Source organism: Capra hircus, chromosome 11, assembly GCF_001704415.2.
Source record: "Capra hircus breed San Clemente chromosome 11, ASM170441v1, whole genome shotgun sequence".
NCBI lineage: Eukaryota > Metazoa > Chordata > Mammalia > Artiodactyla > Bovidae > Capra > Capra hircus.
This window is the reverse complement of record NC_030818.1, coordinates 45,841,811-45,913,899: the sequence shown is the minus strand read 5'-3', so window position 1 is coordinate 45,913,899 and position 72,089 is coordinate 45,841,811. Positions and strand designations below refer to the sequence as shown.

Below are 72,089 nucleotides of genomic sequence, written 5' to 3'. Positions count from 1 at the left end.
ACCAAGCCTCAAGCTCTAGGGGCCATGTTTGCTCACATCCTTTGCCACAGGCTGCACTCTGTATAATTGTCAGTAATTAACACTTGAAATTCAAAGGCTCTCCAGGACTGACTGGTGTGAGTGGAAGGGCAGTCTGTAGTCTGCTGGCTGATTTCTTAGGCACACCTGCCTCCACATTTTAAATGCCAGTGCAGTGGTTTCCCCTCTAATCCTACACTGCTTCTCCCACACCACATGGCTGGGCTGGGGGTGCCAGACAGGTCCCAGAAGTGTGCTCATCCCATTGCTGCTGTTGTCATTTTAACATTTTCCCAGTGGGAGCAACTCTTACCATCAAGACAACCACTCCAGTCACTGAAACGTGTTTTTATAATACACCACACAGTACCAGTTACAACCACTAAGTGTGTTGGCAGGTCTGTGTTTCAAGGGCACAGCTGGGTGGACAGAGTTGGCAGGATTGTTACAGCAACCCTATATAACCTGAAGATGTGCCAAGAGTGGCAAGACATAGGGACTTCCCTGGTGGTCCACTGGCTAAAACTTGGTTCCCAATGCAGGGGGCATGGATCCCACCCCAGGTCGGGGAACTAAGATCCACATGCTGCACAGCTTGATAAAGAGTGATGCAGGACCCCTAACAAATCTGGGTGAGTGGGGCTGTGGCGCTGCCCTGTGATACAGCCTCTTGTATAACAAGACAGATGGAATCAAAAGCGGCTTCTCATTAGGAACTTAGGTGAAAGCATTTTGACTGCCCGACAGATCGAAGGCTGAACCTATCCCGCGGATTTGTCTCCAAGTGGGCTAGATCCGGAGGTCTGGCTTCTAGCAGCACCCAGGGATGGGTATCACCAGGAACCAAAATCTGCCATTCAATTGGGTATTTACTTCTTTGAGATACTCAGATTCTTTCATTATTTAACACTCCATTCATGGATATGTTACTTACTCAGTTTTATGTTTAGCCCTATCCTCTCACTGAAGATATTTTTCTGCAAGTTGCATAACATATAATTAAAACTTTTGAATGTATTTTTCCTTTAAGTAATTTTTTGCTTGTTCATTGAGATTATATATTTATATATATATTTACACATGAGTTTCTCACACACACATAGACTTTGTATATACCTTATCTGAGTGGATATATTCATTTGGGTTCACCAACACTCCATTCATAGAGACATAAAACATCATTCAACGTGGCAGCTCGTTTCCGCAGACACCTAGCAACCCATTCATAGGGAAGAAACCTTACAGTCTTGTTTCTAAATCCTTTTTTTTCCCCCTTCTTTTTGGCTGTACTTTTTATGGGACCTTAAGTTCCCTGATCAGGGATTGAAGCCAGGCTTCTTGCAGTGAAAGCATGGGGTCCTAACACATGAACCACTAGGGAATTCCTGACACCTTTTTTGTTTTCTACCAACATGCCATTTAGACATATTTTCTATCACTCACTTTTGTGTGTAAATCCTTCCTTTTAGTAGATACACTCATTTAGATGCACAAACTTCATTCATGGAGATATAAAAGATATATTCAATTATGTATACAGAAATTTCTCTTATGTTGAAATGTTTCCTTCTATATTGTTTTCCTATTATAAATACATAGCATATAGCTGAGTTGGGTGTGTATAGTTGTTCCCACTCTACAGTAGTTTATTCTCAAAGATACCAATCATTCTTGTATTCAGATACTTCCTGAGTAAATTGTTTTATACAAACTGTTCATTCATAGATATTAATATATTTCATATCATTCCATGTTGAATATAGCTCTTTTAGATTCATTTTTGTTATAGTCACATAAGTATAACATTCAATTTTGAGTTATATCTTTTTATGGGTTTTAGCAACAATTCACTCATAGATATGTTATATACAGATTCAATTTTATCACTTCTTGAGTAAAGACTGGCTTCCCTGATAACTCAGCTGGTTAAGAATCCGCCTGCAATGCTGGAGACCTGGGTTCAATCCCTGGGTTGGGAAGATTCCCTGGCGAAGGGAAAGGTTACCGACTCCAGTATTCTGGCCTGGAGAATTCCATGGACTATATAGTCCATGGGGTCACAGAGTTGGACATGACTTTCAATAAAGACATTGTTTTTTTGTTATACAAAGACCCAGTTTCTGGAGACACACATCAATCTTTTGAATAACTTTTTATGGAGCGATATATTAATTTGTGTTCTATCCACAGTCCATAGCATAGATGTCAAGTTCAGTGTTCTTACCATAAAAACACCAAAAAACAACCCAAAGGGGCACAAGGAAACTTGGAGGTGATGTTTATTACCATGACTGTGGTGATCATTCACAGGTATATGCATATGTTCAAACCCACCTAATTATATACATTAAATATGTGCACTTTTGGGGTAAACACACACTTCAATAAAGCTGTTAAAAACTTCTACCTTTTATTTTTTAATGTAAGAAAATATAAAATTACATATATGCTTACACTGTGTTTATATTGAACTGCTCTGCTCCACATGGACAGATAAATGTTTGACAGTCACTGCCTGCTGAAAGCAGGATGCAGAGAACCTGGGGTTAGACAGACTTTCCCCTGAATATCCTTTTATTTGTCAATGTATGCTTTTTAAAGAACAAATATACTGAAAGTCGCCTTCAGTAGTTTTACTAAAGCAGCTGAGAAAGTCTGCCTTCTGAGTTGCCAGGTCTTGGTTGAGAGCTCTGACAACTATGAAAAACTCCAGAGTAATAACTATTAATAGCCTCACCAGAACAACATCTTGTTTTAATCTGATAGCAGTCTTGACCCCAAAGACCTGCATCAGGTTAAACGATGTCCAGCTTCACTTTGATGTTCATAGCTGCCAGTTCAGCTACAAAATACCGAAAGACATATGGCACAGAGATGGTGTCAATGGTGTCACTGCGGTTACACAGGGCACAGTTGTACTTCCTGTTGCGCAGGGCGGACCATGATGGGGGCGGCTTCTCCAACAGCGGGGAGAGCAGACTGCCACACTTCACACACACGTGGGCCACTGACCGATCCGAGCAGTTGAAGAGGCGGTCGTGGAGGAGAAAAGATGTACCGTGAGCTAAAAGGGCATCCCGCTCCATCTCCCCAAAACGGATCCCACCCTGGACATTTCTCCCCCCTATAGGCTGGTTAGTGACTTTGTCTCGGGCTCCTGTGGTCCTCACTTGGAATTTGTCGGAGACCATGTGGCGTAAACGCTGGTAGTATACCACGCCTATGAAGATGTCTGCTTCTAGCTCCAACCCACTAATGCCACTGTACAACCTCTCGGTGCCATAGTAGTTGTAGCCAGCGGCCTTCAGCATCTCGCCGAAGTATTCCAGGGCCGAGTTCTCCTCTGAGAAGATGAAGGGGGTCGCGTCGTGGCAGAGCCCGTGCAGAGCTGCAGACTTGCCAGCCATGCTCTCGATCAGCATGCCTATGGTCATGCGGGATGGAAAACCATGGGGGTTGAACAGAATGTCAGGGACCATCCCGCTCTCGGTGAATGGCATGTCCTCAACTGGCCACAGCCTGCTCAAGATGCCCTTCTGCCCGTGACGACTGGCAAACTTATCCCCAATTGTTGGGTTCCTGGGGACTCGCATCGTGATGCACACACACTTGAACTTGCCATTTCCGGTATCATTACTGCACACTTTGATGTTATCCACAATACAGTTTTCTTTACTCCTAGGAAAAAGTAAACCGGACAGAATGTCAAAATATTTGTTAAAATGAATGGAGGGTGCCTTAGAGTGTGGCTGTATTTGGACATCGGGGCTTTAAAAAGGTAATAGAAGTTAATAACAAGACCATTAGGCTGGTCCCTCCCGAATGCAATCTAATAACTGGTGTCACCATAACAAGAGAAAATTTGGATATAAGGAGAGACAAGAGAGGCACACGTGCACAGGAAAAAATACCATGTTCGACAAGGAGAAGGCGGCCGGCCACCTGCAAGCCAAGAGGCCTCGAGAAAACCAAACCTGCCTTCACCTTGATCTGGGACTCTGACCCTCCACAACTGTGATGTCTAGATATAATTTTATTGATATATTAATATTTAGTGCTTCATAATGGATATTTGCAAAAATTATTCTTACCTCTATTCTTCACTACAAATAGAGCTGGTATCCCTAAAAAACTTATAGACCGGGCTATTGATTACATTCACTACAGAACTGAATGGAAGAACAGTAGCAAGAAAGGCAGCTAAGACCTAAAAAATCCAGTTTTAATAACAGGGATAATGAATTCAACATTTTAGCTAAGACACATTATTAACATGTCTGAGAGAGATGATCAAGTTTGAATAATAACAGTTGTAAAATAAATCACAGATTACTCATGAGATGTAACAGACTGACAAGAAAAGTAGGAAGACAAAGGCAGTACAACAGACCACAGAACTTCATCTGTCCATTCAATTAATAACTAAGCTACCCTTTGTATTACTCCAAAAATTCTCCTGTTAAAAAATAACATTCACTGACTTCCAAAGATTTCACTGAGAAATAGTCCACAAGAAATAGCCCCGGGTATGCAAACTTACTTATAGTACATCACAAAGCCTTCCCCGGTGTTGAGGTTTAGGTAGCTGTAATATGGATCTCCATACTTCAGTTGTGCTCCAATAAATGGCAATCCATCATCATCCAACTTCTGCATAACCCGTGGGTCTCCAGCTTTGACTCCAAAGACCAGACTATCATCTCCTTGTTTAATTTTTTCAGACAGATCTATGAATTCAGACTTGTAGACACTCCCATGGGCAAAGCCTCGTTCCCAAGAGGCCTTATTCACAATCTGTGAAGTCAGAGGATCATTCATTTCACAGACTGAGGCCAAATGAGGGTTTTCAAAGTAAAGCTGGTTAGCATTATAACTGGTTTAGGATAACTGGCATTTGACTTTAAAACTTCATATCTCCCAAATCACCTGTGCTAACTATTAAAATCCAGACACAAGATGGCTTAGAACCCAATCATGCATAAATATGAAAAGTAGATATTTCTAAGACTACTTTACATTCATTTGACATCTGCTTGTATTGTGCACTCAAATATGCAGGCTATATGCATATGAAATATCTAGTGATATCCCTCAAAGCTTGTCACTTTTTTGTGGGGTGGGAGGCCTTGCTGAGCAGCATATGGGATCTTAGGTCCCCAACCAGGGATGGAACCTGTGCCCCCAATGCTGGGAGGACGGAGTCTTAACCAATGAACCACCAGGGAAGTCCCCTTGTCACTTTTAACTTAGACCAGGAATTAATAGAACATTCATACACCAAATATTAGGTACTCGGGCACATAAGAAATACTCCTTCAGTGATCTGATGGTTAACAGAAAAGGTAAAAAATGAGAAAGGGTGGAAGTGCATCTCTTGGCAGCACTTACCATGGCATCTTCCATATCGTAGCCAGTGTAAGAGATAACAGCAACAATGGCATTTGTCCCGATTGGATAGTTATCCATGTCATAGTAATCATACATGTACGGTCTTACTAAAGGGCTCTGTGGAGTCTGAAGACGATACAGTTTATTATCTGATCGATCTTGAAAAGTGAGAAGTGGAAAGCCCATGGTCTGCTTACCTACAAAGGGAAAAAAAATTAACATTTTGTCATAAGGGAATGAATAAATGAGTAAGTCATGCTGGTTATGTTTACTACAGAGTAATAGCTGGTGTGAAAATGAAGTAGACAAATGTGTATGAACATGACTCAACCAAGAAAACAATGCTCAGTGAGAAAAAGTAGGGAATGACATTTACTAGGATATATTCGTGTAGATTTGCCACACAATCCAGACAGTTCTAGACCTAGTTTATGGAAACGTGCAATGTAAAAAAAGCATAAAAAGAGGATTTAAAGGATAAATACAAAATTACGGGATATTACTATTACTGGTGGGAGAAAAGTGATAGTAACTATTATCTAATTAGATTACTTTCTTACACAGACATCCACCTACACACACACATATACAGAACAAAATGTCAGTATTTGTTAACTGTGGGTAGTCAGGTATGGGATAGGTAAGTTTTTTTTTGTACTTCCTTACGGTATAGATAATCAATTCAAAACAAAATGATTTTAAAAACTAAAATAGATAAATATATACATAGGCGAACTTCTGAAAAACAGAAAAGGAGATTTGCAGCTTCCAGTAAGAGAGGGTCACGCCTACAATATCACTTTCAACACGTATAAGTAAAAGATCCAGAAGAAAAACAAAAGCCAATTATATACATACACATACTAGCTGAAAGCACTGGACTGTAACCACAGGAAGTTACAAACTAGAGAGGGATTAACACTTGGACAAAAGGAACTGAGCTGAGTGAATTTCCAGTTTTCTCAGTTTTGAATGTTTTGTTTTTCATGTTTTGTCTGATGGCCCAGTCAGAATAGCAGTCCAAATCTTTGGTGGACTCTAGAACTATGGGACAGACATAAGCAGTCCAGCTAAGGCTTAAGAGCAAATTTCAACCACTGGAAGCTTGTTTCCAGAAATCTGAAAACCAGCCCTCGCCAGAGGAACAGAATAGAATCCACTTTTTTTTTTTTTTTTCCTTTGACTACACAGCTTGCAGGGTCTTAGTTCAACTAGGGATTGAACCTGGGCACCAGAGGTGAAAGTACTGGGTCCTAACCATTGGACCACCACGGAATTCCAGTTTTTACCGCATATTTTCCAGCTACAATACAATCCAGTATTACTAGACCTACAGAGAAACAGGAAAACGTGACCTAGACTCAAGAAAGATGCAATCACTGGAGACTGATCCTGAGACGATCCAAATGTTGGAACTGGGAGGTAATGACTTTAAAATACCTGTTACAACTGTATTCAAAATGTAATGGAAAATACGTCCACAATGAATGGAGATCAGAATCTCAGATAAAACAGGTACTATAAAAATGAAACAAATGGAAGCTCTAGGCTAAAAAATTAAGTATCTGAAATAAAAATTCAGCAATGACAGAAAAGTCAGTGAATATGACAAATCAATAAAATGACCCAATCTCGAAGCAGAAAGAAAAAAAAGATGGAAAAAAGCGAACAGAAATTCAATGGCTTATGGGACAATATTAACAACTTATTGACTGGAGATGTATTAGTATGTCTTTTGTTACCCAAATGTTATTTACCAGAGACATTTCAATATTAACTTACGTAACAAATAATTGGCCACACGCCTTAGTTTCTGCAAAAGTCCTCTGGTCAATAATGTGTTAAAAGGCTTAACATATATGATGCATAACAGACATCTCAGGACATGAGACAGAACAGTCTCATTATTTCTAGAAATAATGACAGAATATCTTATAGATTTGACTCAATTTTTTAAAACAGGTTTAGGAATATCAGCGAACTCCAAGCAAGGTAAATACAAACAGTAATATATTTAGGTGTATCACAGTCAATCAGTTTACATACCAAAAATAATGGGAAAATCTTAAGGACAGAAGAAAAATAAATAACACTATAATCAAGCAAACAACAATACACAAAACCACTGACTTCTAATTAGAATTGACAAAGATCAAAAACAGAGCATAACAACATCTTTTAAGTGCTGGGGGAGGGGGGAACCCAAAAGTTCTGTCAAACCAGAATTATATATCCAGTTTCTGCAAGTGAAGATGAAAAAAGACATCCTCAGATAAATGAAAACTAAGAGAATTTGCAGCCAGCAACCTGCAGCTATAAACAAATGTTAAAGAGTTGTTCAGGCTGAAAATTCCAGGCTGAAATGACACTCCATGAAAACCTGAATCATTAGGCATGAAGGAAAGAAAACACTAGAGATGATAATGACAGGTGACCACATGGCTTGTACTCTTGACAAATCTAATCACAGGACCTTAGGCAAAACCAAACTGATGGACATTCTACAAAATATAGTTATCTTTTCCTTAAAAATAAGGTAAGACAGACATTTAAGGCTAAAGATCTAACTTAAAGAACTAAAGAGACAAGAGAACTGAATACACCATATGGTCTTAGACCAGGTGCTACCCAGGGAAAAATTTCCACAAACTTTATTATGCTATAAAATATTATTGTTCAATTTCCCGACTTTAGTAATTGTCCTTGGTTATGTAAGTAGACCGCCCTGTTGTTAGGAAATACATAGCAGGATGTTCAGGGGGTAAAGGAGCAGCTCATTTTCTAATAGGAAATAGTGCAAATGAGGCAAAATCTAGGTAAAGGGTCTATGGGAGTTCTTTGTACTATTCTTATAACTTTTAGCTTTTCTCTGAGTTTGAAGTAATCTCAAGAGTTAAAAATTGCAGTCCGTTTTCTTTTGTGACCACCACCACTCTGCTCCGTCTTACCCATCTGGCACTGGTACATGTTTCTCGGACTCTGGTTGTGATCTGAGAAAGGGATGAAGTTGGCAATCACACTCAGCATGCTGTGAGGGAAGAGCTCCTGGTGCGTGGTGACTCCGGCCAAAACCTCATCCTCGAAGATGGCAACATTCATGAAGATCTGGAAAGAGGAAGGACCAGGAAGTTCAAGGCACAAGTGACTGCTAACACGTATTAGCTCTTACTATTGATCAGAGTTTAAGAAAACCTTCCCACCCACCCAGTATCACGAACACTGAAGGGATGCACAGTAAGAAATAGCACATCTTAAACATTTCATTCTAAATCTACCCTGGTCCAGCTATGAAGGGGGATAGGAAGGAGGAAAACTTTTATATAAGCAGCACAAAGCCTAGAGTTTTGCAACTACAGAGATGCAAGCAAAGATTGTGAGTGATTTTAGCAGAATGTTCCAGTCTCACCACCCAAGGCAGAGCCGGGTGCAAAGAAACTTGGGGAGCTGAGTGGGATGGGAAAGGCAGCTAAGGTGACCACCAACCCGCTCAGGTTTGATGAGCATGAAAACTGCTTCATGCTGATCACAGAGGAGGAAGAAAATAAGTTGTGACTTTCTTTCAAATGCCTGACTGTCATGAGAACTATAACATTTTAACAGTTACTGAGTCTCTGAAAGCTGCATATTATATAATCACAGGGGTCTATGTACCTGTTCCATAGTTCCGATCAGTTCTTCTTTGCCTAGTTCCAAGTTCTGCACAGGGCGCACCAGTCGACAAGGAGTGGTGAAAAGGTACAATCCTGGGTACAGACTTGGTTTTCCTGTCATGGGGATCAGGACCACCTCCATCCAGGGAGGAATTCTTTTTTCTCTCAACACCTGTTTTCAATAAAAAGAGAGTTCAATGAAGAGTAAGTGATGTCTATCCCCCTGCCACCTAGGAGGTGGGTATGGAGAAGGAGATCTAACATGAAAAGCAACATCTTGAGAGGTTTGCAGGTAACACACCTAGTACCCTGCCAGCCTCAGCCCCCCACAGATGGTTATTCACCCCATATTGAGAGCTGGCAAAAGCCCTACTTTCTTGGGGACTCAATCTCACTATCAGGCAAACTAGTAATGACTGAGACTGAGCAAAAGGTAAACCAAGAATGCGTGGGTAAACATAGTATATGAAATTCTGTTGGCTGATGTCTAAAATGTAAGATTACTGGTATTATTTTAAAATGTATTCAATGCAAAAACTCTTCCACTTGGCATTTAAAAAAAAACAAAAAATCTATGAACACTTGGGTGAAAGGAGAAATACTAAAATTATAGAAATGTGAAAAAAAATAATGAAATCTGTACAGTACACTGATGGCAATAAGTATAACTTTATTTAAGCATATGTAATACTTAAATATATAAGTAGAACTTATATATTTACAATTAAATATATTATTAATAAAATGAAAGAATAAAAATAGATGAATTAATTCTTAGCCCCAAAGGTAAAACAACAAAGTACAAGAAATCAAAGATAAAATCTGAAATTAAAGAAGCAGAGAACAGAAAGGTTCAAACTAATAAAACATTTTTAGTTCTTTTGATGTAATTGAGAAGGGGACAGGTATTCTTTTTCCTTGTGGGGAAACCAAAGGTATGAATATACTGAGAAAAAAAAGGCAAAGGAGGGAAAAGCATGGAAACAAAATTTTAAAACCATGAGCCTGCTTTGCATATCTCTGAAACCAAGATGAAATGGATAAAATGCAGGTGACAAGAACAGACCTCAGCAGAGGTAAAAAGCTTCAAGACCAACTTCTGTTATCAAGGAGCTGCCCCAAAGAGAGCACCAGAGCCAGATGGCCTCAGAGGTGAATTCTAGAAGACCGAAGACCTAAGACCAGAGGACATACTGCTGTGCCAACTGCTTCCGAGCAATGAACACCAAGGAAAACTTTCTAATGCTTTTTATCAAGCAGAAATTTGTGAATGTTGACTTTTTAAAAAATCTTAAATAAAATTGGGAAGTATCTGTATTTATTAGGTATTAAAATAATAACCCAGTGGGATTTACTCCAGGAATGGAAGACTTGTTACTCATCTTTATTATTAAAGGACGATCTTTGTCAGGGAATGAATACAATACTTTTAATATGTCTAAGGAGAAAATCTCACAATTTTTTTCTCCATAGGCGAGGTATGCAAGCAAAAGAATTGTGTGTGGGGACTAAAGAACACAATCCTAAAGTGATCACAGTTAACATCAGCAGCCAGGAGACCAGCCTACATCAAGTGCCTCCTGAAATGATATCCTGAGTCTCATCATAAGAAAGCTACATATATCAAGAGACAGTGTTCACAATTTGGCCTATACTCTTTAAAAACAAAAAAGTGAGACACTAAAGGCTGAGGAACTGTCCCAGATTAAGGGAGATTGAAAAAACACGCCAACCACATGTAACATGGGATTCTGGACTGGGTCTCAGACAAAAAAAATTGGGGTATCAGCTGCAGACTTCACCAACCTGAGATTTTTTAAGCGCACTGTGGTTAATAAAGAGAAAATCCTTGTTCTTAGAAAATATACACTGAAATCTTCATGGAAAGGAGGACATGTCTGTATACTGCCTTCAAATGGTTTGGATGTAAAATGTACATAGTATTTATAGAGCATAAAGCATGTGGGGGAAAACATAGCAACTGGTGTATCTGGGTAATGGGCATATGTGAGCTCTCTATGCTGCTCAAACATGCTTTCAGTGTAAAACCATCAAAGTAAAACAATGAAAAAACTGAAAACCAAATTTAAAAAACCCAACTAAACAGGATAGAGCATAAACTACAAATTTACCTTACTGCCAAACTCATGGCCATTATCTAGGCAGCAAAGACTCTTTCCCAGAGAAAATTCTAAAGATTAGTTACTCAAAGAATGTTATTCTATTTGACTTTTTAAAAAAGTATTTCAAGAAACAGAAGGCAGGCGGTTATGACTGCTACCTTGATTAGCTTCAGTATTACTTAAAATAGAAGGCCATATTTTGAGATCCCCTATTTGCCACTAGTATTTACAAAGGGAAAAAAAAAGTTAGAAATGTGTTAGAATGTAGACTAGGGCCTCAATGAAACAAACCAAAAAAAAAAAAAAAAAAAATGCATGTAGCTCAAATACCTGTCACTGACCCTAACCAATGAGGCCAGTGTAAGGCAAGATGCTGCCACCGGGACCGTATGTGCAATTCCAGAATTAGCTTCTGACCTCCAACCCCTTGACACTCAACAATTAGAAAACACATGAAAACCTAAGATGGAGGGACAAAACAATTCACAGAGACTCAAGATCACCTTAAAATGTCGGAGAGAATCGGCAATGCCAGGGGCAATCTCCTTATCGGCCCAGCCAATCATGACACCGTCCAGCAGGACAGGGTAGCACTCACTGTACGGCCGATGTGGAGTTCCATCAACTGGAGTGACTCCTGGTGAAGTGAACAAATGGAATGATCTCATCAGGATGCTTTCCCAACATTTAAATTTCCCTCCAGATTCAACAACAGCTTTACCTTTCTAGTCACCTTGTCTCTAGACCAGAACGTTTTTATATTGCTTGAGGAAACATTTAAGTCTTTCAGCAAGGACCCCCAGGTCTAAGGTCTCTGGCTTTGAGAAGAGTAGCAGGGGTATAAAGGAAGCTTTTTTCTGTATACCTTTTATATTTTTGTTTCTGAGCCAGGTAAACATATTAACTTTTCCCCCGAAATCTAATTACATTTGCTCATTATTCACACATCACAAATTTGCCAACTTGCTAAAATGTATCTGTAACCCCAGCATCAATACTAGTGCCTCCTCTCACATCATTTGAGGACATCTACTGAAAATCTTGAGTCACCAGAAACATGTTTCTGGCTGAGGTCACACAAGGGGATGCAGTTGCAGCTCATACTGCAAATAAGGGTTCTTTCTGCACTGTTTAGTGCCGTATTTTTTGCATCTTTGTGCTTTTGCTGTTTAAAATGGCCTTCAAGCACAGTGCCAAAGTGCTGGCCCCTAAGCACAGGGCTCTGCCGAGCCTTATGAAAAAACTACATGTTAGATGAGCTTATAGTTACAGTGTAGTTAGCTGAAAGCTCAGCATTAATGAATCAACAATATATATTAAATAAGGCATCTTTAAACAGAAACATGCATAAAGCAAGGCTATGGACCCAGCAGCTGATGAAAATGCTGTCATGAGAGGTATGCAGGAATCTAACCTTTTCTTCCCCAGGACCAGTGACTCAGTGTCTGCTAATTCAGTGCCAGTGGTGACTTAGAGAAGTACCGCATACAAGAATCTACTCTAGCTAAGTAAAGAACACTCATCCATGAGCTGTCAACACCCTCTGTAAAGGTGCTTTGCAAAATGGCACAAGTTATCTACAGCATGACACCATCACCCTTATACGAACTCTCTGCTCAAACCCCAGAGAAGCACAACTTTATAGCTTTGCACCTGTAAAACCCACACAAGCAAACAAGACAGACTGCTGACTGCCGAGAACCACCTACCCAAGCTGCAGAGTAGAGCTGGAATAGATGCTGTGTACACAGACTGCGTGACGACCTCACAGATGGCGGTTAAGTGGTTCATCAGACCACAGGGCTCCCCATCAGGGGTGTGCACGGGACAAAGGAAGCCCCAGGACTCCGGCAGCAGCCTGCGCACAGTGGTGGTCCGCATTTTAGCAAAATCGGCACCTCTGTGCACACAGCGGAAATGGGAGAGATAGCGTATGAAGTTCAGCTTGTCAGCCACGACGCAAAGTCCAGAATCTTGCAGGAAGCCAAGACCTTAATAAAACAGACATCATTGAAAAATGGAATAAACTGAAAAAAAAGAAAAAGCTTTTTATTGGAGGCTTTGAAAAGATAATACAACCTCAGAACACATTTGAGATCATGCATGCTCAGTTGCTAAGTTGTGTCTCTTTGGGACCCTGTGGACAATAGCCTGCCAAGCTCCTCTGTCCATGGGATTTCCCAGGTAAGAATACTGGAGTGGTTTGACATTTCTTTCTCAGGGGATCTTCCCGACTCAGGCATCAGCAGGCAGGTTCTTTATCACTGAGCCACCTGGGAAGCCCACACTAGAGATCACAGAGTGGGTAATCACAAAGTTTATTCAGCTGTGGTGAGAGGAAGAGCTTACAAAGGAAAAAAACACAGTAAAAATCTCCAGATTTCACAAACTGTATTAGCCTTAACTGTTTCCCCATCTCTTCCACATGATCTCTATGGAGAAACATAAATGAGTTACAAAACAGCAAGTAATTAAATGGGATTCATCCGAGAGAGAGTTGTGTAACACACAAGCACTTGTTAGCCCTTAAGGAATTTGCATCAGTACCATCTCCTTTAAAAAAAAAAAAAAAAAGATTTCTGAGCCTTCAATAACCACTTTGTAAAGTTTTCCAGTTGTTCTGATATGACTGCTTTAGGGATGGGTATGTCTAAAAACCCTCCCAGACTACCACCTAGTTAACCTTTCCTCAGAAATCTAAGCAGTCTCCGGTTTTCTAGAAGGAGGCACGGGAAATGCATTTGTTCATTAAAATCAGATTTAAGCTATACAGACAACCTGTCTAAAGCCCTTCAGCCCAATATACACCTGTCAAAATTCACAACGTGAAATTGGTCTTTAATGAATGAGCAGCTCACTTTCAAAAAGAACCTCTCCCGGGACTTCCCTGGCAGTCCAGGGGTTAAGATTCTGAGCTTCCACTGCAGAGGGCACAGGTTTGACCCCTGGTCAGGGAACTAAGAACCCATGGGTCATGTGTTGTGGCCAAAAAACCAAACCAAAACAAAACAAAAAAACAACTCTCAAAGCAATATACAAACTGACATTAAGCAAATAATTTGAAAACTGTAACAAAATGAAGCCCATCTATTTAATTTCACCTGTTTTAGAACGTAGATTCCCAGTAGCAAGAAGGTATTCAAATGGTTTTGTAAGGTCTATTCCCAGACTAAAAATCTTCATCAAATTTTCACTGTTCAAGGACACATTGGTCTTCTGAGACTTCTTGTCTATAGCTATTTTAATAGACACTAACCAAGCTTCCAATTTTTCCTGAAATAAGAAAAACGGTTTAATTTTTAAACCACAAATTTCATATTTACTCAGTCCATGGAATTTTCCAGGCAAGAATACTGGAGTGGGTTGCCACTTCCTTCTCCAGAGGATCTTTCCAACTCAAAGATCAAACCTGTATCTCATGTACCTCCTGCATTGGCAGGCGCATTCTCTACCCCTGCATCACCTGGGAAGCCCTAACTATTGATAAAGACTTTGGAGATTTTTGCTTCAATCCTCTCCATCTTTCCTGTCATCATGTTATCTCTTAAATTCTTTTTAGGGATAATATTAAAAATATAAAATGCTATCCAATCAACTTTCTTATAAAATTATTGTTAACATTCTCTCCCTAGACACAGACACCGACACCCAGAGTTATTATTTACAGTAATCATGTCCTACAACGTCTCTGTGAACACTGCACAGAACCCCTGCTCCCAGAGGAAATGCAGGGTCAGATGTGAGTGTTCATTTACTGACAACATCTTTGTCAACTGGTCAACACATGACCTTGTTTTCTGTGTTTGTGAACAGACATCTTAGTTTACACTGCTGATTCTTTACCACTGAGCTCAGAGCAAACAGCATCATAACTCAACGCCTGTACAAAGTGTGTCTAACACAAGTGTTTCCTCTAAGGCAGGCACAATGCAGCCTTCTTGAGCTTAGGACCACGGCAAGGGACTTCAGCACTGAGCATGGGGGCCATTTTAAACAGCAAAATCACCAAGAAAAAGCAGAAAAATGTGAAAAACATGGCACTGAGGAGACACTCGTTTACTGCTCATCAGAACTGAGCTGGGCCTTGTGCCTCGAAAGACTAACTTTTCAGCTCTCTGTACATGTCTGCAAATGACCAAGAGTGTGCCGCAAGTACTGATATTGCTGGGTTAAAAATAAATGTTAGTGAGTAGTTGAATTTAATAGTACAGAATCTGTGAATAATGAGGACTGACTGTAAGTGAGTATATTGGCCATTTACACTTCTTCATTAATGTTACGACCAAGATTTGACAGTTTTTATTTAGCGTCTATAAAGATACTAAAGAAAGTCCTGAACCTGCCGTAAGCTAAGACTTCTGATTAAGTCCCTTACTGCTAAACAAACAAAAACTAGAAGGAAAAATAAAACACAACCCTACAAAAAAAAAGCTCAAACTAGAAATTATAAGCATGCAAGAAACAATACTGCTGAATACGGCCACACCATCCCACAAGAGGTAACGATGCTCCAGGGTGAAACAGCCTGCACTTACCTTCAGAAACATGAGGAAGAGCTGACCAGGAGTTAGAACCTCCTGGTTCATTAAACTGTCAGGATTCTCCTCCATGCACTCTCCTTTGGCTAAAGCAAAGAGCTTCCGGGTCATGAGACAAAGCACATAGAACTTCTCAGTGTTGGATTTCAGGTGGATACAGATACACTGGCTGCCGAAAGAGAAAGCTTAATCCAGCTACTGACACTATCCGATGTCCTACTAACCAAGGTCCCCAATCCACATTTACCCCAGACGTCTTCAGTCATTTTCCAAAAACTGCTTTTCACTTTTTATGGCAACATTAGCAAAAGAACAGAACAGACTCACAAAATCTAGGACTGTAGGGACAGGCCATAAGTGGATATTTAAATTTAAATCAGTTAAAAAAAAAACCACTCAGTTTCTCAGTTGAAATGGCCCTGAATGTGGCTTGTGGCTACAGATTGCTCAGTGGAGGACTACAGCAGGGCTCCTTTAACAACTGCACAGTGGATACAGAAGACAGAGTCCCAGCCTTGAAATAAAGGGACATGATGCCTGCAGCTTTCAGATAATGCACAACGAAAAATGACATATATGCAGAGTGCAGAGAAAGTAGGAAAGATGTTAATAAACTGGTGAGTTGGAAGTCTGAAGTTATTTCAACATAAAACCTTAAAAGTACAATATAAAACAGGAAGCTAGCAGGAAGAGAAAGGTGAGGATGGCTGCAGAAACAAAGTTAGCCCCTATCTCGCTACACCAGAATCCCACCCCCAGGGCTATTCTGATTTCCAGATGACTCACCAGCCCCATGTATATTCTTACTGGTAACCACTGCCCAACCCTAAGAAACAGTTTCACGTACTTAAACAGAAACTCTGCAGCTTGTTCGTTTGGGTACCAGTCAGGAAGGTTGAGTTTCACTCTGAAGCGCTCCCCCAGATAGTTAAGGACTTGTTTTTGTGTGGCACATCCCTCTTCCATTACGATCCTTAACATCTGAGAAACCGAGTTCCTAAAGAAAGAGTCATCCTCCTTTCCTTTGATGAGTTCCTGAAAAATCTGATAATCGGAAAAGCTGACGAGTGCCTAGAAAAGAAAGAAAAAAGATCCTTTAATTAATTTATTCTAATTGAAGGTTAATTAATTTACAATATTGTGGTGGTTTCTGCCATACATTAGCATGAATCAGTCACGGGTATACATGTGTCCCCCACCCCATACCCCCATCCCGCCGCCCTCCCCATCCCAACCCTCTGGGTTGTCCCAGTGCACCGGCTTTGAGTGCCCTGTTTCCTGCATCACACTTGGACTGGTCATCTATTTCACACATGGTAATATACATGTTTCAATGCTATTCTCTCAAATCATCCCACCCTCGTCATCTCCCAGAGAATCCAAAAGTCTGTTCTTTATATCTGTGTCTCTTTTGTTGTCTTGTATATAGGGTCATCATTACCATCTTTTAAAATTCCACATATATACAAAAAACAGTTGTTTTTTCAAAATTGTTAACCATCGTTTAGTAATGGTTCTCTCCTATTTCTTTTTAAAACCCAAGAAAAATCAGCCCTCTACTATTGCTGAGTCTAAGCGAGCTCTTCAAAATAAGGGTCACACTTGTATGGGAGACACCAAGATGTCCCAATGACCCTTCCCTCTTGGTACCCACAACCTTGGTCTCCTCTGCCTTGAACAGGACTGGCCTGTGTGACTAAGGGAGTATGGCAGAGAAGCTGAAGTGTGACTCTCAAGGCTGGGTCATGACGGGCACTGCAGATCCAGCCTCATTCTCCTGGTGAACTCTCTGGGGAAGACAGGTGCCTCAAGCAGCCTGTGGAAAGGCCTGTGAAGAGGAACTGAGACCCCCTGCCAAGAGCCTGCACTGACTTGCCAGCCAAGCTCAATTGACCTCAGAAGGGGATTCGCCAGCCCTGGGCAACCCTTCTACACAGTAGCAGCCCCCACTGACATCTCATGGCAACCTCCTGAGACCCTGGCCAGAACTGCCCAAATCAGGAGCTACTTCCAAATTTCTGACCACAGAAATAGAGAGAAATATTTAGTCATGTTTTAACCACTGCATTTTGAGTTAACTTGTTATGGAGCAGTGGATATTAGCATAGCATGAATGCTGATGAGGACGACCTATTCATTTTGTACTTCCAATGATTCGCTTCCTAACAAAAGAAGTATATTCAGTAAGTCACACCTTAAGTGCAAATCCCAAAGGAAGGAAAAACAGTTCTTTCCGGTAAATAAAGTTCAACATAACCGTGCCATTTTCCAAGTAGTGAAGGTTCATATTGACAGCAGAATGTTCCTCTCTCACACAGTGCATTGAAACTCCTATTGAAACAAACAAAGCAAATAATCAAAAACTCAGCAACACTACCATTAAGCATAGTATTCACGGCTATAATCAGAGACAGATTTTTAGCTCAGTTGTAATAAACTGTTTAACTATAGGATTCCAGACTGCAAAATGCTACCTTGAGAAGCCAGGCCCTGTCATGGAGAGTGATCAAACAGAAGTCAGGTTGCTATCAGTCAGAGACCAAGGCAAATGCCGTGCCTCCTGAACTGGAAGAATTCAGAGGCCCAGACCCACTTCTGGCCAAGTCAGCCAGCCTTCAGTATCGTAAGCAATAACATAAAAACTCATGTTCAGGGGCTTCCCTGATGGTGGTGAAGAATCCACCTGCCAATGCACGAGACATGGGTTTGATCCCTGAGATCTGGAAAGATCCCACATGCCACAGAGTAACTAAGCCTGTGAGCCACAGCTATTGAGCCCACATGGGGTAACTACTGAAGCCCACGGCACCCTAAGAGCCTGTGCAAAGTCACCGAAACGAGAACTCCATGAACTGCAACTAGAGAGTAGCCCCCGCTCGCTGCAATTAGAGAAAAGCCTGTGCAGCAACAAAGACCCAGCACAATAAAAAATAAATAAATAAAATTATTTCTTAAAAAAAAAAAAAAAAAAAAGTTCATTCTGTTCAAAAAAAAAAAATTGAACACAGTAGAAACTAGGTGTCCCACTATGAATTTATAGCACAGAATTGCTTAACAGAAAAACAAAGCAAAAATTATATATATGAGAGAAAAATATCGGACTCTATGTGGATACATCTACTTTTAATAAAACAGCTTAAATATTTCTGAAAGAACATTCCAAATATCCCTGCAACTTACCATACTGAGTGTAGCCAGGCCCTCTGCTTTTCCACTTTGGTCTTACCATTGCAATGGGGAAATTTCTGCGAGGCATAATCAACATTCGGATGACTTTTTCAATGCCATTGATGATAAAATAGCCTCCCATTTCCTGCCAAAGAGATGAATTAAAATTTTTTAAACAAAGACACATAACTACCCGCAAACATGATACTGAACAAGGGCAAGTATCACCCTCATTCCTAACCAGATGTGCACAAGAAGTGCCCTTAGGCAAGAGGACCTGTGGGTCCCTGGGAAACTGCTGACTTAATTAAATCTTCTCAAGCACATTAAAAAGGCTGTAAAGACTTGGGAGAAAAGCATGGAAGTAAATCATGGTACTTCCTTCGACTAGACAGGTTGGACATAACCTGCCACATTCTTATCCCTAAAATGATTGCACTCTTCAATGACATTAAAAACCAAAAACAATTTACTCCAAAGTCCAGAGTTGAAAACAGTAATGGTTTTGTTTCCACACGAGTATGGTTTCTCATGAATCTGGCATGGGCTTCCCTGGCGGCTCAGTGGTAAAGAATCCATCTGCCAATGCAGGAGACACAGACGACGTGGGTTTGATCCCTGGGTTGGGAATATCCCCTACAAGAGGAAATGGCAACCTGACCCAGTATTTTTGCCTGGGAAATCCCATGGACAGAGGAGCCTGGTGGGCTACAGTTCATGGGGTGGCAAGAGTCAGACACGACTGAGTCTGTGCGTGTGTGCACGCGCACGCGCGCACACACACACACACACACACACACACACAGAGCAGGTATATCATGCTGGGTGCTCTATGTCAGCACAAGTGGGAGAACTACATGCCATTTTCAAAAGAGAAAACTGAGCCTCAGGGAGATTAAACTTCCCAAAGGTGCACAAGGGTAAAGTGGAACAGCTGGCTGTCAAACCCAGATCTGCCACCAAAGGCCTCTTCCCACCACATAATACAGTCTCCCTGTTGTAGGCAGAGTCTGCACATCTTGATTACTTCAACCCAAGCCACCTAACCGAGCTGAAGGGAGGGTATATGAGGCATTTAATACATCCACAGAGTTTGACTGTAGGTAAAGCAGACATATTAGACACGTTTTGTGGGTTAAAATGTTGAGAGAGCTGTAAAAATTCAAATACATCTCTAAATATGTATCATTCAGAAAATTAGGGAAAAACCTACCAATTACCCCCCACAAATAGTAATATTCTCTAACTGGAGAGTTCTTTTTTTTTTTTAATCACAAATAATGCTTTTAAGTATTTAGCTTCTTATAGTACTCACGTAACAGAAGCTGACAAATCCACCTTGTTGTTGTTTAAACGCTAAGACATGTCCAACTCTGTGACCCCATGGACTGTAGCCGGCCAGGCTCCCCTGGCCATGGGATTTCCCAGGCAAGAATACTGGAGTGGGTTGCCATTTGCTCCTCCTCTTTTTCCTTTTTTTGCTGATGCCACACAGCATGTGGGACTTAACTCTCCCACCAGGGATTGAATCCATACCACTTGAAGTGGAAGCATGAAGTCTTAACCACTGGACCACCAGGGAAGCCCCTAGAGTGTTCTTTTTCATACACTGCCTCATCTGAGACTTGTTATGAAGCCTACACAGAGGATAGACAAGACATCAAGGCCCCTGTTACCTATCTAGAAATTAAAGCAGAGAAAGAAAACTGAACTCCCTGACAAGCTTTCTGTTCTCACACTCCCAGTTCTGGCCCTTTCTACTGTCACCAGGTCTTTCAGGGCACGGCTCCCCTGTAGGTACCTCTGCTTCCTCATGGTGCTCGATGAGGGCTTTTGGAGGAAGGCTGTATAAGTTGCAAAGCTTGGATTTCACCATGATGGGAACGTAGCCCAGAAACTGCTTAATGACTCCTTTTGAGATTCCATTCACTGACCAGCTGATATCAGCCTAAGTGAAAATGAGAGAGAGAAAAAAGTTAAAAAAAAAAGTGGGGGACTATCTAGATCTGTAGGAATAAATGAGTATTCTAAGGGAGGGAGACAGAGGGATGGACTGGGACTTTGGGGTTGGTAGATGGAAGCTATTACAGTTAGAATGGATAAACAAAAAGGTCCTACACAGGGAACTATATTCAATATCCTGTGATAAACCACAATAGAATACTGAAAAAAAAATGTATATAAAAAAAGAATAGATGAGTATTTTAAAAGATTAAGGCAGAGGACCATAAACTAAATGATTTTATGCTTTAGGTTTAAAAGATGGGATCTCTCGGACGACAGCACTGAGAAAGCCAAATTCTGGTATAAACCGTATTAGGCACTGGGCTTATTCAAAAAAACGTACAGTGTGAGTCGCACGCTGTCACTCATACTCACTGTCAGCTTTCCCCGGTAGGTGCTCCTCCGGCCTCGGCACTCTGCTGGATAAACGTTGAGCTCTTTGCAGATGCTCCCTTTGGGAACGGCTGGAGGACTGATGACGGCATCCACAATGGTGAGAGAGATCCGCTCATCTTTGAAAGCAAATTCAAAGGGAGGGACGGCCTGAAATACAGTTGAGACAGTCAACCGCTTGCACTTGCAAGGCACTTTCTCTCAGACTCTTTCAAATTTCAGGTGTTCTACAAGCACTGATGGCTATCATCCTAATGCAACACATCTAAAAAGAGCCAGCACTGCATCTGGGCTACTCCTGTCCTAAGTACCTAAAACAGTATTAAGAAGACTTTCTGGTCTACTCACTGTTGGATTCTATAATAGGTTCTAGGGATACAGCTGTTTACGGACAAAGCTGTCCTCTGAACCAAGTACCTGACTTCAGTAGTGTGTATATGTTAATCCCAAACTCCTAATTTATTTCTGCTCCACATTTTACCTTGTACTCTCTTTGTGCATATGTTGTTGTTCAGTTGCTAAGCAGTGTCCAACTCTTTGCGACCCCATGGATTGTAGTCCCATCAAGCTCTTCCTCAAGAATACTGGAGTGGGTTGCCATTCCCTTCTCCAGGGGATCTTCCTGACCCAGGGAACGAACCTGGGTCTCCTGCATTGCAGATTCTTTACCGTCTGAGCTACCAGAGAACCCATTTTAGCGGAAAGATTCCTTGATCATCTCAACGCTGGACTCTTTTTCATTGTTTTAATAAATCCCAGGGTCAATTAACTTATAAGCAGATTTACAATTTTTCTCATAGACATGATACAATGAGTCCAGGCACGATAGAAATTATTTCCCATCAGACAAAAATATCTCATCTTTTGCAAATGGGTGAAAGCAGTATTAATCTTCGAAGAAGCCTCGATGGTTTCCCCATTATTTGCAGAAGAGAGTTCAAGCATCAGAAACTGGCGCAGCTTTCAACATTCTCTCCACCCCTCCTGCAGAACAAGCCCTACCCAACAAAAGCAGAGGGTAGAGACCCCTGAGCTCTGCTCCTGCACTCCCCCTGGAGGGAACGTACTCTTCTCTTGGATTCATGAGGTCCTGCCCTGGGTTAGCTGCACCTCCCTCCTCTGTGCCCCCGCACATAGCCCCTTGGCAAGAGCATTGCTCCAGAGTACTGGCACTGACTGCCTTCACAGCTCCACCTGCTGCTGCTGCTAAGTCGCTTCAGCCGTGCCGACTCTGTGCGACCCCGTAGACTGCAGCCCACCAGGTTCCTCCGTCCCTGGGATTCTCGAGGCAAGAATACTGGCGTGGGTTGCCATTTCCTTCTCCATCACAGCTCCACCACCTCCACCCAAAACAAGATTGCAAGCAAGAACTCTCTCTTACATAGGTCTGCCTCTCCCTCACTGTCAGAGCTCAGTGCCCGGAGACACCGGGATGCTTACTAAATGAGACCCTACCCCATTATTTTAACCTGAAGCCTGCTACCATCACCCTCTAGACCAATCACTTTAGTATGGAGTAAATGTTACCTAATGACGTTACCAATCTCTTAAGGAGGACCAAAGGTTTCCCACTGAATCTCGCTTTAATGACTCACTGGCACCTTCCTCGACATAGCCCGGCGCTGGGCCTGTGCCCAACTCCCCCGTCTCCTGGATCCCTCCTCCCCTCTTCCAGGCCCCCAGCCTCACTCACCTCTCCCTCTTCCTTCTCCAGCGCCTCACACACCCCGCACCCCATCCGCCGCGACGCCAGGCCCCTTTGCTTCACCCGCCTGTAGCAGGGGCTAGAGGCGCCGGAGAACCCAAAATTGAGGAACGGCTGGGAGGAGGCCAAGCTCACCTGCACCGCGTGGCTGAGCCCCTCGCGCACAGCGTAGTTGAACGACTCGACATGCGCCCGCGTCAGCTCCTGCAACGCTGGCTTTTGCTGCTCCGGCGGGATCCCGTAAGAGGAGTTGGTCAAGTGCTTTAGGCTGGGCCCACTGGGCAGGTTTCGCCACCGGCCGCCGGGATCCATGAGTTTGCCTGCACACCTGGCGCCAGGGACTGCTCCACACGCGCCGGAAACACCGCCCGGCGCCCAGCACCCATGACCTGCTGGGAAATGTAGTTCCTCTTGGTCTGCCGGCCCTGGGTCCTCAGATTTTACAGGGTCGACTAGAAACTAATACTTGGAGCAAGTGGGCCCGTTCAAAATCCTGCAGAGTCGGAGAGCGGCGGATCGGCCCCGTCTCCTCTCTTCCGGCGTCCACCCCTGTAGATCTCCGTTCTCCACTCACAAAGGGGAAGTCCGCTCCACGGCCAATTCCGCGTGTGAAATCTCCATCTTTCATTTGCGGTTTAGGACCGGCGGAGAGTGATGTTCAAAGATTTCCTTCTCTTTCCTTGACCACTTTGCGATCCAATATTGATGCAGACTCTTGGGGTGACACCCAACCAGAGTTCTGGCTTCAAGGAAAAAGCAGTTGGGCACCAAACCGACTGCCCTCTACCCAGACCAGGGTAAGGGGTTAAGTTGGGAAGGTTCATCACTGGGACCGTCTAGCGGTGGTCCTACCCCCATTAGCCCCTCCCCGCGTCGTCTAGACTCTAGTCTTGAGCCGAGCCGGCAACGTGTGTGCAGGCGGGCGTCCTAGCCCTAATATCCTTTAGTCGCTAAGTCATGTTCAACTCCTTGCGACCCCATGGACTCTAGCCCTCTAGGCTCCTCTGTCCATGGGATTGCCCGGGCAAGAACACTGGAGTGGGTTGCCATTCCCTTCTCCAGGGGATCTTTCCCAACCCAGGGATCCGGGGATCTTAGTTCCCTGACCAGGGATCAATCCTGTGCCCCCTGCAGTGGGAATGCAGACTCTTAACCACTGGACCTCCAGGGATACTTTGAGTCTCTAAATCCTATACTCCATTCATCTCCCCAGAAAACGATTTATCGGAGACTGTCTGCAGCTGTCTTTCAGCTTAATCTTTCCTGTGTATGTGCGTTTAACAGCTCTATCCTGTACGCGGTATAACTGACACGCGATAAACTACACCTGTTTAAAGGGTACGCGCTGCTAAGTTTTGACCTAGGTATATGCCTCCTGGGCTTCCGTGATGAAGCTATCATCACAATTAAGATAATGAATTCATTCACCATTTAGAGAAATGTCCACCTGACACAATTCCACCTTTACCTAGGTCAGGTGGTAATTCTCATTCCTATATCAATTTTAAAAATTATCCTGTTTCTTTCTTATGTTTACACCATCAAATCTCCCAAGATGTGTGCAGTTGTGACCTAAATTCTGCCTTCTCTTCCTTTACAGCGACTGCTACTTTTAGGAAAAACTTTCTTCCTCTATTCCCTCTCCCTTGGTCAGGAAGGTAGGAGAATGAGGGGATTATGACAGGTGCAACCATTTCCATCAGCATACAAACTTGCTGGAAAAGCTGTTAGAAAACAGCTCACTGATCTCTTTCTTGTCCCCTTAAGAACACGGATCTTAAAAAGGTTGATCATCATTCCTGTCTCTCCACTGCTTTCAAGGTTCATCCATGTCTCAGCATATTCAGTTCTTCATTCTTTTCACAGCTGATTAAGAACCCATTGTATGGAGACCCATTTTGTTAATCTGTTCACCTTTTGATGGACATTTGGATTGTTTCCGCCTTTGACTGTTGGGAGTAATGCTGCTGGAAACATCCATGCACAAGTTTTTGTACAGACATATGTGTTCAATTCTCTTGGGTGCTACAGCTATTTATGGGACATATGGTAACTAACTTTTTGAGGTACTTTCAGTTTTTTCCAAAAGCAGCTGTACAATTTTACTTTCCCACTAGCAACGTATGAGGGTTTTACGTTCTCCTGTCTTCACCAGTATCTGTGTTTTAAAAATTATATCCACCTAAGTACATGGACAGGGAGGCCTGTCATGCTGAGATTCGTGGGGTCGCAGAGTCGGACACGACTGAGCGATTGAACTGAAGTACATGTGAGGTAGTATCTATTCGTGATTTCTGTATTTCTCTAATGACTAGTGATATTGAGCACATTTTCATGTGTTACCATTTGTATATTTTCTTTGGAGAAATGTCTGTTTAGATACTTGGTCCATTTTTCAGTCTCTTTTTAGGTCTATTCAGCATTTATCTTCTTGAGTCAGTTTCATCAGTTTAAATGTCTTTCTAGGAATATGCCCATGGCATCTAATTTGCTGGCCTACAGTTGTTCATAGGATTCCCCTATAATCCTTTTTATTTGTAGTAATATCCCTGTCTCATTCCTTATTTTAGTAATCTGAGTTCTTTATATTTTTTCTTCACCAGTCTAGCTAAAGGTTTCTCAATTTTGTTGATCTTCTTTGAAGCACCAACTTTTGGACTCATTGATTTTATCTATTGTTTTTCTATTCTCTAATTCACTTATTTCCACACACCTTTATTGTTTCTTTCTACTTTCTTTGAATTTAGATTACTCTTCTAATTTCTTAAGGTGGGAGGTTAGGTTATTGATTTGAGATCTTTCTTAAAAATAGTCTTTTAAAGATATAAAATTTCCTTTAGGCATTGCTTTAACTGCATCCTAGAAGTTTTGGTATGTTGTTTTCATTTTCATTTATCTCAAAGTTCTAATTTCCCTTGTGACTTCTTTCTTCAATCCATTGGCTATTTATGACTGTGTTTTTTAATATTCATAGATTTGTGATTTTCCCAGATTTGTCAGTGGTTTCTAGTTTTATTTCATTGTGGTCAGAGAACATATGTAGTATGATTTCATAATTCATTGAGGCTTTATGGTATACCATATGGTTTATTCCTGAGAATGTTCCATGTGTACTTGAAAAATGTATATTTGCTATACAAATATATTAAATATATAGTTGGGTAGAGTGTTCTATAGATACTTGTTAGATCTGGCTAGTTATATGGTTTTTTATTTCATTGTTGATCTTCTAGACATTATTGAAAATGGGAGATTGAAAACTCCAACTATTGTTATTGAGTGTCTATTTCTGTCCAGTTCTGCCATTTTTTGCCTCATGTATCTTGGGACTCTTTTGTTAGGTGCATGTGTTTATAATTGTTGTATCTCCTGATGGACTCATCTTTTTATTATTATAAAATGTCCTTTGCCTGTAGTGACAATTTTTTTCTTAAAGCCTATTTTATCTAATATTTGTTTGGCCATCTAAGCTCTCTCTGAGTTACTGTTTGATGGTATATTTTTTCTCATACCTTCACCTCTTGTGTCTTTGAATCTAAAGACCGTCTCTTGTAGATAGCATAGAGTTGGATTGTGGTTGTTTTGGTTTTTATCCATTTTGCCAGTCTCTACCTTTTGATTGGAGTCTAATCCATTTGCATTTAATGAAATTACTGATAAGATAGGAATTTATGTCTACATTTTGCAATTTGCTTTGTATGTGCCTCCTACCTCCCCCCATTCCTTCATTACTGCATTTTCTTTTGTTAAATATTTTCTAGTGTAATATTTTCCACCAGGGCTTCTCTGGTGGCTCAGATGGTAAAGAATCCGTCTGCAGTGCGGGAGACCTGGGTTCAATCCCTGGGTTGGGAAGATCCCCTGGAGGAGGGCATGGCAACCCATTCCAGTATTCTTCCCTGGAGAATCCCCATGGACAGAGGAGCCTGGCAGGCTACAGTCCATAGGGGTCACAAAGAGGCGGACACAACTGAGTGACTAAGCGGCACAGTGTAATATTTTAGTTCCCATGTCCCTTTTTATTATATATTAAAGTCATTTTCTTAGTGGTTAATGTGTCTTGGGGTGGATCTCTTTGAATCTATTCTATTTAGAGTTCACTGAACCTCTTGAATGCGTTTTAATGGTTTTCATCAAAGAGGGAAAGTTTTTGACTACTTCTAGTACGTTTTAGGATTCCTGTTATGTCTATGTTGCTGTACATATATATTTCTGGAGCCTGTTCATTTTCCCTCATTCTTTTTTCTTTCTATTCCTCAGACTAGATGATCTCAACTGAATTCAGATTCACTGATTCCTTCTTCTTTTGCCAGTTCAAACCTGCTTTTGAACGCCTCTATTAAATTTTTCATTTGCTTTATCATACTTTCCAATGCCAAAATTTCTACTTTGCTTTATTCAGAAAACAATTTCTATTTCTTTAATGATATTGTGTCTTTGGTGACACATCATTCTCTTTTATTTCTTTAAACATATTTTAAATAGCTGAATTAAAGTGTTTATGTAGTTAAGTTCAATGCCTGTGCTTCTTCCGGGATGATTCCTATGGACTGTTCCCTCTGCGGGGCATGCTTTCTTTTTCTTTGCATGTCCCATAACTTGTGATGAAAACGTTGATAATACTATGGGGCAATGTTGGAAAACCACTCTTCCCTCCTCAGGGTTTATTGTTGTTTTTTTAGTGACTTTCCTGAACTAGTTCTGTCAAGCCTGTATTTTTTGATGTATGGCCAGTGAAGGGTCTGCTCTATCAGCTTAGTAGTCAACTAATGATTCTACAGAGATTTCCTTAAACACTTGGAACAAGTACATCTCCCAGTCTTTGGGACAGGACTGTGTGTGTATGTTTGTGTGTGTGTGAAAGGTATGCCTTCATGCTCAGGCAAGCAGTTTACATCCCTGCCTTAGTCTTCACTTCCTGCTTGTGAATATCCTCCTAGTCAGAGGTGAAGGCTGAGGGAATTCGGTTCTCCTCTGGGCACATACACAGCCTACACTTGTATTTTTAGGAATATACTGAAGCTTTTCAAAACTTATGAACATCTCATTCCCCATCTTTCCCTTCTAAGTTTTTTGTTCTTCCAGCTGCTAAAACCATCTCAGCAAGTTGAGGTGTTAACAGTTGTTGCTGATTATTTTTAACAAATGCACCCAGGGATAGGCTGCTCACAGTGGGCACACTCTAAGACGGGTCAAATAAAATCAACTCTAAGATGAGGACTTACATGAAACTGCCAGTCAGGCCAAATAAGAGCACCTCATTAGGGATGGAGCTTTGGGTGAGCTCCAGCACCATTCTGTACCCTCTAATGGCTGCTAGGCTGCTGGGTTTCACCAAGACTCTGAGGCTCTTGGTTTCCAAGGCTATCACAGAGATGATATAAAGATGATATCACAGAGATGATATAAAGGAGATGAAAATGGGGCAAGTTAAAACATCACCAAACTTGCTGTTCTTATCAATATGCAAACATTTTTCTTTAATAAATGCTTCCTGGATTGTTGCAAGCTTTTGGCTAATTTGCCACTGTTCTCATTGCTTTTATACAAGATGGGATTTTCAGAGGCTCTTATTCCACTATTCCCCCTGATGTCTTCACCTGTGAATTTTGAAAATGAATTTTGATTGTAGCAATCTTCAAGTTGCGCCAGCAAGTATCCCATGGACAGGGACTCATTTTCCTTTGTCTTTAGGGATGCTTTGGGGAAAACCTCTTTAAAGTATTACTGGAACTTTTAGGCCATGGGAGAATATCAGCTTAAGGGGAAGGGGCAGTTACTAACAGCAAATGGGACCAGACTCTAAAAGAAGTTCTTTGAACCTGTCCACTCTCAGGATTATAAGTAGCTGCCTGCCTGGGTCCATGCATGTCTGCTGATCTCTGCATCCTACCCACACAGTCCCCACTGAATCCAGTGGGTATGTGTTATGTCACATCAGAAACCTGTTTGGAGTGGGGTGTTTAAGCCAAGGTTTCTGGTGTGGAAGCTGCTATGCAAGGCAGGCCAGCTATACACGGGAAAGGAGTTCAAAGCATCCAGCCTCAGTTGGATGGTTTGTCCACAAGTTACAAGTTTAATTACAGTTTACATAAGTAAAGCCCTTTCTAGCCATGTGACTAAGGGTCTGAGGTGAGACCAGCAGGTACTGCTGTGGTGGTGGTGTAGTCACTAAATTGTGTTCGACTCTTAATGACCCCATGGACTGTAGCCTGCCAGGCTCATCTGTCCATGGGATTCTTCAGGTAAGAATACTGGAGTGGGTTGCCATTCCCTTCTCCAGTGGATCTTCCTGACCCAGGAATCGAACCCAGGTCTCTTGCATTGCAGGCAGATTCTTTACCAACTGAGCTACAAGGGAAGCCGCTAGGATATGCCTGCTGGTATTTATACGGCCTTACTAAAGTCTTAAGGACTTCCTGAACTTCTGGCTAATTGGAGAAGGAGCCTTACTTTAAAGCACACAATCTGCAGCATGATTCAGATAATACACATGTCATGTAAAATGTGATGGACTCGATTTTGGTAGCTGAAATTGCTCAGTGCATCATCCTGGAGCAGCTCACAGTTTTAAAGGACAAGTCTATTGGCTTACATACCGACATTCTTAGGTCAACAAACAATGGCCATGTATGTGCTTATTTTTGCATGGCCCGTGAGCTAAGTTTTGTTTTCTTAATATTTTTTAAGAGTTAAGGAAAAAAAAGAAGAATATGCAAGAGAGACCTAGTTGGGCTTGCAAAGCCTAGAATATTTTCTACCTAGCCCTTTATAGAAAAAGTCTGCCTGCCTCTAGTTTAACAGAATCACGGATTCCAATAACCAGGCATATCGGAGGACAGTCAACACCCACAGTAAGATGAGAGAACCAAAGGGGACAAAAACACTTGAATACAATTCCTTTAATGCTCCAGGCATTCAAACATTCATAGAATTGCCTTGTTTCAAAAGTCATTTCCTCTTAGGTACAGATTCTGTGTCCAGGAGCAGAGACAGTTTTCTCCACGGCACCCACTAGTGCTGCGGGGACCCTCTCCAGCACGTTGTCTTCTCTGGTAGAGTCCCCACGACCCATGGCAAGGCTGGACGCACCCCTGCTTGACACAACCTCCACTTTAATGGAAACACCCTTCGTAGCGTTACCACAGCTCGTGGGTCCGTCTGTTTCCGGCACAACCAGACATCCCAAGTCTGGGACCATCACCCTGAGGCGCTCCTGAAACACCACATTAGCTGGTTAAGTCCACCAGCACCTGCTCCACTTTATCAGACAGACACTGAGGCACTTTCATGTCCTGGGGAAACAGAGTTTACAGTCATCATAGGAGTCCAGTGAGACAGAAGGGGCTTTCCTCTCAATAATTCATTTGTAACCCTAACACATGTTTAGCAGATTTATAAATTCATGTCTGGTTACATTTGACAACAAGGCTTCACAAAGTAGATGAAAGCAGATTTAAGTAGATGAAAGCACGGCTGAGTTTCCAAAGGCTATGACGGGGAGCAGAGAGAACTTGTTTGGATGGAATATGCTGTATATCACGTCAGCATCCGGTCATCCTTAAAGAAATGCCTGGCCTTCCAAAAGGAATTAAAAAAAAATCTCTAAACCTTATTGGATTCTTCCAAGGTAATAATGTTATCTGTCCTTCCTTCTCCAGCAGTGGTTCGAGGCATCTCAATGCATCTGACGCCTGAGGTTCAGGCCTAACGGGCCAGGGGTCATGAGGAGGGAGGTGTGGACACCAACATTCTTTAAAGCTTCCCCAGTGACTCCAGCAAATTATCTGCATTGAGAACCTTGGTCCTCAGGGCTCTCCAGCCTTCCTAATCTCCTGTGTTCTCACTGAATGCCCTTGAGGTAGTCCCTGGATCAGGCAACAAGTTCTTCCACAAGATAAGAAACTAAGGCACAGAGGTTCATGGGTTTTTCTGATGCTGTGCAGCCAATGAGTCGAGACTGAAATCAACATCTCCAAACACCACCACCACCTCCTTCCCTAGCAACTGGCGACATGAACACAGACTACACGGATGAAGACTGACGGGGGCGAGGCATGACCATCTGTGCCACAGATACCACTGAAGGATATGGAAGAGTTCTGTGCCAGCTGCTCTCCCTGATCAGACATAAATGCACAAAACAGATACTTATTTGAAACCACGTGAGGAATGAAGCATAATTTCCTCTTTAAAGCCTTTTTTCCCTCACATATATTGCTATCGATTCTGTTTTCTTAGAAAACCCATCAAAATCCACAGACTTCCTAACACCTGGATTCTTAGTTGTGCCACTGTAAAAGACACTGGAAAATTCTCAAATGTCCCTGTTATTTAGGTCCAAAAGATCATTACAAATCTGCATTTGCTTGTGACGGGACTACAAAATTCTCCCCGCTTTTTTTTCCCTCTTGTTTTTTGGCCGCACTGGGCAGCATGCAGGATCTTAGTTCCCCAACCAGGGATTGAACCGGTGCCCCCTCTAGTGCAAGTGTGGGGTCTTAACCACTGAAGAGCCAGGGAAGTCCCCCAAACCTCCCTACTTTTCCCATCACCGGCCCACACAGACTTCCCAAGCCCCAGAACCCTACACTTTCTCCATGGATGCACACCTGCCCACAGTCTACTCAGAATCTCCCCAAACACTAACCCATCAGCTGCTCTGGGCCTCTAGGATTCCAGTAACACTTGTTTTACTTTGCTCTGGATGCAAACTTCATCATCTATACATTCTGGGTAACCACTGGCATGTTTATTTTTTAATTCCAAACTGCCGGGCGAGCCCAGCTGGCTGGGCCTTCCTCCACTTCACTGAGACACAATACTTTCACATCCCACACCCACTGGTGCATCCATGAAATCATTTCCATCATTCCTTTTTTTACCATCAGCTCCCACATCTCATCATATTTGAGGCTGCTTTTTCTTTGCTTTGTAAAAAAGTCTCTCCTGGCTGCAGAACTCTTTTCTGATGACAAATGGAGATGAATAAGGGAGGGCACCTGTGCCAGAGAGAAGGCCCGCACCTATCCCCACCCCCCAGGCCCACGGTCCTAGGGTGGAGGGTGCATGCCTGCTCAGTGGGTCTGCGGGGATTCCCATGCATTGTGCACTCAGCTCACACTGGACACAAGTGGCATGTGGGGGCTCCTTCTTGCTAGTGAGGTGGCCTCCCGGAAAGTCTGTAGAATATTCATCCATGCCGTGGGTAGTAGAAACTACACCTAAGGGGACACTGCTAACATTTGCTGATTGACAGGGTGCCATGTGCCGCTCTGAAACCACACCTTTTCCATTTCAAGAGATTCTCCTTTTCGGGTGAGACATATACTGATCCACAGGCTCTCCCGGACGTTGAGAGGAACAAGGAGACGAAAAATCTTCCCTGGAACAAAACCTAACCTTCCAACTCCTAAAAAAGGTGTATAAAGAGCAAGAAAAACAAAATGGGGAGGAGCCCCCTGGGGTGGGGTAGGGTGAGGGGAATTCTACTCTCCTGGAGGGCTTTCTAACAAAAGTTAAATCCTCCGAAAAATGAACAAAAGGGAACCTGTCCAAAGGGCATGTAGAATTCTGGTTAAAACAAGGAGATTCTGAGAATCACCATAATCGTCATATTTCAAAGACCCATCCCACCACCCACACACACCCAGCTATTAAGTAAAGCAAGACATCGTGTTTTTTCCTCTCTCATGCTTATTGAATGCTTATGGGTTCACAGCAAACTTTGCTGCTTGGTTTCTAAAACATGCAGAGAGCAGACTGAGAGCAGCGTTTGGCGCCCAGTCCACGCCAGCCCTGACTGGTGACCGGCCAGACACCATCAGGATCAGGGTGAGCACGCCCCCTGGCGGCGAGGCGGCGCCTGCACAGCCAGGCCCCAGGGACAGATGGTGAGCACGTGTCCAGACGGTTGGGGGAGTGACGGGGACGAGCTGGGGGGACTCATCGGCCACCTCCTGAGTGCTCTCACATCCCGTCCCTACCCCAGACCGGAGGCCGCAGCTGGGCACAGAGCTAAGGCACTAACGCAGCAGTGGACAATCACCAACCAGGTCCGACGGCTGCCACCCCTGGGCGGGAGACGCGCTGCTGCTCAGAGCGCTGCCTTAGGATATAATTCAGATCTTTTCAAAGAATGAGAAGGTAAAGTAAGTTCATCCCTGTTTTTGCCCCTTAGAAGAATATCTGGCTCTCCCGTCTGAGAAATGTGCTGCAGTTTTCCAATCTCCGTAGCAGGGCCCAGAGCTTCACCTGGGGACCTCTGGGCAACCAATCACTCCTGGGGGAAGCTCCTTTGTTTTCTCCCAGCACGTCTCTCCGAGTTGCGCTTGACAGCAATTCAGACACATCTCCTTCCCCTGGGGCAGGGCCCCCCGCGTGCTTCTTCTGAGGCATCTCTGCACACCTCCCTGGGTCACAGCTTGATGAAGGTGGCCGGCTGGGGGGGCTGCTGCTCCGTGTCTGGGGGTGGGAAGACGCTGGCAATGGCTATGTCCACGATGCCCTGGCACAGCTCTGCATAAAGCTTCCTGAAACAGGTTCGGAGATCTATTATTGAGGATGCACATCAAAGTGCAGGAGAAAATCAAAAGTGGTTTTTTAAAAAAAATCCGTATTGTTTAGTTGCTAGGTCCTATCCAACTCTCTTCCAACTCCATGGACTATAGCCAACCAGGCTCCTCTGTCCATGGGATTTCCCAGGCAAGAATACTGGAGTGGGTTGCCATTTCATTCTCCAGGGGATCTTCCTGACCCAGAGATTGAACCCGAGTCTCTGGTTTCTCCGCATTGGCAGGTGGATTCTTTACCACCGCACCACCTAGGAAGCTCTTTCACCAGGATCTGCCCCAAAATTCCACCTGGTATTTATAAGACACGTGCCAACTGTCCATACAAATACTGTAGGAAGTACTACTGCATGAAGATAAAGCATCCACTTAATGGATATTTCTGGAAGGTCTTGCAGGTGAACAGACAAGGCAACGCCTGCTCTAACTAACTGCAGGGGAGACAGGCAATTCCAAAGAGAACAGGGCCATCTTGCCTGTCTGTGGGGGGTACACATGGAGACACAGGCTCTCCCCAAGGAAAGCACCCACGTGCTGTGGTTGAGGGGCCTTTAAGGAAGACTCCTCAGAGTAATAGCTCATCTGAGACCTGGAGAATGAGTGACAACGGACAGAGAATGGATGACAGGGCAGAAAAGAGGAGGAAGGAGAGGGGAGTCAGACACAGAGAACGAGGGTGGTAAGATCACCAGTGCCATTTTTCTAGAGGCCACATATACATGTTAACATACAATATTTCTGTTTCTGACTGACTTCACTCTGTATGACATTCTCTGATTCCATCCATGTCTCTACAAACGATAAAATTCTGTTCCTTTTAAGGGCTGAGTAGTGTTCCACTGTATACACATGCCACACTTCTTTACAAGTCCTCTCATTTGCAAAGCAGAAATGGAGACACAGACGTAGAAACAAATGTATGGACATCAAAGCGGGAAGCGGTGGGGGGGATGAACTGAGAGATTGGGATTGACGCACATATACTATGCGTTTATATAAAATAGATAACTAATGAGAACTTACTGCATAGCATAAGGAACTCTACTCGGTGCTCTGTGGTGAGCTAAATGGGAAGGCAATCTAAAGAAGAGGGCATATATGTATAAGTATAGTTGATTCGTGGACTTCCCTGGTGACTCAGATGGTAAAGAATCTGCCTGCAATGCAGGAGACCCAGGTTCAATCCCTGGGTTGGGAAGATTCCCCTGAAGAAGGGAATGGCTACCCCCTCCATTATTCTTGCCTGAAGAATCCCATGGACAAAGGAGCCTGATGGACTACAGTCCATGGGGTCACAGAGTTGGACAGGACCAAGTGACAAACACTTCCATAGCTGATTCACTTTGTTGTACAGCTGGTTCACTTTGTTGTAAAGCAACTATACTCCAATAACAATTAAAAATAATAAATAAAAAAGAATGAGGGTGAGATACAGAGACAAAGGAGGGGAGGGAGAAAGAGAGAGGAGGGTGAGAGAGAGGAAGGGCCATGCAAATATAGGGAGGGGCACCCACCAAGCAGAGAACTCAGGAAATCTGGGAAAGGAGACCACTGCAGTGTGAGGCAGGGGACAAGGTGGGGCCTGACGCCACATGCTGGCACCTGGACTTCAGCCAGAGGCCAAGGAACCACCAAAGCCAAGGAGGAAAACCTCCTATCCAGAGCTATAAGGAGGCCCTCAAACTCCGCACCCCCTTGTTCCCTACAGGACTTTTGTCTGCTTCACACACCAGCGTGTGAGGCGAGCTCTTTTAGGACTGGCTCCAACACAGGGAGGGCTTCCCAGGTGGCGCTAGTGATGAAGAACCTGCCTGCCAGTGTAGGAGATGTAAGAGATTCAGGTTTGATCCCTGGGTTGGGAAGATCCCCTGGAGGAGGGCATGGCAACCCACTCCAGTGTTCTTGCCTGGAGAACCCCATGGACAGAAGGGCCTGTTGGGCTACAGTCCATGGGGCTGCAAAGAGTTGGACACGACCGAAGCGACTTAGCACACACTCATGTCAACACAGGGAAAAACCAGAGACATATCGTTCAAAGAGAAAACCCACATCTGAGACGATGCTCTGGGCCAGATGTGCCTATTTGCTATGTGCCTAACTTGCTCAGGACTGCTTGGATACAGGTGGCAGGAGTCTAGGCCAGCCCAACCTGGAGGAACAGAGGTCTTCACTGTCCTGACTTCCAGAAGATGCTATCTCCCAATCTCCACCAGGTGGGGAATCTTCACAACCAAATTCTGGTCCCTCCTGATCCAGTGGCAAATCTCTGCTATTCTCCTCATAGAAACTTTCTCCCACCCTCATCCCCTTCTACTGCCCTTGAGGCTGGAATTGCTATGTCCTAACCTTTTGTAAGGCCCTCTGGGAAGAGAGCTCGTGCAAAACCATGCTTCTCTTGTCTGTCTTGGTAAGCCCTAACTACCGGCTGACCTTTGTTTCTCCTGCGAGATGTCTGCTCTTTCCTATCTCCCCTCCCCCCAGCCCCTCAGCCCCTGCTTCTTCTGTCTACATGGATCAAGCCCCAGGGTCGAGGCTACACCACTCAACCTTCCCCTTCTGAAGGGACAATGATCAGGAGGCCCGCACGGGAGGGGTGGTAGCTTGGATCTTAGTAGTCTTGGGTCTTGGCAAGTCACCAAGAGCCAGAACCATTGAAACAGTCAGTGTTTGGTGTTCCATGAAGCGTGTCATTAGTCACCTTGGGAAAGCTTTTCTGAAAGGGATGCTGGGGGTGGGGGGAGAGGACATAGCTTCAACCTCGTCAAGTCAACTAACAACTTCAATATTTCTGGCACAGGAGGTACCCAATATACAAGCAAGTATGGGTCTTTGAACATCCTGCTATGTTCATACAGCAAGATAAGTAAGTCCTGTTTTAACATCTGCACAACAATGAAACCGTGCCTCCTGAATAAAGACTTTCCTTTGACTACACCATCGTATCATCATCTCCATCAACTCTCTTCCCATTTGTCCTTTAGGAAGCAAGAATAAAGGCATTTGAAAGTTTAGTTCTTTCATGGACTTCCCTGATGGTCCAGTGGTTAAGACTTTCCCTTCCAATGCAGAGGGCACAGGTTTGATCCATGGTCAGGGAACTAAGATCCCCCATGCCTTGAGGCATGGCCAAAAAAAAAAAAAAAAAAATCAGGAAAAATCATATATCATTGTTGTATAAAAAAAAAAGTTTACTTCCTTCAGCATAAGAACAGAACCCATCCACCTCATGGTGTGGCCTGGGTCCCTTGGGGCTTTCCAAGCCACCTCACAATAAGCCCCCCATTTCAAGAGCTCTCCCTACTCAAAATTATGCACCTAAAAGATAGACGAGCTTCCCCTGTGGCTCAGTGGTATAGAATCCACCTGCAATGCAGAAGACCTGGGTTCAACTGCTGGGTCAGGAAGGTCCCCGGGAGAAGTGATTGGCTACCCACTCTAGTACTCTTCCCTGGAGAATCCCATGGACAGAGGAGCCTGGAAAGCTACAGTACATGGGGTTGCAGAGTCGGATATGACTGAGTAACTAACACTTTCACTTCACTTCTTCTAGAAGATAGAATCTGTTTCTTTTCTATGACAGCAACTGTAACTCAAAATAATTCATACAATAATTGACTGGGCAGTGTCCAGCTCCCTCCTCCAGTGGACTCTTTAAGGATGCTCATTTTTACATGTTTCTCAAAACCCCGCTCTTCTGCTAGACCCCACTGCTCTCATCAGGACTCTGAGCAAAGGGGATCCAGCAGATGGGAAGTAGCTTTGAGGGGCTAGTGAGATGCAGCCCAGAGAAGACAGCAAACCCTGATGCCCAGTGGCTTTTCACTAGAGGCCTCTGTCAGGCTCCAGCATGACCAGATCCTGCAGAGCATCTCAGCAAGCAAGTGAGCCTTCGCCAGCGTGTGGATGCCACTAATGGAAAAAGAGGTCAAGATATTACTCATCACTCCAAGTGAACTGAGAAATTGCTATTTCTCTGCCCTCTCTAGCCTTCAATCCTTACATGAATAAAAGAGGGAGATCCACCTTTTCCTATCCAGAGACTAGAGGTCAACCCTTGAGCCAAAGCTGGAGGCAGAATTGACCAGGCCTGATGGACAGAACCTTGGGGGTCATGGAAAGGGGGAGGCTGGGTCTTAGTTGGGTTTCTGGCTTAGGACCCCCAAAGAGGGGAGCTGGACATTCACTGAGATGGGCAGCTCTGGGGTGGGACACCCACTGGACATCCACACAGCTCCTCGCAGGATGCTGGGAAGACAGGTGCAGATACTGGCCTGGGACTCAGGGATATAATGTAATTGGCTGGCTTTAAAATCCAGGAGTGCAAGATGGGCTTGGCTGGAGACCTGGAAAGGGCAGTTTCTGTGAGAGTGGATGGAAGGCAGCCTGGAGCGGACCACAGTGTGGATGGGGACTGAGGAAGAGGAGACAGTGTGTGCAGATGTGGCTTCTCCAGATGTGTGGCTGTGGGCATTTCCCTGGTGGTCCAGGATTAAGGTTAAGATTTAAGGATTAAGGTTAAGACTGTGCTTCTAGTGCAAGGGGTGCAGGTTCGATCCTGAGTCGGGAAACTAATAGATCCCACACACCATGCAGAGTGGCCAAAAAAAAAAAAAAAAAAAAAAGTGTGGCTGTGAAGGGAGCAGGGAGGGAGTGGTCAGTGGAGCAGGACAGGACATCAGAAGAGGGCCTTTTTTTTTTCCTTTTGGCCTAACTGCACAGCGGGCGTGTGGGATCTTAGTTCCCTGACTAGGGACTGAGCTTGTGCCCTCTGTATAAGATGCATGGAGTCTTAACCACTGGACCACCAGGGCAGTCCAGGAGGGTTCTTTGTAATCACTGGGGAAATCTGCTGGGTACCACATGCTGGTGGGAAGTATTCAGCAAAGAGGGATGTAGCTGAGCTCTGCATCCTCATCCTGCCCTCCTGCCTGGAGGGAGGGGACTGTGTCAGAGCACAAGGAGGGACGTACAGCTGACAGGAAGGACAGGAGAAGGCAGGCACCCCTAAGGATGTGATGAAGGGAGAATGTGAAAGGTTCCATACCCCTCCACCCCAGCCTCCCTCACTCTCCTCCTCCTTCAGCTCTCAGTCCCAGGCATCACCTCCCAAGGGGACCTTGTGCTCAATTTTATTATCTTCTAACATCTTTCACTCTATGACAGCGTGTATCCCAGTCTCATCTATATTTGTCTTGTCCTTGGTCCTTCCCAGTCTCCCTCTACAAAGGGTGGACCTAGGTCTCTCGGTACAAAGGCTGAGACTCAGAGCCCAATCCGGGGCCAGGCAGGTGACAGGGACCTAACAACTACCATTAGCTGCAGGCACAGATGAAGCTGCAACCTTTGAGGATGAAGTGCGAATGACTCCCATACGTGGAAGGTTTCCCATACGTAGACTCCAACTCACCTGTACCCTCACCTTTTCTTACCCCACAATACTCACGCCATGCTGCAGCCAGACTCCTCCCAGGAGGAGTGGAAGCTCCCTGAGGGCAGGGTCTGTTCATCTGCACATCTCCCCTAGAGCCTGGCCCAGAGCAAGGTGCGGCTGGAGGCTGGCTCCCTTTCCCCTTGGCACAGGTGACTCTCTCCTCTTCCAACCCAGCTTCAGCTCCACCATGTCCATGGCACCTTCTCAGACCACCTCCTGTCCAGGGAGCCCCTGAAATGCTTGCTCATCACTATCTCCCCCGCTCACGGGACCAGCTGACCCATCACCTTGCCACACAAGAGGGTCTTGGCTGCTACTACTGGCTTCATTTGGAACTTTCACGGCATCCACCACCCACCTCAGCACAGGCTAAATGCTCAGCTCATATGGGAAGGAGATGGAAAAGGGAATGACTCGACAAGGCCCCCTGCTGGCCAGGGTCCAACCAAAGCACTACCGTACATCCTCCTTGACATCATTGAAAGGGTCTACGCTAGAAGACCCAGTAATGTGCTTCCCAGGTGGTGCTAGTGGTAAAGAACCCACCTGCCAATGCAGGAGACCCAAGAGACATGCGTTCGATTCCTGGTTTGGGAAGATCCCCTGGAGAATCCCAAGGGCAGAGGAGCCTAGTGGGCTCCATGGGGTTGCGAAGAGTTGGACATGCTGAAGGACTTAGCAAGCATTCTTAGACACCCCGGAAATGGGAGCTCACCCCGTGTCAAGACAGACTACCCCACCTGTAGAACCAAATTCCCAGTTGTTAAAATCCAGTGGTGGTAGTTCCATTTTTAGTTTTTTAAGGAACCTTCATATTGTTCTCCATTCTGGCTAATTTACATTCCAAACAATAGTGCTACAGGATTCCCTTTCCTCCACACCCTCTCCAGCACTTAATGTTTATATATTTTTTGATGATGGCCATTCTAACCCATGTGAGGTGATATCTCATTCAAAAAGACACAGGCATACCAATGTTCACTGAACCACTATTTACAATGGCCAGGACATGGAAGCAACCTAGATGTCTATCAACAGATGAATGAATAAGAAGATGTGGTACGTATACAGTGGACTATATTACTCAGCCATAAAAAGGAATGACATTGGGTCATTCGTAGAGACATGGATGGACCTAGAGTCTGTCATACAGAGTGAAGTCAGAAAGAGAAAAACAAATACCACGTATTAATGCATATATGTGGAATCTAGAAAAGTGGAACAGACAAATCTATTTGTAGGGTAGAAACAGACATGCAGATGTAGAGAGTGAACACGTGGACACACGAGGGGAGGGGAGGGTGGGACAAACTGGAAGATTAGGACTGATACATATATACACTATCAAGTGTAAAACCGCTAGCTAGCGGGAAGCTGCTGTATAGCACACAGTGAGCTCAGCTGGGTGCTCTGTGACGACCTAGAGGGGTGGGATGAGGTGGTGGGAGGGAGAGTCAAGAGGGAGGGGATATATTACCCATGTAGCTGATTCACTTCGTTGTACAGCAGAAATCAACACAACATTGTAAAGTAAATATAGGCCAATAAAAACACGCACACACAAAAACCCCCCCAGTGGTGTTCAGACTTACTGAGCACAAGCAGGGGCGCCGTTGACTTCGATGAGCCAGACCTTCAGCTCCTCGTCCACCATGAAGTCAAAGCCGAAGAGCTGGAAGCTCTGGTAAGGGAGGTGCTTGGTGCTGATGGCGGGCTCTATGCTCATGAGGCAGCTCCTACAGGGCACAGGGAAGAGCTTGCTGAGGATGGGGTGGTCTGGGCAGCAAGACCAGGGGAGGGGTGCTTGGATGATTTTACATCCAGTGTGCCGATGAAAACTGGCCTTGGCTTAATTCTCTCTTTTAAATGTATTACCAATAGATTACTCAAGGAGATGCAACTTATTTGTTAGAAAATTCTGCCATCACTCTTATTCTGATAAGTATTGGCTGCTTTCCCAGCAAGCGCTGAGTCATCACAGTTCCTTTAAATGTGGGTTCCTCCAACGGGTAGGTTGCTACCACATCTGCTGATAATAAACAAAACACTTCTATATATTGTTGCCATATTAAAAAAAATGGCCCACCATTTTGTGACACAGAATTTGCAAGGAGAAGGCTGATCTCATTCATTTCTTTCACAAGCTCTACTCTGTTGCTTTTAACTAAAAGCCTTATATGCTGAAACAAGATATTGAAATATGGGACTGTATTAAGGTCAACTACGGTTTGCAAAAATTAGAGGATTTTAGTGACAAAGAAAAGTTGAAAGTGAATCTTAGAAACCATGATGAAACAGTACATGAAGCCTGAGGTCATGCTGCCGAAGCCAGAATCTCAGACAAACCTCTTTAAGCCAAGTGTTGATGTCATTGTCTGTGAAATTGGGGTAAAAATAACACATATTCCCAATGCTGAGATGGTTCAGTGATATAACTACCTAAAGAACTTGTCATACCTCCTGGAAGCTGGGAGCCATCTAATGAATGCTGTTACTAGTGAACAAGTATATTTTATTAATTTATCATTAATTTTGGATAGTCATAAATCTATTACTTATGAATGAAAAAGAACTCTTATCCAGTACAACATCCCAGAAAGTCTATGCCATTTCTATTTTATAAAACTCTTCCCTGGTTTTTCCCTCAATTGGATATTGGGGCAAAATATTTCAGTAAACACAGTATGTCAGGATGACTCTAAGAATATCAGAGACAGCTCTCCTTCTATGCAAGCTGTATATTTAGAAGGAAAAAGATATGTCTTATAAGCAGGTTTTGGCTTATGACTTTAAAGAAGAACTGGGGCTTCCCTGGTGGTCCAGTAGTTAAGAATCTGCTTGCCAATGCATGGGACATGGGTTCAACCCCTGGGCTGGGAAGACCCCACATGCTGCAGGGCAACCATGCCGGGGTACCACAACTACCGAGCATGCTCTGCAACGAGAGGCCACCACAATGAGAAGCCTGGCGCTTCAGTGAAGAGTAGCCCCTGCAACCGCAGCTAGAGAAAAGTCCACCCAGCAAAGAAGATTCAGCACAGCCAAAAATAAATAAAAATCTTAAATAATAAACAACAAGAGAATTGAGGCTTCTGTGAACTTGGAATCACAGTCTTGCTTCCCCAACCTCGCTCCAACAGTCCCCCACCCCAAATCATCAGTTTCCTTCTTTTTTTCTACGAAGGGGAAAAGCTTTCTATAGATGTGTTCAAACCTTTAAAAATCATTTTGACAGCTATTTAAGAACCAGTTGGAATAAAATTTCTTCTCCCATTCACCTCTAACCTCCAAGTCGCTTTTATTTGATAAAACTCTTCCCTGATTTTTCTCTCAACTGGATGTTGGGGAAAAATATTTATCTTAGTAAACACAGTATGTCAGGATGACTCTAAGGATATCAGAGAAAGCTGTCCTACTCAGCTGTATATGTAGAAGGAAAAAGATGTGTCTTATAAGTAGGTTTTGGCTTATGACTTTAAAGAAGAACTGGGGCTTCTGTATTCTGCAGTTTCTGTATTTCATCTCTGAGACAATACCCTTGACTTCTGTAATTAAAATGTTCTTTACAATATTATAATTAAGAAAAATTTTAAAATTTAATGGGTTCTCATGATAAAAAGTTTATTACATTTAAATTTTTTTCTTAAATACAAAAACAATACTTAAGGATAAAGAATAAAAAGCAAAAGAAACATTACACTCCAGCACTTATAGGAAAAATCAGAAGTCAGAACCAGATCAAAACAAAATATTTTTTATTTGTTGGGAGTTCAAGTTAATAAATCACTTTAGAAGAATTTTTTTTAAATATAGTGTATCTAATTTTTTTTTTGGCTGGAGTAGGAAGTCTGGGGGAAGTTAGCTGGGGGAGAAAAAAAAGAACATAAGATTCAGGAGGAGCTTTTATAGCTCTTGAGTAGGAACACTGTCTGAGTGGCACAGAACAATGGGAAGGAGGGGGATAGCAAATATCAAATACATCTTCTGCCTAAAATAGGAATTCTTTCTTCAGTATATTTGATTTGTCTGGTGTCAGAATTCTAAGCACGTTTAATCCCTGAAGAAATGGAACTCTGAGCCTTGTAATTATTCTGCTGGACTCTATGTAAGAATGTTGTTATTTTTATTGCTTAGTTGCTCAGTCGTGTCTGACTGTGACCCCATGGACTGTAGCCTGCCAGGTTCCTCTGTCCATAGGGATTCTCCAGGCAAGAATACTGGAGTGGGTTGCCATTTCTTTCTCCAGGGGATATTCCCAACCCAGGGATTAAACCCCATGCATCTCCTGCGTTGGCAGGCAGATTCTTTACCACTGAGCCATCAGGGAAGCCCAGTATAAGAACACATTAAGGAAAAAGGTTCAGTCATCATGACAGGGTGGCAGCGATAGGGCAGATAAACAGACGCAGAACAGAACAGAGATCCCAGGAACAGACTCTCGCATAATAAATGACCACCTGATTTACAACAGGAAGGGACACCAAAACGTGGTGGGGAAGGGACAGTCACATGTACAAGTGAGCCTGGGTCAACAGGATATATTTCTAGAAAAACATGACACTTGACATAAAACAATTCAGAGAGGTTACAGGTCTTAAATATGAGAGAAAACCCAGAGGTCCATCAACTCCAGAAAGGATAAACCATGGACCACTCACACAATGGAATATGACACAGAAACAATACTGAAAAAATTGGAACACAAAGCAAGAACTGCAGTATAATTCCACTTATATTAAGTTTAAGAACAAGCAAAAAGGATCTATGGTGATAAAAGTTAGAGTGGCTATCTCTGGCAGAGAGCATATATTTTGAGGGAGTTCAAGGGTATCTTTTAGGATGCCGTAAACATTTTATATCCTGATTTGCATTATGATTAGATGACTGTATGCATAATTTAAAATTCACTAGATTTTTACCACATATGCACATTTCTCCAAATAATGTATTACTTAGCTTTGCTTGTTTTTCAGTTTATATGAATAGGGCCAGTTCGTAATTTTTTGCATGACATTATGAGATCCAACCAGTCCATTCTAAAGGAGATCAGTCCTGGGTGTTCACTGGAAGGACTGATGCTAAGGCTGAAACTCCAATACTTTGGCCACCTCATGCAAAGAGTTGACTCATTGGAAGACTCTGATGCCGGGAGGGATTGGGGGCAGGAGGAGACGGGGACAACAGAAGATGAGATGGCTGGATGGCATCACTGACTCGATGGATGTGAGTCTGAGTGAACTCTGGGAGTTGGTGATGGACAGGGAGGCCTGGCGTGCTGCGATTCATGGGGTCGCAAAGAGTTGGACATGACTGAGCGACTGAACTGAACTGAGTGATAAAATCCTTCAGGAATAAGGAGAAACCAAGACATTCTAAGATGATGGAAAATCAAGAGGACTTATCACCAGCAGAACTGCTCTAAAAGAAATCCTGAAGTCTGAAGGGACATGAAACTTGGAATTTTAGTGCTGAAGCAAGAGCAAAGGAAACAGCAAACATCTGGGTAAATGTAAAAGAGTGTTCCCTTCCTTTGTATGTAAAGTGGGTTTCTTGTAAACAGGATACAGTTTGGTCTTTTTTTTAATCCAACAAGATAATCTATTACATATTAGGTTTATGTATATCATAGTCCCTGGAGTAACCATTAAAACAAACAAAAATACAAAAAGATATAGCCAAATACTCAACAGAACTCTAAAAAAGTTCAAACAATTCAGAAGAAGGCAAGAAACAAGGAAATGAAAAAAAAAAAAATAGAGGGGACAAATGGACAATGAATGATAACATGGTGGAGGTAAATTTCATCAAGCCAGTAGTTACTTAGAATGGTACAAACACAATGACTGAAAACCAGATGATACACTGGATTAAAAGCAAAACAAAACAAAATCCAACGATATGTCTATCAGAAGCCCATTTTAATTATACAGTAGAGAGGAGGAGTAAAGGGATGAAAACATACAAATCATTAATCAAAAGAAAGCTGGAGTGACTATACTAATATCAGGCAAAACAGACTTCAAAATAAGAAATATTACCAGAGATAAAGACAGGAACTACATAATGATAAAGAGGTCAATTCTTCCCAAAGAAATAACAACTCTAAATGTATATGCACCTGAAAACAGATCTTCAAAATATACAAGCAAAAAACAAATAAAACGAAAAGGAGACATAGGTCCACAATTATACTTGGAGACTTCCAGAGTTTTACCTCTCAATAATGGACAGAACAAGTAGAACAGAAAATCAGCAAGAATACAAAAGATTTGAATGACACTACCAACTGCCTTCACCTAATGGGCATTTATAGAACACCCTGCTCAACTACAGCAGAATAAACATTATTTTTAGTACATGTGGAACATTCACTAAGATGGACCATATTAAGAAAAAAATTTAAATAAGTAAAGATAGACCGTATTCTGGACCATGAAACAAACTTTAACAAATTCAAAACCATACAAAGTATGTTCTCTGACCATAATGAAATGAAAATTCCTTGAGAATCCCAAATATTTGGAAATTCAGCAAAAATTGCTAAATAACACACAAGTCAAAGATGAGTCACAGGGAAACTAGAAAGTATTTTAATAAAATGAAAACAAAAACACGACAGCAAAATCTGTGGGATGCAGCTAACGAGTTCTTATAGGAAAGCTGATGGCATTAATGGCTTATATTTTAAAAAAAATATCTCAAATCAGTGATCTGACCTTTTACTTTAGGGAAACTAGAAAAAGAAGAGGAAAGCAAACCCCTCAAAAGCAGAATAAAAATAATCTAGAACATGAGGAAATTGAAAACAAAAATGGCAGACAAAATCTATAAAGCCAAATGCTGACTTTTAGAAGAGATTAATAAAACTGATACGCCTCTAACCAACCTGCCCAAGTGAAAGAGAGAAGATATAAATGACCCATATAAGGTAATCGAAGGATTAAGCATAAGGATTTTAAAAAGCTTCATCACTACAGATCATATAGATATTAAAAGGATAATAAAGGGATATAACAAATAATTTTTGTCCTTAAATTAGATAATTAAAATGGAACAATTCCTTGAGAGGCACAAACTCCCAAAGCTCCTTCAAGACACACTTAACCAAAAGAGATAGGATTAGGTTACCTTATTATATGTTTGATTTGTAGTAAGATACTACTTTCCAGGGTGATGTTCAAAGCACTTGTTAGGTACTGATTGAATGCCTCAAAGAACATTTCATTCCCTTCTTCATACTTCCCGTAGTTCTTTGAGTACTCCTTCTGAATGCAGTGATTGGTCAAGTGGCAGGTTTTATCTTGGAAATTATCCATATGATATGGTTCTGAAGCAGTCCGAAGGACACCCTCTCTATAGAGGTAGATATTAAACTGATGATCCACCAAGACCCAGCTTCTGCAAAGTCAAAAAAAACACACACTATTTTATTCAAGTTATCGAAAGCTTCTCCATGTTCTTTTTATCATGCCCACACCTTGACTATTCTGGGAGGAAACAGAGGAAGGAGGTAGTTTCTAAAATTATACGAGGTTACAAACTTCCCTGGTGATCCAGTGGTTAAGAAGCTGCCTTGCAATGCAGGGGATGCAGGTTTGATGCCTGGTCGGGGAACTAAGATCTCACATGACGTGGGGCAACTGAGCCTGCACACCACAACTAGAGAGAAGCCCCCGTGCTGCAAGGAAGACCCAATGCATCCAAAAATAAATAAACAAATATTAAAATAAATAAAGTTACATGAGGCAAGCCATGACAATTAGCCAAAAGAGCAAATTATCACTGTAATGAGGCAAAGAAAACATTTCACCATAACTGACAAGGAGACTTTGGTCCATTCAAAAGACACAGTATTTTGAAGAGATCTGAGTGGGCTGGTTTTTACGCTTAATATGAAACCTCCAGTTGCCAAGTTTACTCTTTTAGTAATCTTAGGAAGACTGTTCCTACTGAACCTCGTCTGACAAGACAGGTGTTTGAGAAGCAATAAGTCAAAGTGAAGGCATGAAGGTGAGAGGGTCCTGGTTGGGTGATGATAGAAAGGCCTGGGGCAAGCTGGGGCCAGGGCTATGCAGCTTTTGAAAGCACCCACAATCTCTCTCTCCTTGCCATGTCCTTTCTTGGAAACATAAAAGTCCAAAACCCTAAGGTGTGTTCAAGAAACCCTTAAAAAGTGGGACTCGGATAACAGAGGGAGGACACAGCCTTTAGCAGGGTCATGTGATCTGCTGTGTCTGACTATGTGTTCTGTGTATATCTCTTTGCTTCTTTCATAAGCAAGCCCCACACACTGATGCCCTTCCTTTTGGATCCACTGGTCATCTCCAGATCCCAGGGATGGTGGAGCCTGGTGGGCTGCCGTCTATGGGGTCGCACAGAGTCGGACACAACTGAAGTGATTTAGCAGCTGCAGCAGTCATCTCCAGTAAAAAGAATATTAAAGGGACTTCCCCGGTGGACCAGTGGTTTAGAATCTCGCCAGTGCAGGAACACGGGTTCAATCCCTGGTCTGGGAAGATCTCACATGCCATGGGGCAACTAAGCCCATGTGCCACGACCACTGAAGCCCGAAAGCCCTAGAACTAGAGTTTTGTGCTCCACAGCAAGAGAAGCCACTGCAACGAGAAGCCTGTGCACCACAACTAGAGAGTAGTCCCTGCTCGCTGCAGCTAGAGAAAGCCTGTGTGCAGCAACAGAGATCCGGTGCAGCCATAGACAGCTTTTAAAAGAGAGAATACTAAAAGAAAAAGGGAGAGAGGAAATTCATCATCTTAGCCACATTTTATAGAAAGACAAGAGAAAGAGTGATAGAAAACCAGAAAATGAAGTACAGAAACTCAGTCCCGTTCAGCCACTCAGCTTGAAAGTGCTAGTCACTCAGTTGTATCCAGCTCTGTGCAACACCATGGACTGTAGCCTGCCAAACTCCTCTGTCCATGGGATTCTCCAGGCAGGAATACTGGAGTGGGTTGCCATTCCCTTCTCCAGGGGATCTATCCTACCCAGGGATCAATGCACTGTGGGCAGATTCTTTGCTCTCTGAGCCACCAGGGCAGCCCAACTTGGGTGACATTGAATGCACTCCAGTACTTTCTCACACTCCAGATCACACTGGTCATCACGCACGATTGCATTTTTCCCAGATTTGAAAAACAAAAACTCCAGACGTGGATGTGTTACCGGATGTCAAATTTGCGATGACCGGGCTCCAGGAGCAGAGGGCGCTCCAGGTATTTCTGGATCACGTGCACCTGGCCTTGGTTGTCTATGAAATCCAACAGTTCTGTAGCATCTGAGGAGATGAGGATGCCTTCACCTAACAGGGCAAAAGCAAAGCCAGATCAGTCCGGTTCATCCCAAGAGGAAAAAGAAAAGCTCTCTGCAAAGCCAGAAGGGAAATGCTGACAGCCGACAGGAGGCTGTTACTGGCTGGCTCGCTTTTCTTCTCCATCCCTTCCCTCCTTCCATCTTATTCTCCTATCTCCCTACAAAAGCACCTGCATTATCCAATCCTACTCTCGATTTACGTAGGATTGTAAACACCATCATGGCAGGCTCCAACCATGAAATTTCATTTTGATGGATATTAAAAATCTGAGTGCGCTGAATACAGGCCACTACTCTTGGTCACTGGTATCACAATAAAGGTTGTGTGTTGCTTATAACCAATAAACCCACTGGAAACACTATATTTTACAGAAACATCAGTAAGGTTACGGCATGAAGACAAATGTAATAGAACATTCTTGCAGCACTATAATAGAAAACACTGGATACATTAAAAGTGTCCATCAACTGAGAGATAATCATACTGAGTAAAGTCAGTCAGACAGAAAAAGACAAATATCATAGGATACCACTAATATGTGAAATCTAAAAAAAAAAAAAAAAGGTACAAATGAACTTATTCATAGAACAGAAATAGAGTCACAGATGTAGAAAACAATCTTATGGTTACCAGGGGTGAAGGGGAGGGGGATAAACTGAGACTGGGATTTACCTGAACATACGTATTGGAAGAAGCACAAGCTGGGATCAAGATTGCCGGGAGAATTATCAATAACCTCAGATATGCAGATGACACCACCCTTATGGCAGAAAGTGAAGAGGAACTAAAGAGCCTCTTAATGAAAGTGAAAGAGGAGAGTGAAAAAGTCGGCTTAAAGCTCAACATTCAGAAAATTAAGATCATGGAATCTGGTCCCGTCACTTCATGGGAAATAGATGGGGAAACAGTGGAAATAGTGTCAGACTTGATTTTTGAGGGCTCCAAAATCACTGCAGATGGTAGTTGCAGCCATGAAATTAAAAGATGCTTACTCCTTGGAAGGAAAGTTATGACCAACCTAGATAGCATATTGAAAAGCAGAGACATTACTTTGCCAACAAAGGTCCATCTAGTCAAGGCTATGGTTTTTCCTGTGTTCATGTATGGATGTGAGAGTTGGACTGTGAAGAAGGCTAAGCATCGAAGAATTGATTCTTTTGAACTGTGGTGTTGGAGAAGACTCTTGAGAGTCCCTTGGACTGCAAGGAGATCCAACCAGTCCATCCTAAAGGAGATCAGTCCTGGGTGTTCATTGGAAGGACTGATGCTAAAGCTGAAACTCCAATACTCTGGCCACCTCATGCGAAGAGTTGACTCATTGGAAAAGACCCTGATGCTGGGAGGGATTGGGGGCAGGAGGAGAAGGGGATGACAGAGGATGAGATGGCTGGATGGCATCACCGACTCGATGGACATGAGTTTGAGTGAACTCCAGGAGTTGATGATGAACAGAGGCCTGGCATGCTGCGACTCATGGGGTCGCAAAGAGTTGGACATGACTGAGCGACTGAACTGAACTCCTACATATAAAACAGATAACTAATAAGGACTTACTGTATAGCACAGGGAACTCTACTCAATACTTGATAATGACCTATATGGGAAAATAACCTAAAAAGAGTGGATATATGTATATGTATAACTGATTCACTTTGCTGTACACCTGAAACTAACACAACATTGTAAATCAACTATACCCCAAGAAAAAGTGTCCCTCAACATTAAATAATGGATGCAATATTTTAAAAGAGCTTTGATATTTTCATACTATAAAATTCACCCTTTTAAAGTGTAAAATTCAATGGTCTTTAGTATATTCGAGAGGTTTGCAACTGTTACTACAATCTAATTTTAGAATGTTTTCATCACTTCCCCCCGAACTTCATACCCACTGAACACTTATATCCATTCCTTCCTCACCCAAGCCTCTGATGACCACTAACCAACCTACTTTCTATCTCCATAGGTTTGCCGAATCTAGAGATTTCATATAAATGGAAATAAATAGTAAAGGGCCTTTTTTGGTCTAGATTCTTTCATTAACATAGTTTTTTTCAAGCTTCATCCATATTGCAGCATGTGTCAATATGCCTTTCCACCTTTCTATGACTAAATATTCCACTGTGTGGATGGCTATACCACATTTTTTTCAATCGATCAATGAATGGACATTTGGGTTGTATCCACTGCTGGTTGGCTTTTTAAAAAACTTTTTATTTTATATTGGAGTATAGTTGATTTTCAATGTTGTGTTAGTTTCAGGGGTATAGCAGCGTTAATTCAGTTATACATATACATATATATTTGGGTCTTATAAAGGTGCTATGGAGATTTGTATCATAGTTTTTGTTTTCAAAAACTTTTGAAAAATGTTTCCCTCTCTCTTGGAAATTAGCATCATTAGCCTTCTTTCTGACTAGACTGTGGGTCCATGAACGCAAGAGAACCATGTCTGTCTCATTTATCTCTACCTCCAAATGTTCATTATTTCTCTTATTCATCCATCCATCTATACATTCATTCATTCACTCAATATATATATTGATCCTCTGTTGATTGTCAGGTGCTATCCTGGTCCCAGAGACAGTGCTGAGTACAAATGTGACATGGTCTGACTCTGCTCTAATAGGATCTCTGTCTACTGTCCTGTGTGGAGACTGGGAGAATGCTCCAGATGACGGTGAAGGTGACTCAGATCCAAGATGGGCGGTGGAGACGGTAAACAGTGGCTTGCTCTGAATATAGTGTCAAGTTACGCCAACTATACCCCGAAAGCACTAGGTACTATGTGTTTGTTTAACAAGAATACAATTCATTCATTCAGCTATTCATTTCATTTTGTAATTCCCAAATAAAACAAATCCACACCACTAATCTCCTCAGCTCCTAAAGTGAAATGTCTTCTCTGTTTGGCATTAATTCTGTCTGTATCTCCCTCTGCTGCTGAGCATCACTTTCTGTCTTGTGTTGCTGAGGGTCCAGGGACCACCAGGGTGGGATCACCGCCATGACCTGACATGTCCTTCTGCCCAAGGCCTGCCTCACTCCTCGTTCTCGTGCCGGTCAAGTCCATGACACAAGGATGCAAGATGTCCTCATGGTGGCCACCCTGACTCCAGTCTCCATCCACAGGAGGAATCTGGAATACTGTAGACGACTATTTCCTCTTCCGATTCCCCTGTTTACTAATGGCACAAAGCTAGGGGACAGTTCTGCAGAAGAGGTCACAGGAGGGGAGGGAGAGGTAGGTGAGGCACCTGAGGATTCTAGGTGATGCCCTTCTGTCTCACAGTTGGTGAAAAAGAAGGTGAGGTCCACTGGACCTGGGATAAAAATAAGTACCAATGTGTCAGGGAGAAGGATGGGGAGAAGGGATAGTTAGGGAATTGGGGATGGACATGTACACACTGCTCTATTTAAAATGGATAACTAACAAGGACCTACTATACAGCACAGGGACCTCGATTCAATGTTAAGTGGTAGCCTGGAGGGGAGGGGAGTTTGGGGGAGATTGGATACATGTGTATATATGGCTGAGTCCCTTAGTTGTTTATCTAAACCAGAAAATCACAACACTGTTAATCAGCTATTCCCCAATACAGAATAAAAAGTTTTTTTTAAAAAAGAGATAATTACCAAAATGATGGTAATAGGTGTTTTAATTTATAATAGGGGAATAATAGCATCTGTACATTCTAACTTCCTATAATGAACCTGTATTGTTTATAAGATCAGAAGTGAGGTTGGAAATAATAACAAAGTTGATTTTGATTAAAAAAAAAAAAATTGAGTACCAATGGCCAGACAGTCTTTCAAGGCAATCAAAGAAGCATAAGTTCAAAATGGAATGGTTTTTAAGACAGCATATGATAGTAGTTATAGAGAAGGACCATGTCTATGTGATCATTACATTGGCAACTGCCTTACTTTAAGCCTGAGCTATGGCACACCTTATGCCTTCAGTGCATTCATTCACACACATTTATTAAGAGCCTGCAGGGAAGGTACAGAGATGAAGAAAACAAAGTCTGTGTTTACATGGAGCTTGCAGGATTATGGAGGAGATAGAGATAAACTAATAAGTAATAGCGTGCTGGAAAAGGTTAGTGCAGGGATGGAAAATTAAAGCAGGGGAAAGGATAGAAAGCAATGGACATAGAGGCTATTTTAGATCAGACAAGCCTCTCTGACAAGGCACCATCTGAGCTGAGAAAACAGCTCGTGGAAGTGCGTTCCAGGTACAGAGATGAATTCAGAGTATTTGAGGGACTCTAGGCAGGCTTCCTGGCTACAGTACAGGGAGCAAGGCCAAGGATGGGGGTGAGATCAGAGAAACGGGCAAATATCAAGTGGTGTCGACTTCTAGCAGGACTTGAGTTTATTCTAGTTGCCTCAAGGAGCCAGCTGGTAAGTCTTGAGTGGGGAGTAATACGATCATGTTTCCATTTTTAAAACATCACTGGGCCCAAGAGCAGGAGAGCTGCTGTGGAAAGGCATTGTAATTACCAAGGTTAGAGAGAACAGGAGCTTTGGTGTCAAGTGAGAGCAGTGGAAATGGTAAGAAAAGTTCTATTTGAGACTCTATTTTAAAGGTAGAGTTAGCAAGACTTGCTGATGTGTTAGAGGTTGACTGTAAAGCAAAGAGCAGGCAAGAAGGACTCCTAGGTTTGGGGTTCAGAGGCTGGGTGAAAAGTGGGATCATGTACTCCATGAGCAGGCAGAAAGAGGAGCAGGCTGGGGTGGGTATAGTTTGAAAGGAAACAAAAGGTTCTGCATCAGACATGTTAAGTTGAAAATGCTTACCATTGGGTTTGGAGCTTAAAGAGAAAGCCCTCAGCTAGAGACACTTTTGCTTATTTTATTTTACTTTATTTAGTATACAGTAAGTCCCCTATACATGAACCTTCAAGTTGCAAACCTTCAAAGATGAGAACGTGCGTTTGTATGTCAAAATCACGTAAGGTAGTTCACGCGTCTGGAGTACACTGTCACAGGCTGTATCCTCTGCAAGTGGTTGTGCAGCTTGCCCTTCGTCCCCTATTGCTGATGACCCTTCAGCTGTACCATCTCCCACCTCCTCTCCCTCCTCCATCAGTAATTCTTCTTGCCCGTTCACTCGATGCCAGCCCCTGGTGCCAGCTGGTGCACCGTGCTGCTGTACTTTTCGAGGTACTGTACTGTGAGATGAAAAATGCTTATTTTTTTAAATGTCTTATTTGTGTGAAAAGTATTATAAATCTATTACAGTACAGTCCTATATGGCTGATTGTGTTAGTTGGGTACCTACGGGAAGATCCCCTGGAGAAGGGAATGGCTACTCACTCCAGTATTCTTGCCAGGAGAATCCCATGGACAGAGGAGCCTGGCGGGCTACAGTCCACGGGGCTGCCAAGAGCCGGACACGACTGAGTGACTAAGCACACACACAAACAAACTGGGCTTATGAATGTGCTCTCAGAATGGAACTAATTCGAACATGGAGGACTTACTGTAAGTGATTTGGAGATATACATTTCTAGGTCATCAGAACCTAGATATTTTAAGTTGTGTAACTAGATGTGGTCTCTAGTCACTCATCTAAAGACATCATTTGAATCTAACAAAGAATATCAAGCACCTGCAGGGAAGGGAGAAGGGGCAGTGATGCCAACTCACCTTTGGCTCCGGCTGATGACTTTGCAATCCAAACGTTGCCCTCTCCCTCCTCTTTCTTTCTGTTATATGAAGCCAGGAAGAATTCTCTCTCATCTGTCCTTGAACTATGGAGCGGTGGATGGATTCCATTCTGAGCTGGAGCAACTGGGGTCTTGAGGTTGGTTGGATAAATCACGTAGGACTCAGGGAACCATGTGCAGGACTCAGCCAGTTCTGGGCTGGTTTTGATGAGCCTGGCAGATGATAGAAGGTCAGTCTCTCTTCTGAGGACAGTCTCTCCCTCTATTCAGAAAAGCCAGTGCTTCGCCCCACAGCTCTCCAAGGAGGCATGGCCAGGGCCCAGAGCTGGCCTCCTTATCCCACGACCACAGCGCAGCACACAGCTGTTACACAGGACCTTACAGGCAGACTCCACGGGACTCCAAAGGGGCTTAACGTCCAGAACTCTAACTCCTCTTAAAATGCATCACTAAGGAAACTTGATTTGCAGTGATCCTGAAACAACATATTTCCAACAAATATGCTATAGCCAAGCTAGACCTGCACTAACAAAACCAAGTGGAGAATTGAGGAAACTATCTGGAATACTAGCAAAAATACTACCTTGGCCCAACTCTGGAGAGAAAAGCCTAATACTTCGGAATTTGAAGGATCTTAGTTCCCAGACCAGGGATCGAACCTGAGTCACTGGACTGCCAGGGAATTCCTAGGAAGAGTCTTTCTACTGGAACACAGGACTCTGATGGTCATAACTAAACACATCTCCTGCCTCCCAAATAACAAAACAAGGGGGATATAACATCAAGCACTTAATAAACACAAGGGCTTCCCTCGGCATCGCCTTCCCAATGAGATTCGTAGGGAGAGGCACCAGCATCACCTTTCATGGATGAGGTACTGGGTCACAGAGAAGTGAACTTCCCAACATCATAAAGGTAGTGAGGAACAGGCAGGATGCAAGCCCTGAATCGTTCCCAAGTCCTGACTCTAAACCCATTTGGTCCCCAGGAATCAGAGGAGGGAAGAACCTAGCCAAAGACACTCACAAGCGTCCCCTGAGCTGCACTTCCTTGTCTCTCTAAAACAGAAATGCCAGAGCCTGGTCTGTAATCAGCAAAACTCAGCCGGTGAGCCAACAGCAGAAATAATGAAAAGAAACTATTCATTGAGATTTTTAAATAAAGCTCTTCTCTGATAGCTCAGTAAGGAATCCGCCTGCAATGCAGGAGCCCCCGGTTCAATTCCTGGGTCAGGAAGATCCTCTGGAGAAGGGACAGGCTACCCACTCCAGTATTCTTGGGCTTCCCTTGTGGCTTAGCTGGTAAAGAATCCATCTGCAATGTGGGAGACTTGGGTTCGATCCCTAGGTTGTGAAAATTCCCTGGATGCCGGGAGCCAGTGTGAGGAATCCCGCCCGTGACAAGGTCATGAGGAAGGAAGCTGACATATGCAAGGCGTGCTCAGACTTCAGGGGCCCCTCTGGAAATTCCTAAGCATGTACCCCAACAAAAATCTGCCGGTTTTTGTCCTCTGCTTTTCCACTCTTCTGACATTTTCTGGAAAAAGTCAATTCAGGGCTTTAGTTGTCTGCATTTGAAAGAGTGTTTCAATCCAAAAACCCCTCTGATGGCTTTCTAGCCTGCCTGCAGCATGTGATTGTTTGAGGCCTCCTGACCGCAGGAGGCACAGGAAGCTTAAAACATCCTAGGAATGTAGCAGCTTCCGAGGAGTCAAAATCTTTAGAATAGGACTGATTAAAAGTTTCATTTGTTGAGTCAATACTTGCTGCCAAATTTTCATATCCTTTATTTTTAGATATAGTTGGTATATAAAAAAACAAGTAGTAGACCTGGTATTAGCAACATTAGATCTGAGTTAAGTACCTTCTTTGTTAAAACCCACTGCACCTTTGTTCTATAGAGATGTAACTTTAATGCTTTAAGGAGATGCAGATTAAAGAAAAACACTTCAGGGGAAACGAAATTAACATTCATTAAAGAAGAGCCAAAAAGTGTTAACAAGCCTCTTGGCCAAGGAAATCACCTGAGACCTTTTGTATACAAAATGATATACAGAAAGAGTCTGGGTTGCGAATGCTACATAATTTTGTGTTACCCTTTGATCTCCATGTTTTATAAAAAGTATAAAAGGCCTTCTGAACAATAAAGGATGGGACCAGTTTCTCTAACTAGTCTCTCGGCTTGGTTTCTTGGGAATCTGCCCCCCCCGCCCCCCGCCCCCCGTGTCTCTCTCTCTCTCTCCTTCTCTCCCTTTCCCTCCCTCTGCTCTTTACTTTAATTTCATGCTGAATTTCCATCTGGGGCACGGAGGCTCGCCAGGTCTACTTACTTGTCCTGGCTGTTAAGACCCGCGCGAAAGGGAGCTTAAGGCAAGGCCCGCTTAGATATACAAGCGGGCGCTGGTGGCCCAACGTAGATGGTGCAAATTCCTTGTCTGGAATTTTATTGGTCTTCCGCGTAAACCAAGCCATTCAGCCCTCTTCCTCCACTTAATCTTCCTACTACACTATAGTTTCTTAATCTAATCTTATATTAATAAATAAACAAGTCTTTCCACGCCAACGCCGTCCACCCTTCGAATTCCCTGGATCCACCGGGGCTGGACCCCGGCACCTGGACAAAGGGAAAGGCTACCCACTCCAGTATTCTGGCCTGGAAAATTCCATGGACTTATAGGGGTCACAAAGAGTCAGACACAACTGAGTGACTTTCACTTTCACTTTCTTTTTAAGTCAGAGGCAATGGAATTTAACTTAAAGAACTCAAAATAACCAAAAAAAAACCACAAAAAACAAAACACCACCAAACCATGCATTTCTACTCACAGACCATTCGGCTCTATCTGCACCATCTGATATGGTGGCCATGAGCCACATGGAACTTTCAAGTGCTTCGCAGCACTTGAAAAGTGGCCAATGCAACTCAACTGAATTTCCAACTATGTCTAGTTTTAATTTAAAAGTTGAAGCATCGTAAGATAAGTTTCCATGAAGCACAACAGTACTGTTTGGCAAGATGATGTTTCCCTTTCACCAGTGGATGACCTAAGAGGCTGCTGCTAAAGGGTGGCCTGTGTGTCGGGTGCACATGCTGCTTCTGGTATTAAACATAAAAGCATCACTGTTCTGCTTGTGGACAATAGATGGATTCATGTGATTGTTTTCCAGGCACTGATGAAGCGCTATAACATGCTTATTATGCTCATAGCACAAGTCATAGTGATAGCCTTGTTTTTATTTACTCAGTAAGTTGTGTCCAACTCTTTATGACCCCACAGCCTGTGGCCCTCTAGGTTCCTCTGTCCATGAAACTTCTCAGGCAAGAATACTGAAGTGGGTTGCCATTTCCTTCTTCAGGGGATTTTCCTGAACCAGGGATTGAACCTGTATTTCCTGTAGGTGATTCTTTACCACTAAGCCACCTGGGAAGCGCTAGTAATAGCTAGGTATTCATAATTGGTAAGCAAGCATAATTATTTTTCTAATTAAAAAAAAATGTGTATGGACAAGTTCTTCAATTTAAAACAAAGGTATACTACTGATATAAAACTGAGTGGAGATGCAGAAGCTAGAGCTATAACCACACAATAAAGGAAAAATAAGCACTAGAATACATTCAAATGTGTGTCACAAATTTCACCATGGACAGCAATTAAAATCTGCTGTGTTTCGGAGAAGGCAATGGCAGCCCACTCCAGTACTCTTGCCTGGAAAATCCCATGGACGGAGAAGCCTGGTAGGCTGCAGTCCATGGGGTGGCTAAGAGTCGGACATGACTGAGCGACTTCACTTTCACTTTTCACTTTCATGCATTGGAGAAGGAAATGGCAACCCACTCTAGTGTTCTTGCCTGGAGAATCCCAGGGATGGGGAAGTCTGGTGGGCTGCCATCTACGGGGTCGCACAGAGTCAGAAATGACTGATGCGACTTAGCAGCAGCAGCAGTGGAAGGGAAAATGAAGTTTGTTGTATAAAGGGGACATTTTCAAGAAACATAAGGAATTCGATAAGTGTTTACCTTTCAACAGTCAAAAAACAAACAATGAAATTAGTGGCTAAAATCAGAATTAAAAACTCCACAGGAAAAAAAACTTTAAACATTTTTAAAAGGATCTGGGTTTGTAATTTTGTTCAGCTATGAAATGGCTTGGATTCTTACACAAAATAACAGTATCATTTTAGATGGAAATGTAGTAAAAGAATTTTGAGGAAAGCCTAAAAAAATATTTTACAAAAAGTGAATGATCTTTAGTTAAGCCATCAATAACTGCCCAGAGAGCACAAAGCATTTCTAACAATATCAAAGATTGAATCAAAATTTGAAAAATTTGAAATATTTTTCCTTATCTTTAGATGAGCTGGGTGATATAAGCTGCCCAATTAATAATTTGTATATTTTGCCTCAAAAGATTTCCAAATATATGAAAAAATATTGTCAAACTGCAGCCTAAAATAGAAACTCATGGTAAAGATATTCCCTAATCTTTACATTTGTCAGGTGAATTCCATTTATATGTGATAAAATAGTTTCTATCGTGACAGACATTGCTTCAGCTAACCTGGGTTAAAGTCTGGATTTACTGGGATTTAATGAGTGCAGAAGAATTGATACTTTTGAACTGTGGTGTTGGAGAAGACTCTTGAGAGTCCCTTGGACTGCAAGGAGATCCAACCAGTCCATTCTGAAGGAGATCAGCCCTGGGTGTTCTTTGGAAGGAATGATGCTGAAGCTGAAACTCCAATACTTTGGCCACCTCATGCGAAGAGTTGACTCATTGGAAAAGACTCTGATGCTGGGAGGGATTGGGGACAGGAGGAGAAGGGGACGACAGAAGATGAGATGGCTGGATGGCATCACGGACTCGATGGACGTGAGTTTGAGTGAACTCCAGGAGCTGGTGATGGATAGGGAGGCCTGGCGTGCTGCCAGGGGGACACAAAGACTTGAACACGACTGAGCGACTGAACTGAACTGAATAGACTGATGTTTGCTTGTGTTTTGTGTTTTTTTTTTGCTTTATTGCTACATTTTATTGCATGATACATATCGACACATACTAAAAACATTTGTACTCAGTATGGATAAATTGTTAAAATGGTTCAGTACATACTTGCAAATGATACAATGAAGAATGGAAGAAACACAAGATGATGAATTTAATGATACTGTGTTCTTTACCAATGCCCCTGAGTAAGAGATAGAAGAATTTTACCAGGGTTCTTGTATTGTTAACTGCAATTCACATTGTCTTAAAATAAGAGGAACGCTTACCAAATCATTCTTTTCAATTATTATTTCACACAATAATCAAAGATAAAAAATGGCCTTGTGATTTATACTTTTCCACCTATATCCATGCTGCATATGTCTTTCCTTCTTTTTCTTCCCCCACACCCCAAGGCATGCAGGATCTTAATTCCCAACCAGGGATCGAACCTGTGCCCCCTTGCAGTCGAAGAGCAGAGTCTTTACCACTACACTTCCTGGGAAGCACACCAATGAAAATTTAATGTTTGAGTTTAGATATGCTATAAACATAAAATACACACCAGATTCTGAAGACTTGAATACAAAAATAATATATCTCATTAGTTGTTTTTTATATTAATTACATGTCAAACTGACATTTTAGAATTATTTGGTTAAATAAAATATATTACTAAAATAAATTGTACAATGTCTTTGTACTCATTTTTTAAAATTAATCAGTCAACTAATTAATTTTTTTTTTTGGCTGTCTGGGCCTTCGTTACTGCACGGACTTTTCCCTAGTTGTGGCGAGCGGAGGCTACTCTCTAGTTGCGGTACGCGGGCTTCTCATTGTTGTGGCTTCTCTTGTTGCAGACCACGGGCTATAGGGCCTGTGGACTCAGTAGTGTGGCTCCCAAGCTCTAGAGCACAGGCTCAGTAGTTGTGGTACACGGGCTTAGTTGTTCTGAGGCCTGTGGGATCTTGCATCAGGGATGGAAACCCAGTCTCCTGCAGTGGCAGGCAGATTCTTTACCACTGATCCACCAGGGAAGCCATCTTTGTACTCATTTTAATGGGGCTACTAGGCAATTTCAATGATACATGCAGCTAGCACTCTATTTACTTTATTTTGAATCTGCCAGCCACGCAGGGAACCTGGGTTCAACCCCTGGGTCAGGAAGAACCGCTGGAGAAGGGCATGGGAACCCACTCCAGTATCCTTCCTGGAAAATCCCATGGAGAGGACCCTGGTGGGCTACAGTCCATGGAGTCGAAAAGAGTTGGACACGACTGAGCAACTAACACTTTTACTTTCACTTTGAGCCATATAAACTATGGGACAAAGGGAATGACCGCAGTCCTTCACAGGACTCCTGAGAGAATGAAAGAAGTTTAGAGGATGACGACAACCCCCAGCCCATGTAAGTCACGTCGCCATGTATAGGGTGCCATAATAGACCATGTCACATGCCTTGAGGGAGGCAAGAAGCGGGCATGATCCCCGACATCCTCACAGATGGGACATGGGGATTCTGAGTGGCACCGTCCAAGGCCACAGAGATCCAGACACTTACTCAGATCTACTCATGCCTCTAGCTCTGAACTCTCTCCATTTTACCTTAGCTGCCAAGTATGCAAATATAGAGAACATTACTTTTCACAGTATCCTCTGCTTTTTACTCAAAAAAAAAATCCTACCTTTATCTTTAGAAAAAAAATCATAGAATGAACAAGCATTTTATCAAAATATCTAAATGAATAACCTCAATAAACAATCCCACTTCTACTCCTAGTTCTTGTGAAACAAACTTGAGTTCTAAATATGTAAATAAGGGAACTTCTCTGGTGGTCCAGTGGTTAAGAATCCACCTTGCAATGCAGGGGGACATGGGTTTGATCTCCGGTCAGGGAACTAAGATTCCAAAGGCTATGGAACAACTAAGCCCGCACACCATAACTAGAGAATCCTTGCACTATAGCTAAAGATCTTGAATGATGCAACAAAGATTCTATGTCACAACTAAGATCCGATGCAGTCAAGTAAATAAATGTTTAAAAACAAATAAATACGTAAATATGTAAAAAGAAGACTTTATGAAGCTTTGTTCTGCTTTAGGAGTAGCTGATAAACCATGAAAATCCATCACAGGGAGAAGTGGTACATAAGTTACTGAGGGCAGTGAGTCTGAGCCAAAAGGTGGAAATATTCCTATCAACACAAGTTAGTAAATATCTAGAGCCCGAAAAGCAGCGTGATTGGGGAAAAGAGTGTTTTCACTGAGTCATGGCTTCTAGTGTTGTCTTACCCAAGTGATGTGTTTGGCTACATACACATTCACACTAGTCACCGTGGAGGGAATCCTGGAGACCTGATTTTAGGGGCCCCACCCCTCTTTCATTTATGCAATATGGACTCTGACCCTCGGATGAGTCCAAGACTTTACATAAATTAATTCAACTAATCCTTACAACAACCCTGAGGTAGTTGCGATTATTATCCTCATTTTACAGAAAAGGAAACGAAGGCATAGGGTCAAATGCTCAGTCTGTGCCACTGTTACAGACATTCTGTGCATTACAACCTCTTTGTGAAGGATGCACTGAGGCTTAGAGGGATTAGAAAAATTTGCCCAAGCTGTTAAGAAGAGTTGAAATTAAAACCCAAGCTGCTGATCCTAGATCTTAATCACTGGATCAGGCTGCCCCCTTCCACCTCATGACACCATTCTTCTTTTTTTGTTTTGTTCTGTCACATAGCAAGGCATTTGAGATCTTAGTTCCCCGACCAGGGATGGAACTCGTGCTCCCTGCGTTGAGGAGGAAACGGCAGCCCACTCCAGTATTCTTGCCTGGAGGTTCCCATGGACAGAGGAGCCTGGCAGGCTATGGTCCATGGGTCACAAAGAGTCGGACACTGGACTGACTTAACCACTTTGAGTCTTAACCACTGGACCATCAGGGAAGTCCCATGATGCTGTTCTTTTGGCAGCAAGCCATAAGCGAACTGCTCAGAGATAGGCAGTGCGGTAGATACTGGTATATTCTCCCCAGGTGTCCCTTCTGAGGGGACCCTGGCTGCTGCGAGTTGACTGCTATAAGCACATGTGCACCCCTTCTCCAGGGACCAGCTGCTGCCTAGAAATGCTGGGAAGGTGTGTCCTCCCATAGCCAGTGGCTGACCGACATCAGAGTCTAGACTATCAAGGGGCCGTTTGCTCCAATTTCCATGGAATCAGGCTGAATTGAGATTTCAGCTGAAACCACCTCTTTGCTTGGCTGCTTCCCGGGCTTCCCTGGTTCTCAATGAGTTTCTCCTGCTAGCCCTCTCCTCATTAATCACTGCCATGAGAAGCCCCGTCTTAGGCTCTGCTTCAAGGAATCCTCACCTATGAGTTGTTGTTATTGTTGAGTCGCTAAGTCGTGCCCGACTCTGCGACCCCACGGACAGTAGCCCGCTAGGCTCCTCTGTCCACGGGATTCTCCAGGCAAGAATACTGGAGTGGTAGCTATTCCTGGGGAATATTCCCGACCCAGGGATCGAACCTGTGGACTAGCAGGCAGATTTTTTTTACCACTGAGCCACCAGGGAAGCCCCTCATGTAAGAGACAGGCAGGCTTTACCAGACACATACAGCAAAGTTTGGATAACAATCAAAACTAGTATCTGGGGACTTCCCTGGCAGTCCAGTGGTTAAGACTCCTAGTTTCCAATGCAGGAGGCACAGGTTTGATCCCTGGTCAGGGAACTAAGATTCCAGCAATGTGGCAACATACACACACACCAAAACTCATCTTTGATTGCTTTCTAAATGAAAGTATTTTCACCCTTAAATGACAATTTCACATTCTGCTTAAGCGCTTCAGGATGAAAGCTTACGTTTATGTGACAATGGAAAACACTGGGTCTTAAAGAACACTTACTTCACTAAAGATGCTTTGCGACACAATTTGTCAGCCCCTCTGTAGTAATTCACCAACTGCATCAGCCCAGGCTCATGACCTGTGAAGCAGAGAGGAGGTTCAGAAAGGAAACAGACCATTACTCCGGTGGAAACCAATGTCAGCACCTGCATATAGGACACAGAGCAAGCGTGTCATGCTTAGCTCCTCTTTCCCCCATTATCAGACTGGGTGTTGGAAAGAGAGTGATTCTGTTGCCCTGCGCCTCAATGCCCCTTTGCTCAGTTTTCGGCTCGCAATTCTCACCCTTCCCAGAGTGGAGATTATACCAGTATCATGGGTCTGCCAAGGACCACTGCTGCCTTTGTTCCTAGGGTGGACAAGTATTTTCTGTTTTGCCTCTCCTGGATCCCCACCGTACCCGACTCGTGGCTTAACACATGGATTTAATAATCTCTGTACAGTAAAGACTCAAATGGTCAGACTTCTGAAGTTGCTACCCTTGCTCTCTACAGCCATCGATGAAGGCAGTAGAACTAAGATCCTGCTATTCGCGAGCATGTCTACCTCTGCAAACTTTTAGGAGAGCCATTAGCTAGCTTAGAGGGGATGGTGGAGAGGTCGTGTCTATAAATTCAGGAGCCCTGAGAATATGTGCATACTTCTGTGCATACTCCCACAGGGAAACTCATTTACAGTAGGTTGCACTGCATGCCCCCTCCTCTATAAAACTAAAGCAGAAGGATACAAATAAAAACAAAAGCCTCAATTAAAAAAATTTTTATTGAGGTAGTTGATTTATAATATTGTATTACTTTCAGATGTACAGCAGTGATTCGGTTATACATATATCTCTCTATATATATTTCAGATTATTTTCCACTTTAAGTATTTAATAATCATATCCATTACAAGATATTGAATATAATTCCCTGTGCTATACAATAAACCCTTTTTTTTCATCTATTTTATATATAGTAGTGTGGATTGGTTAATCTCATAGGCCTAATTTTTCCCTTCCCCTCCCTCCTCTTCGGTAACCGTAAGTTTCTTTTCTATGTCTGTGAGTCAGTTTCTGTTTTGTAAACAAATTCATTTGTACTATTTTTTCTTAGATTTCACATATATGTGACACATAATATTTGTCTTTCTCTGTGTGACTTATTTCACGCAGTATGATAATCTCTACAAAAGCCTCAATGTATATTTAACATCCTAACAAAATGCACTGAGTTTTCAGCCACACAAAAGAGGAATGAAACAAAGGGAGTTAGAATTGAAGATGCCAGATGAAAGAATAATTCATCGGAGGACAGCATATAATCAAATAATTTTCAGGCACTAACTAGCTCTTATTATCTCCCTAAGACAGGTGGACTGGTTCACACCTAAACTGCCCACCTTCTCATCTCCATGGCACCAGCATTCTTGGGCCTTTATCTGGCTGGGCCATCTCCTTGGGTTTCTCACTGTGTATAAAAGGTAAATACCCCTAACATTTAAGTCATATAACCACCCGGCTGTGGGATGCTGTTTTGCTTTTTTTTTTTTGCTTGCTTTTAAGAAACTAATCTTTAAAATAAATTTTATTGAAGTATAAGGGTTTGTTTATTTTTTGGCTGACACTCTTTTTTAGAATTTCTTTTTTAAATTTTTATTTTATATTGGACTAGAGTTGAATTGGGGCTTCCCTGGTGGCTCAGTGGTAAAGAATCCACCTACAATGCAGGAGTTGCAGGTTTGATCCCTTGGTAGGGATGATCCCCTGGAGGAAGGCATTGCAACCCAGTCCAGTATTCTTGCCTGGAGAATCTCATGGACAGAGGAGCCTGGTGGACTACAGTCTATAGGGTTGCGAAGAGTTGGACACAACTGAAGAGACTTAGTGCGCATGCACACAGTTGTTATTTCTGGTTATACAGCAAAGTGATTCAGTTATACATATATAGAATACTTTGCATTTGCTAACATCAAACTCCCAATCAGGATGCTTGGGAGTTAATGTCATACAAGTTTCTGTTGTATGATGGGGACTGCATCGAAGGACTGATTCCAACCCCCAGAAATCCTGGAATAAGAGAATGCGCCTGGAGATTGCCTTTTATCTCCCCAGGAAGCCCTCAGCTTTCTCATAAAAACCAAATGTTTACTGAGCAACTGTTGACTTCATGGTACCAGTGTAGGTTTTAGACCTTCTAGAATTCTGCTTCTATACCCTAGTGCTGAGCCCCTCAGCAGTGCTGATGGCCCCTGCCTCCACCACCACTGAGCCACTGTTGTCATTTTTTTTTTCTAATTTACTTATTTTTTATTGAAGGATTGTTGTCAGCTTTTAATTTTAGGATTCCAACTTCAGCTCTTTCAGCTAGGTACCACCCAGTCCAAAGAAGAAAGTCTGTCAGGCAGGGAAGCAGAGAGAGCAAGGAGGAAATTTAACATTCTCAACAATAAGCAGGTCTTTTTCTTTCAGGGAAGGTATTCTTGCTGAGGGCTTCCTGGGGAGACAGTTTAACAAAAGGCAATCTCCAGGCACATTCTCTATATTCCAGAATTTCTGGGGGTTGGAATCAGCTCTTCCATGGAGTCCCCATCATATATTAGAAATTTGTGTAAGAATATAGAGTTGTTCGTGGTCCCATTTTAATGACATTTCCGTAAGAATAGGGTGAACCCCCTTCACTGCTCAGATCATTACAATTCTACAGCTCCCCTCCCAACTGTGCTCTTTCTGTAAGCTCATCAAGGGCTTATTGTTTGGTCGCTAAGTTGTGTCTGATTCTTTGCAATTCCATGGACTCTAGGCTGCCAGGCTTCTCTGTCCATGGGATTCTCCAGGCAAAAATGCTGGAGAGCGTTGCCATTTCCTTCTCCAGGGGATCTTCTCCATCTTGAGATTGAACGCATGTCTCCTGCGTTGGCAGGTGGATTCTTCACTGCTGAGCCACCAGGGAAGCCCTCAGCAAGGCAAGTCAATTTCAAATGGCTATTTTCATTCTTTGCCTCTTCCATCTCTCCACCCTCTGACCACACCTATTTCTAAAAACACTCTCCTCTGCTAGAGGTAGGACACTGCCCTCTTCGGGAAGCCCTCCAAGGCACAGATGACTTTTTCTCATTATCAGTCCTCTCCTTCCATTCTTTGGCAATATGTTGGGATCCCAAACCCAGGGGAATTTTGGCAGGGCGCACTGGCGACCTCGAGTGGAGCTGCAATTCCCGGATGACTGTGCAGTGAGCAGTGGCCGTGAGACTGTGCTCAGGTCAATGGGATGTGAAAGGAAGTGATCCGCACAACTTCTGGATTACGTCATCTAAAAAGGAGCCGCTGGTCCTCTCCTTCTCCAGCCCCTTCCTACAGGCGGATATGGAGATGTTGTGCTGCCTGCTGCAACCATGGGCGCGAAGGGAACTCCCTCGGAGAGAGCCGGACAGAGAATCCAGTGTCACGAAAAATCTGCATTCAACACGCTACTGTGGAAACGTGTTCTTTGGTGGTCTAAGGAATGGTTCAAAATCAGACACCTTTCCGCCCTTCGCCGGGCTGGGCTCACTGGTTTTGGAATTCAGAGGTCTTTTCCAAATCCCCTGACAGTCTATTTGAGTCTTCGGGGAACTCAATGCTCAGGGCTTTCAACACACGCAAGCACCCTTCCCGAGCCCACACAGGCAGGGCGGAATCCTCAGAGGAGGAAATTTGCAAGAGGGCTCCAGCCAGACATCCGTCCCCGGCTCGCGGAACCTCGCACCGCCCGGCGATCCGCCCAGCCGACCGGCCCGATTTGGGGGTGTCGGGCCCTGGGGAATCCGGGGAACAAGCGGTCTCGGCTCCCCGCCCCGGAGAGACCGACGCCCCCAGGGGGAGAGGGCTGTGGGGACCGGTCATTGTCAGGAGGCAGCTGCCGTCCCAGTGGCCCGCACAGCCACTCCCGCCCCAAATTCGATCGAGGGCACGAGAAGGCAAGAAAAACGCTGCGCCTGGCCCTCTACGGATGCAGTTTTCGATCTGACCGAGGAACGACGGAGGGGAAAAGGTTTCCGACCTTAAACAAAAGCGCTCCTACGGGGGGAGGGAAGGAGCAGGAGGGCGCAAAACGGGGACGCTCACCCAGTCTGCCGAAGGGCAGCCGGTTCCTTTCTCCCAGCATCAGGTTGAACCTGGGGTTGTCCCGCCGCAGCCGCTTCCAGTGGCCGGTGGCGAGCAGCAGCCGGGACACCTCGGCGTAGACGCTGCTGTTCTCGTCTCGCACCACGAAGGTGTACATGGCGAAAGGCCGCGCGCCCGGGCCGCCCCGGCAGCCGCCGCAGAGACCAGCCGGCCGGGCGGCGGCTCAACTAGGGACCAGCCCGGGCGCTAGCCGCGTGCCCGCCCCGCTCCGGCCCCGCCCTGCACGCTCCGACAGCGCCCCCACGCCCGCCCCCAGCGACTCCCGGGTCCCGGAGGCTGCCCACGGTCGGGCGCCTGCGCGTCTGCTGGAGCCGCGAGCGCAGCCCGGACGCCGCGCCCACCCCTGGCGCGGCCCCGCCCATCCTGGGTGCGGCCACTCCCACCACCGGCGCGGCCCCGCCTTCGCCCCGTGATTCCTTGCGGCCGGCTCTGCGGCTGGCTACGGGGTGGAGGCTTGTACCCACAGGCGCGCCTGGCACCCTCCCCGGGCCGCCCCCCTGAGTCTGAGGGTGCGGGGGCTGGCTGGAGGAGGGGGAGCGCGGCGGCAGGTGCGGGCCCTGGAGAGGACCGGAAACTGGGGCGGTCCTCCCGAGCCCAGGGTCACTGTCGAGGGGCGGGGACTGGGCGGTGTCGGAGGATCACTTTTCAGGGGGTTTGCTCTAGTAGCTCTCTACCTGCTATTTCAAGGGGACATTTTAAGGATTAAAAGCAAGTTCTAAGGCTTCATTCTGTGTCTACGATGCTCTTTTACTCTCCTGTTTAAAGACCGCCGAGAACCAGAAGCGTTCCGGTGGCTGCTGGTTTCCTTTGGGGCGAATGCTCCTTTCACCTTCAGAGACCTCCTGGGTGGCGCACAGCCGGAGGTTGGAGGTGACTTTAGATTCCTTAGGTCACTGGCATGGGACTTCCCTGGTGGCTTAGTGGTAAAGAATCCACCTGCCAATGCAGGAGACACAAGAGACTGGGGTTCAATTCCTGGGTGGGCAAGATCCTCTGGAGAAGGAAATGGCAACCCACTCCAGTAGGCTTGCCTGGGAAATCCCATGGCCAGAAGAGCTTGGCGATCTACAGTCCATAGGGTCGTAAAGAGTGGGTCCCGATTGAGCGACTAAGGTTGTTGGTTCCCTGCATACAGGCAGGGGAGCCCTGGATCTGCCCTGCTCTTATCAGCGATGGGTCACTCGCTTTCCCTTCTTCAGACCCATTTCTCCTTATGAGTGAGGGGAGGGTGGCACTTTGAAGTCCGTTCAGTCCTGATCTCACTCTGAATTCCTTTTAGGAAACAATTTTTGATGCATTTGAGGGAAGGAGAGAGGATTTCTCGCAGAGGTTCCTAGACTTCCTTATAAATTACCCACATCAGCCCTCACATCTGTTACTCTTCTCTCCCAGTGCTCACGGTATTTACCTAGCATACTGTTAAGAGCGCTCTCCTTCGCATTTTGCCCTTACTCCCGGGGGCGAGTACTTGCCTGTTTTGTGCTTCCAGTTGGGCCACTATCTGGGGGCATCACTGGCTGTGAGAAGCTGGCTCAGCGGGGAAATGGAGCAGGCCCAGGAAGGCTGGGGTGATTACATTTGCTCACCCCTCAAGCTCCACCCCCAGCAGTCCAACATCCCTGAGGAATGAGAGTTGGTAGATAGTCCCCCAGCTTCCTCACCCCTCCAGTGAATGAATCTGAGGGGAGGCACACTTCCTACACTTTAATTCAAGGTCATCGACAGACGCACTCCAGTTGTCCACAGCTGTAACCTGTTCATTCATGCATCTTCTCTTGTTGGATTCCTTCCTTCTTCTGGTTTACTGTCCCACCTCTCTTGGGGTCACTTACCAAATAGACTCCTTGCTCTCAATCCCTTTATCAGGGCCACCTTTTGGGGGAATTCAGGTGAAAACTGTAACGCTTCTCTTCACAGCCAGTCATCTTAAGTATTTATTTATTTGGCTGCGGCATGCAAGATCTTCAGTTACGGCATTCAAACCCTTAGTTCCTTGACCAGTGCTGGAACCCAGGCCCCACTGCATTGGAAGCATGGAGTCTTAGCCACTTCCCAGGGAAGTGCCATTCACAGCCAGTCATCTTGACAGTGACACCCACTTTCAGCCTTCTTCCTCACTCACTCCTCCTGCACTGCCCACTCACCCCTGCAAGCTGGCTTCTCTCTCCACTGCTCCACAGCCATGAATTTCATTAGGACTCTAGCTGTCTAAATTCAGTCGTTTCTTTTCTCCCTTTTCTTACCTACATTTTGTAGTGAACATTATCTTGTTTGTTTTAGTTTTTGCACAGCATCCTTTATCTGTGATAATGGACTCATTTTTCTGCTTGTAACCCACTTTGTGTGATTCTGGTGGGATCAACACTGTGCATTATGGGCACTGGAAAATGAATATCCAGACTTGGTCCAACAGGCCAGCTCCATCCCTGTTGCCATTGTGATTGGTAAAACATAAGAGAGTAATCCAAATTTTCTACCTGAGCTATGGGTAAAGATAGACCATTCAAGTATGACCTAAATCAAATCCCTTATGATTATACAGTGGAAGTGAGAAATAGATTTAAGGGTCTAGATCTGATAGATAGAGTGCCTGATGAACTATGGAATGAGGTTCGTGACATTGTACAGGAGACAGGGATCAAGACCATCCCCTTGGAAAAGAAATGCTAAAAAGCAAAATGGCTGTCTGAGGAGGCCTTACAAATAGCTGTGAAAAGAAGAGAGGCTAAAAGCAAAGGAGAAAAGGAAAGATATAAGCATCTGAATGCAGAGTTCCAAAGAATAGCAAGAAGAGATAAGAAAGCCTTCTTCAGTGATCAATGCAAAGAAATAGAGGAAAACAACAGAATGGGAAAGACTAGAGATCTCTTCAAGAAAATTAGATACCAAGGGAACATTTCATGCAAAGATGGGCTCGATAAAGGACAGAAATGGTCTGGACCTAACAGAAGCAGAAGATATTAAGAAGAGGTGGCAACAATACACAGAAGAACTGTACAAAAAAGTTCTTCACCACCCAGATAATCATGATGATGTGATCACTAATCTAGAGCCAGACATCTTGGAATGTGAAGTCAGCTGGGCCTTAGAAAGCATCACTACGAACAAAGCTAGTGGAGGTGATGGAATTCCAGTTGAGCTGTTTCAAATCCTGAAAGATGATGCTGTGAAAGTGCTGCACTCAATATGCCAGCAAGTTTGGAAAACTCAGCAGTGGCCACAGGACTGGAAAAGGTCAGTTTTCATTCCAATCCCAAAGAAAGGCAATGCAAAACAGTGCTCAAACTATCGCACAATTGCACTCATCTCACACGCTAGTAAAGTAATGCTCAAAATTCTCCAAGCCAGACTTCAGCAATACATGAACCGTGAACTCCCTGATGTTCAAGCTGGTTTTAGAAAAGGCAGAGGAACCAGAGATCAAATTGCCAACATCCACTGGATCATGGAAAAAGCAAGAGAGTTCCAGAAAAACATCTATTTCTGCTTTATTGACTATGCCAAAGACTTTGACTATGTGTATCACAAGAAACTGTGGAAAATTCTGAAAGAGATGGGAATACCAGACCACCTGACCTGCCTCTTGAGAAATCTGTATGCAGGTCAGGAAGCAACAGTTAGAACTGGACATGGAACAATAGACTGGTTCCAAATAGGAAAAGGAGTACGTCAAGGTTGTATATTGTCACCCTGCTTATTAAACTTCTATGCAGAGTACATCATGAGAAACGCTGGGCTGGAAGAAGCACAAGCTGGAATCAAGATTGCCGGGAGAAATATCAATAACCTTAGATATGCAGATGACACCACCCTTATGGCAGAAAGTGAAGAGGAAGTAAAAAGCCTCTTGATGAAAGTGAAAGAGGAGAGTGAAAAAGTTGGCTTAAAGCTCAACATTCAGAAAACGAAGATCATGGCATCTGGTCCCATCACTTCATGGGAAATAGATGGGGAAACAGTGGAAACAGTGTCAGACTTCATTTTTTGGGCTCCAAAATCACTGCAGATGGTGACGGCAGCCATGAAATTAAAAGACGCTTACTCCTTGGAAGGAAAGTTATGACCAACCTAGATAGCATATTCAAAAGCAGAGACATTACTTTGCTGACTAAGGTCCATCTAGTCAAGGCTATGTTTTTTCCTGTGGTCATGTATGGATGTGAGAGTTGGACTGTGAAGAAGGCTGAGCGCCGAAGAATTGATGCTTTTGAACTGTGGTGTTGGAGAAGACTCCTGAGAGTCCCTTGGACTGCAACGAGATCCAACCAGTCCATTCTGAAGGAGATCAGCCCTGGGTGTTCTTTGGAAGGAATGATGCTAAAGGTGAAACTCCAGTACTTTGGCCACCTCATGCGAAGAGCTGACTCATTGGAAAAGACTCTGATGCTGGGAAGGATTGGGGGCAGGAGGAGAAGGGGACGACCGAGGATGAGATGGCTGGATGGCATCACGGACTCGATGGACGTGAGTCTGAGTGAACTCCGGGAGATGGTGATGGACAGGGAGGCCTGGAGTGCTGTGATTCATGGGGTCGCAAAGAGTCGGACACAACTGAGCGACTGAACTGAACTGAAAGTTTCTCTGCCTCTCTTTTCCTAACTGGACTTGCTTAGCGTGGAGATTGTGTGGGACACTAGTTGGGGAAAACCCTGACTGAGAGTTGTTTCCCATCTTCCTTTGCATTAGGCCTGGCCATGTAGGTATATGGACTTGCCATATTATGTAAATGAAGTGCTGTGCATTTCTTCCAAGTCTGGACCTTAGAATTTGGACATGCCTTCTCCTTCTTCTCCTGGTAGCAGGATGCACAGTCAATAACAGTAGTGGAATGCAAAGTTGTAGGAAATTTATCAAAACTCATTGAATGCTGGGTCATAAAGTAAGCCTCAACAAATTTCAAAGATCTGAATTGATTCTGAACAATTTCTGTGACTGTGGTGGAATCAAGCTGCTCGGAAATTAAGTAAAACCCTTCTAAATAGCCCATGAGTCAATGAAGAAATCACAATAATATGCAAACATTTATTTCTATCTGATGGTAATAAAGATGTGGTATATCAA

At 43.7% G+C, this 72,089-nt stretch overlaps 2 protein-coding genes across 3 annotated transcripts; both read right to left on the bottom strand.

The window, feature by feature from the left end:
• POLR1B (RNA polymerase I subunit B) lies at positions 2,280 to 23,366 on the bottom strand. The gene is made up of 15 exons (XM_005686659.2): positions 23,123 to 23,366; positions 21,265 to 21,432; positions 20,687 to 20,833; positions 18,898 to 19,030; positions 17,912 to 18,048; positions 16,565 to 16,788; positions 15,715 to 15,886; positions 14,281 to 14,452; positions 12,889 to 13,170; positions 11,683 to 11,816; positions 9,058 to 9,228; positions 8,355 to 8,511; positions 5,407 to 5,603; positions 4,559 to 4,812; positions 2,280 to 3,696 (listed from the first exon to the last, which is right to left on the bottom strand). The coding sequence occupies exons 1-15, from the start codon at positions 23,297 to 23,299 to the stop codon at positions 2,814 to 2,816; spliced, it is 3,408 nt and encodes a 1,135-aa protein (XP_005686716.2). The 5' UTR covers positions 23,300 to 23,366; the 3' UTR covers positions 2,280 to 2,813.
• Positions 29,873 to 67,251, bottom strand: TTL (tubulin tyrosine ligase). Of its 2 annotated transcripts, none has more exons than XM_018055326.1 (7): positions 66,969 to 67,251; positions 62,885 to 62,963; positions 53,973 to 54,205; positions 48,170 to 48,305; positions 46,118 to 46,387; positions 40,582 to 40,725; positions 29,873 to 33,515 (listed from the first exon to the last, which is right to left on the bottom strand). In XM_018055326.1, the coding sequence occupies exons 1-7, from the start codon at positions 67,123 to 67,125 to the stop codon at positions 33,479 to 33,481; spliced, it is 1,056 nt and encodes a 351-aa protein (XP_017910815.1). In that variant the 5' UTR covers positions 67,126 to 67,251; the 3' UTR covers positions 29,873 to 33,478. The 2 variants fall into 2 exon arrangements, with proteins under 2 accessions (XP_017910815.1, XP_005686802.2); XM_005686745.3 differs by having other exon boundaries at positions 29,873 to 33,519; positions 66,969 to 67,250.

Coding starts and splice junctions, on each gene's coding strand:
- POLR1B (XM_005686659.2), bottom strand. CDS start 23,299: ATGGATCCCGGCGGCCGGTGGCGAAACCTGCCCAGTGGGCCCAGCCTA. Junction 18,049..18,897: donor GCCTGGCTACACTCAGTATG/GTAAGTTGCAGG, acceptor TTGTTTCAATAG/GAGTTTCAATGCACTGTGTG. Junction 16,789..17,911: donor CTTTGGGATTTGCACTTAAG/GTGTGACTTACT, acceptor TTTCTTTTCTAG/GCACTCGTCAGCTTTTCCGA.
- TTL (XM_005686745.3), bottom strand. CDS start 67,125: ATGTACACCTTCGTGGTGCGAGACGAGAACAGCAGCGTCTACGCCGAG. Junction 40,726..46,117: donor CAAATCAAACATATAATAAG/GTAACCTAATCC, acceptor TGTGCCCTGTAG/GAGCTGCCTCATGAGCATAG. Junction 33,520..40,581: donor GGCGCCCCTGCTTGTGCTCA/GTAAGTCTGAAC, acceptor AACCTGTTTCAG/GAAGCTTTATGCAGAGCTGT.